The sequence below is a fragment of the Crotalus tigris genome, unplaced genomic scaffold (genome assembly GCF_016545835.1).
Source record: "Crotalus tigris isolate CLP2741 ecotype Arizona unplaced genomic scaffold, ASM1654583v1 scf7180000023575.545094, whole genome shotgun sequence".
Taxonomy (NCBI): Eukaryota; Metazoa; Chordata; class Lepidosauria; order Squamata; family Viperidae; genus Crotalus; species Crotalus tigris.
Genome location: NW_024100051.1, coordinates 479923 through 545094, shown reverse-complemented (window position 1 = coordinate 545094; position 65172 = coordinate 479923). Strand labels below are relative to the sequence as shown.

Below are 65172 nucleotides of genomic sequence, written 5' to 3'. Positions count from 1 at the left end.
GTGACGGCCCCTCGCCTGAGACCCCTTGAAGGGGGATAGAGTGATGTTTAAATGATATTTTGGGGTGAAGTTGCAGTCGCAGTTGCTGTTACTCCTGCCTTGGGCTGGGGGTCAGACTAGATGACCTCCAAGGTCCTTTCCAAGCTTTCCGATTCTAGGAAGCTCAAATCGAAGTACTATAACGATTAATAATAATAATAATAATAATAATCGCAACTCTGTTTTGTTCCCTGACTGGGAACCTTTGGGGGCTTTTGGAGGCATTTGCAGACATCGGAAGGCGTCTGGGGACCCCTTTTCACGCCCCAATATTTTTTAAAAAATTGAAAAATACATAAAATGCATCAACAAAATAAAAGGCACCAGCAAGAACATTGGGGGGGGGTTGTTGAAGATTGGAGGAGAAGAACCAGACTCCAGGTTTGTGGCTGCCTTAGACCAGCGGTTCTCAACCTGTGGGTCGGGACCCCATTTGGGGTCGAACGACCATTTCACGGGAGTCGCCAAACAACGCAGTCCGCCATTTTTCCCCCCTTTTCCTTAGTGTGCTACTCCCTTTTACCTATCTGGCTTTGAAAGCCAATAGGAATTGTCCAGGCTGTCTCTGCCCTGGAGCCCGCCCAAAAAGCCCCTTCTGCAAACGGCTGCTGCAACCAGTTGAGTAGTCCTCGACTTACGACCGGTTGAGTAGTCCTCAACTTACGACCGGTTGGGGGTCGCATTAAAAAGGTTGAGAACCACTGCCTTAGACCCTCTTTGGAGGAGTGGGGTGTGAGCAGAAACTGCTCCCCCGATAGATGAAGGGAACAGTGACCCCCAAATTTTGTCCCTTCGCTGCAAGCAGGCAGAAAGGAAACATGGCTGAGTTGCACCCCCACGGAAAATGGGCTTGGGGCAAGACCCCTCCCCTTTGCACACTCATGGGGGAGGGGCTTGGGGCACACAAGACCCCTCCCTATTTGCATACTCAAGGGGAGGGGCTTGAGGGGCACAGAAGATGCCTCTCCTTTTGCACACTCATGTGGGAGGGGCTTGGGGCACAGAAGACCCCCACTTTGCACACTCATGGGGAGGGGCTTGGGGCACAGAAGACCCCCATTTTGCACACACGGGGAGGGGCTTGGGGTGCAGAAGACCTTTCCCCTTTTGAACACTCAAGGGGAGGGGCTTGGGGCACAGAAGATGGCTCCCCTTTGGCACGCTCATGTGCAAGAGTGGGAGTGGCTTGGGGCACAGAAGTCCCCTACTTTGCACACTCATGGGGGAAGGGCTTGGAGCAGCCAAGACCCCTCCCCTTTTGCACAATCATGGGGGATGGACTGAGGGCACAGAAGACCCCCTCCACTTTTGCACACACATGGAGAGGGGCTTGGGGCACAGAAGATGGGTCCCCTTTTGCACACTCATGGGGGAGGGGCTTGGGGCACAGAAGACGCCTCCCCTTCTGCACATACATGGGGAGGGGCTTGGGGCGCAGAAGACCCCCCCACTCCTCTTTTGTACACTTATGGAGGATAGGCTGGGGGCACAGGAGACCCCTCCCCTTTTGCACACACATGGGGACAGGCTTGGGGCGCAGAAGATGCCTCCTTTTGCACACTCATGTGAGAGGGGCTTGGGACACAGAAGACCCCCACTTTGCACACTCATGGGGAAGGGCTTGGGGCACAGAAGACCCCTCCCCTTTTGCACAATCATGGAGGATGGGCTGGGGGCACAGAAGACACCTCCCCTTTTGCACACTCAAGGGGAGGGGCTTGGGGCACAGAACCCCCAATCCTTTTTCAGCTCCATCCATGCAGCTCTTTCAGGGCCCCTCCAGGAAGCTGCTGCTGCCCTCTGTAGGCCACTGTTGGTACTGCATGCAAGTAGTCCTCGACTTACCAGAATTGAGGCCATCCTTTCCGTTGCTAAGCGAGACAGTTATTAAGTGAACTTTGCTCCATTTTATGACCTTCCTTGCCACAGTTGTTAAGTGAATCCCTCAAGTTAAGTTAATAAGACCTTTGTTCAGTGAATCTGGCTTCCCCCCGTCGCTAAACGAGACGGCAGGTTCAGCGTGTCCTGCCCTGTTTTATGACTTTTCCTGCCATCGTTGTTAAAACGAATCGTTGCATCCGTTTGTCAGACGGTTGTTCAATGAATCCAGCTTCCCCATTGAGAAGGTGGCCAAAGGGGATCCCGTGACACCCCCCCACGGGACACTGCGACCGTCATAAATGTGAGTCAGTTGCCAAGCATCGTCTGAACTTGGATCACGCGATCCTGGGGATGCTGCGACGGTCGTTAAGTGTGAAAAACGGTCCTAAGCCCCTTTTTTCCAGTGCTGTTATAGCTTTGAATGGTCTCTAAATAAATTAATTCAATTCAATCAGATTAGAGATGGAAGGGACCCGGGAGGTCATCTAGTCTAACCCCCTGCTCAGGCAGGAGACCCCGATACCATTTCAGACAAATGGCTGTCCAATCTCTTCTTGAAAACCTCCAGTGTTGGAGCGTTCGCGACTTCTGGTGGCAAGCTGTTCCACTGGTTAATTGTCCTCACGGGCTCAGGAATTCTGGGAGTTGAAGTCCACAAGTCATAACAGAGCCAAGGTTCCCTGCCCCTGGTAGAGAGAGCGTCCTGCTTCAGCAGGGGGTTGGACTAGATGACCTCCAAGGTCCCTTCCAACTCTTGGTTATTCTGCAATATTTCTATTTGGAGATGGGGCTGGGTTCTTCTAAATTCACTCCTTCTAGATTCCTGCTTTGGATTCTGGGGCAAAGAAAAATAATAATAATAATAATAAAAAAGCCCGGAAGGCTTGCAGATCAAAGACGATGCCGTCTGCAAAACCAGCAAGGATTTTAAAAATGCCAACGCTGCAAATCTATTTATTTATCAGATTGCAGCCCCCCCCCCCCGCCCTGAACCCTGCAAGGTGGGGGGGGGGAGAAAGAGAGAAGGAGAGGAGAAAGAGAAAGAGGGAGAGAGAGAATGAGAAAGAGAGAATGAGAAAGAGAGAGAAGGGGAGATAGAAAGAATGAGATAGAGCAGTGGTTCTCAACCTGTGGGGTCCGGACCCCATTTGGGGTCGAACGACCATTTCACGGGGGTCGCCAAACAACGCAGTCCGCCATTTTTTCCCCCCTTTTCCTTGGCTGTGCTACTCCCTTTTATTCTATTGGCTTTTGAAAGCCAATAGAAGAGACTCTCTTGAATAGAGTCTAATTCTATTGGCTTTCCAAAGCCCATAGGAATGGTCCAGGCTGTCTCTGCCCTGCTGAGCCCGCCAAAAGCCCCATTCTGCAAACGGTGCTGCACCAGTTGAGTAGTCCTCGACTTACGACCGGTTGAGTAGTCCTCGACTTACGACCGGTTGGGGGTGGCAGCATTAAAAAGGTTGAGAACCACTGAGATAGAAAGAATGAGAAAAGAGGGGGGGGAGAATGAGAAAGAGAGGGAGAATGAGAGAGAGAATGAGAAAGAGAGAAAGAATGAGAGAATGAGAAAGAGAATGAGAAAGGGGGAGAATGATATAGAAAGAATGAGAAAGAATGAGAGAGGGAGAATGAGAATGAGAGAATGAGAAAGAGAGGGAGAATGAGAAAGAATGAGAGAGGGAGAATGAGAGAATGAGAAAGGGAGAGGGAGAAAGAATGAGAGAGAAAGAAAGAGAAAGAATGAGAATGAGAAAGAGGGAGGATGAGATAGAATGAGAAAGAATAAGAGGGAGAGAAAGAATGAGAATGTGAAAGAGAGAGAGCTCAGCTAGAATTTCCTGGTGGAGCCTCAAGTGTAGATTAGAACTCGTGTCTCCCTGCTAATTCAGAACCTTCTAGTCCCACTTTAGGCATAGGAGCTGGTTGGGTGTCTTTCAGCCAATCGCCAGGAGACAGTGAGTTATAGTCCTTCCTTAGATATGAAAGCCGGCTGGGTGACTCTGAGCCAATCGCCACGTGATGGCGAGTTCTAGTCCCGCCTTAGGCAGGAAAGCCGGCTGGGAGACAGTGATTGTTGTTAAGTGAACCTGGTTCCCCATTCACAGGTCGCGAAAGGGGATCACATGACCCCAGGACGCTGCGACCGTCATAAATATGAATCAGTAGCCAAGTGTCCAAATTTTGATCACGTCACCACGGGGATTCTGCAAGTCATAAGTGTGAAAAAAGTTCACAAGTCCCTTTTATTCAGTGCTGTTGTGATCTACTCTAAATTGTTGTGCGACTTTTTTATGCGCATTTGACTGGCAAAAGCCTGTTTTAGCTCTCTTCTTTATCCTCCCACTCTCTCTTCTTAATTCGGATGCAGCTACCTTCAGAATCTTGGGGGCAAAAAAAACAAAACAAAACACCCCAATCAAATCCGGTTCATGGCCCTTCTCCTTCTCCTTTGCAAGCCGCTAGTCCTCAAGATCAAGCCAGGAGACCAAAACGTCATTCAGGCAAGTGTTTTAATTAAAATACTTCATAGCACCATAAGAGTTGTTGAGAGCATACGAAATGCGGTTTATTATTATTATTTTCAATGTTTCCCTTTCTCTCGGGGTGGGTGGATGGGGGAACTCTTTGCCGGCCGGTTTAACAATTGGTCCCTTTTGGGGAGATCTCACCACAAGGAGATCCCCACCAGCTGGAATTCGGCGGAGCAGAAAGCAAAAACCCAGCAGAGTGAAGCCATCTTTTCCAACCTGGTTAACCTTCCAAGATGAGATGGGATCGTGGACTGTCCAGCTGCAGGTCCCGAGATCGTGATAAAAAAATTAAGACATATTTTTGCTTACATATTCTTCTTTTACCGGGAATCCAATTCGGTAAAAGAAAACCGGTCGGAAAGAAGGAACGCCAAGTTGCAGAAGAGCAGTTGGAAAAGGTGGGAGAGGCGTGGAAATTATTGGATAACAGACCCGTATCACCTCCCCCCCCCCAGAATCTTACCCTCCGACAAGGTGGCAGGCAAGGACCCCCGAGGGGAACCCCCCTCCTCAAAACAGCACATCTCCGTACGAGGGTACGAGCCCTCCAATTCCAACTGTCCTAATAAAATCATAGTATTTTTTGCACAGCTCGTTCCAAATCAATTCCTTCCCCGGTTTAAAATGAGTGCATTGAGATGAGTTTTAAAAGGCGTATTTCTTTTTAAAAAACAAAACAAAACAAAAAGATGACACTGGGTTACAAGGAAAAGCAGACGCGACGATGTGGTGGTGGTGGTGGGGGGAACCCCAGGCCAGAGATGGACTGGGGTCTTCTGGAGGGTGGTGGTGATGTGTGTGTGTGGGGGTGAATGTTAGCACCTCTAGCTGGGAACCCGCCACCCCCCGGGGAGGGCTCAGCTGCAGACCTCCAGGATCCGGGGGTCCCTGCTGGCTTGGAGTTGACCCAGAAGGAGAGGGGGGATCCCCTCCTTGTCCCGACCGCTCATTTGGCCAAAGCCCCCATTGGATCCCAGGCGGGCAGGCGAAGGGGCTCCTGCTGTAAGACCGCCAAGACTTCCTCCGGGACGTGTTTGCGATCAACTACCACTTCGTACACAAACTCGGAGAACCAGGCGTCCGTCATGAGCAGGTAACCTGGAAGGGAGATTGGGGGGGGGGAGAGAGAGAGAGAAAGAGAGTCAGATAGGCCAGGGGTCCGTGGACCGGTACCGGACCGCAGCCGATCTGCACAAACAAGGGAAGCCCCATCCACGGGATGCAGGCAGCACACGAAACCACGCACCCTCCGGTCCGCGGAAAAAAACTCTCTCCACGGAACCGGTGGTCCCTGGTGCCCCAACGGTTGAGGGCCTCTGCCTTAACAACTGTCTCGCTTAGCAACAGAAATGTGGAGCTCAATGGTGGTCGTGAGGCGAGGACCACCCAAAGTGGCTATTATTTTTTTTAAAAAAATTTAAGATATTTTAATTATTTTTCTATTTGTTCTATAATCTGTAAGCCGGCCAGAGTCACCCAAAAGAAGAGATGAGTGGTATAATAATTTAATAAAGATAGATAGATAGATAGATAGATAGATAGATAGATAGACAGACAGACAGACAGACAGACAGACAGACAGACGGATGATAGATAGATGATAGATAGATGTTAGGTAGATGAAAGGTAGATGATAGATAGATAGATAGATAGATAGATAGATAGATAGATAGATAGATAGATAGATAGATCGGTAGGTAGATAGATAGGTAGATAGGATTACACCCCAGAGTTCTCAAGGAACTGGCAGATGTGATATCGGAGCCACTGAACTATATTTTTCAAAGATCCTGGAACACAGGGGAACTACCAGAGGACTGGAAAAGAGCTGATGTAGTTCCCATCCTCAAAAAAGGAAAAAAATGGATCCAGGAAATTACAGACCTATCAGCCTGACCTCAATACCTGTGAAGATCCTGGAAAAGATAATCAAACAACGAATCAACGAACACCTAGAGGCAAACAAAGTCATTACTAAAAGCCAACATGGGTTTGTCAAAATAGATCATGCCAGACAAATCTTATTGCATTCTTTGACCAAGTGACAAAATTAGTGGATCAGAGGAATGCTGTGGACATAATTTACTTGGACTTCAGTAAGGCATTTGATAAAGTAGATCACAACCTACTACTTGACAAGATATAAAAATGTGGGGTAGACAGAACCACCACCAGATGGATCCGTAGCTGGTTGACCGGCCGTACTCAGCGAGTGGTCCTCAATGGAACTGCATCTATATGGAGGGAAGTGTGTATTGGGGTGCCGCAGGCTCTGTTCTGGGCCCAGTACTTTTCAACATCTTCATCAACGATTTGGATGAAGGGATAGATGGGGAACTCATCAAATTTGCAGACGACACCAAGCTGGCAGGAATAGCCAACACTCCAGAAGACAGGCTTCAGGTACAGAAGGATCTGGACAGACTTGAACACTGGGCACTAACTAACAAAATGAAATTCAATGGTGAAAAAAGCAAGGTTCTAGATTTAGGCAAGAAAAACCAAATGCACAAGTACAGCATAGGTGGCACCATGCTCAATAGTAGTAACTGTGATAGGGACCTCGGAGTCCTAGTAGACAATCACTTAAATATGAGCCAGCAGTGTGCGGCAGCTGCCAAAAAGGCCAACACAGTACTAGGCTGCATTAACAGAGGGATAGAATCAAGATCACGCGAAGTAGTAATACCACTCTTCAATGCCTTGGTAAGGCCACACTTGGAATACTGCATCCAGTTTTGGTCACCACGATGTAAAAAAGATGTTGAGACTCTAGAAAGAGTACAGAGAAGAGCAACAAAGATGATTAGGGGACTGGAGGCTAAAACATATAAGGAACGGTTGCGAGAATTGGGTATGTCTAGTTTAACTAAGAGAAGGACAAGGGGGGACATGATAGCAGTATTCCAATATCTCAGGGGATGCCATAAAGAAGAGGGAATTAAGCTATTTTCCAAAGCACCTGAAGGCAGGACAAGAAGCAACGGGTGGAAACTAATCAAGGAGAGAAGCAACCTAGAACTAAGGAGAAACTTCCTGACAGTGAGAACAATTAATCATTGTAACAGCTTGCCTCCAGAAGCAGTAAATGCTCCAACACTGGAAGTTTTTAAGAAGAGACTGGACAGCCATTTGTCCGAAATGGTGTAGTGTTTCCTGCCCGAGCAGGGGGTTGGACTAGATGACCTCCAAGGTCCCTTCCAACTTTACTATTATTATTATTATTATTATTATTATTATTATTATTATTATTATTATTATTATTATATAGGTAGATAGATAGATATAGATAGATGATAGAGAGAGATAGAGATATAGGTAGGTAGGTAGATAGATAGACAGACAGATAGACAGACAGACAGACAGACAGATCGGTAGGTAGGTAGATAAATAGGTAGGTAGGTAGGTAGGTAGGTAGGTAGGTAGGTAGGTAGGTAGATAGATAGATAGATAGATAGATAGATAGATAGATAGATAGATAGATAGATAGATGAAAGGTAGATGATAGATAGATAGATAGATAGATAGATAGATAGATAGATAGATACATACATACATACATACAGATATAGAGATAGATAGATAGGTAGGTAGGTAGGTAGCTGTTTCTTCCTTTAAACTGTCAGTGGGGGTATGATAATGGCAGTTAAAAGGAAGAAACAGCTACGATCACACATTGCTCCTAGAAGCACGAAGCCGAAAACACCAGCCTGAAGATGTCGAATGAGACTTCGTCGAAACATCGCCAAGACACTTCCAATTTGACGCGGGAGAAAACCCGAATAACCAAAGACCTACATAGATAGATAGATAGATAGATAGATAGATAGATAGATAGATAGATAGATAGATAGATAGATAGATAGATAGACAGACAGACAGACAGACAGACCTGTCAGCAAGAACCGCCTGAATTTGACAGGTAAGTAGGCTGGGGAATTCTGGGAAGTTGAAATTCAGGCCTGTTGAAGTGCCCCAGTTTGAGACACCCTGGCTTGAACAGAGATGCATTGGATCACTCCACAGACTCACAGCTGGCTGGGGAATTCTGGGAGTTGCAGTCCAGGCCTCTTAAAAGCTGCCAAGTTTGAAAAATAGGGATTGAAACGAATCTACAACATAATCCACAAATTGGCTTGCTCCAAAATGAAGTTGCCGGGCCTACAGGCTCCCTCTGAGAGCCACCCACCATTCAGCCCCAGTTGAGCTTTGAACCACGACAGCAGTGTGATAAACCACAACCAGGAAGACGGCACGGAGCTGGCAAAGAGAACACAGTGCAGAGACTGAGACGGCTCTAAGGAAGTAACCAATTAATTCAACCAATCCATTGAGTTACGTAACAGTCAGTGGAACGGCTCGCCTGCAGAAGATGTGGGCGCTCCAAGCACTGGAGGTTTTTAAGAAGAGGTCGGACAGCCATTGGTCTGGAAAGGTCTAGAGCAGTGGTTCTCAACCTTTTTAATGCCGCGACCCCCAACCAGTCGTAAGTCGAGGACTACTCAACCGGTCGTAAGTCGAGGACTACTCAATGGGTGCAGAATGGGACTGTTGGCGGGCTCAGCAGGGCAGAGACAGCCTGGACAATTCCGATTGGCTTTTGAAAGCCAATAGAATTAGACTCTGTTCAAGAGCGTCTATTCGATTGGCTTTCAAAAGCCAATAGAATAAAAGGGAGTAGCACAGCTAAGGAAAAGGGGGGGAAAAAATGGCGGACTGCGTTGTTTGGCGACCCCTGTGAAATGGTCGTTCGACCCCAAATGGGGTCCCCACCCACAGGTTGAGAACTACTGGAATAGAGTTTCCTGCCTAGGGAAGGGGTTGGACTAGATGACCTCCCAAGGTCCCTTCCGACTTGGTTATTCTGTTCTGTCTGGTTTCCTGAATTCCTTTATCTTAAAAGGAAACCACTCGTGCATCTTGTGCAAGACAAACGGGACAAAAGGCTGAAATCATCCTCCGTGGGAAAGGAAAAATTCAGAGCTGGGAAAAATATACATATATACGCCTATATTTTGCTCAGAAGGGGACGAATTTTGCCTTACGAGGCTTTGCTGGCCTCCTCACCCCAGTTCCTGCTTGACAAGCCCACTTCTCCAAAGATCCAGTCCAGACAAGTCCTATCCCTGACTCAGTCCTTTCAAAATACTGTCACAGACGGCGGGTATGGTGAAGGCCTTAAATAACTTGATGATTGGGATGGTCTTTAGAAGTTTGATGACTATTGATCAGAGATGGCCTAGGACAGGGATGGGCTACCTTGGCAACTTTAAGACTGGTGGACTTCCACTCCCAGAATTCCTCAGCCAGCCATGCTTTAAGAGGGGTGGGCTTCCACTTCCACAATTCCCCAGCCAGCATGCTTTAAGAGGGGTGGGCTTCCACTCCCAGAATCCCCCAGCTAGCCTGCTTTAAGAGGGGTAGATTTCCATTCCCAGAATCCCCCAGCTAGCCTGCTTTAAGAGGGTGGGCTTCCACTCCCAGAATCCCCCAGCTAGCCTGCTTTAAGAGGGGTAGACTTCCACTCCCAGAATTCCCCAGCTAGCCTGCTTTAAGAGGGGTAGACTTCCACTCCCAGAATTCCCCAGCTAGCCTGCTTTAAGAGGGTGGGCTTCCACTCCCAGAATCCCCCAGCTAGCCTGCTTTAAGAGGGGTGGGCTTCCACTCCCAGAATCCCCCAGCCAGCCTGCTTTAAGAGGGGCGGACCTCAATTCAGCATGCTGGCTGGGGAATTCTGGGAGTAGAAGCCCACCCCTCTTAAAGCATGCAGGTGGGGAATTCTGGGAGTGGAAGCCCACCCCTCTTAAAGCATCCTGGCTTGGGGATTCTGGGTGTGGAAGTCCACCCCTCTTAAAGCACTCTGGCTGGGGGATTCTGGGACTTGAAGTCCTCCCCTCTTAAAGCAGGCTGGCTGGGTAATGCTGGGAGTGGAAGCCCACCCCTCTTAAAGTGGACAAACAAACTCCCTGATTAACCGGGATTTTTCCCAAGCTAACCTAAGGTGTTGTGCTGTTCTCTTTTCCAATTTCTAGTTTTTCATTTTTATTTCTTTTTATTTCTTTAATTAGGAACAAACAGACCCCCATACCTAAGTCTTTTCCTACTGACCCCAGAGCCCCACGGGCCTTACAATCAAACCGCTTTGGCATCCAGAACCCAGATCCCTGAATGGAGACTTTTTCAGCCCTCCCTCTCCAATTTGGGTCAAACTAGCCAGGGCCAGCAAAGGGTCCAAATTCGAAGTGTGTCCAGAGCCACGAAAAGCCTCCAGGGGACACGAAGAATTCAGTCCCACGATGCACAGCCTGCCCTGCCCACTTTTTCCTATGGCGTGGAAAAAACAAAACACAAAAAGACCCAGAACAAAATGTGCAGAGAAGAGCGAGAGATTTCGGCCAGTATTTTTGGAAACAAAAAACCAAGAAAAAGCAGTTTGATAACCTCAGGAGCCCTAGGAAATTCCAGAACATTGGAGGAAGTCCCTTGGCAGCGTGAACAATGCCCTTTGGGGTGGGGGGGAGGTCCTGGGAAAGCAGAGCGGTCCGGGTGAGCAGAGGGGGGAATGGCTGGCCGGAAAGGTGGGTCCAGACCCCAAGAAACGGCTCCGACTTCCTACGTTCTCGCACTCAGCACCTCCCCTGTTTTAATCTGTTGCTTTTGGTCGGCCTCTCCCAGCGACGTTGGACGTCGGTCTCTGAATCCCTCCAGGCCCAGCCGAACTCCGCTTCCAAACTGGGGGTCCTCAACTTACGACCACCACGGAGCCCTAAATTTCCGTGGCTAAGCGAGACACTTGTTAAGTGAGCTTTGCCCCATTTTACGACACTTCCTTGGCAGATTTTTTTTTTAAAGCGAAGCCCGGCCGTTGCTAACTTAGTCACGCGGTCGTTAAGCAAATCCGGCTTCCCCCACTGACTTTGGTAGCCAGAAGGTCGCAAAAGGAATCACGTGAGACCCCCCGGGGGACGCGGAATAACCGTCGTAAATATGAGTCAGTGGCCGAGCATCTGAATTTTGATCACGTGACGTTGGAGATGCTGCGACCGTCGTAAATACGAGTCAGTGGCCGAGCTCAAAATTTCCGTTTGCTAAGCGGGGATAGGGGTCCAAAGAATCCTGCCCCAATTTTACGACCGTTCGCGTCACAGTGGTTAAGGGAATAACTGAGGTTGTTAAGTTACACGGTCGTTAAGCGAATCTGGGTTCCCCACTGACTTGACTTGTCGGAAGGTCGCAAAATGGGGTAATGTGACCCCCTCCCCCCCCGGGACGATGCAACCGTCCTAAACGCGAGTCAGTTGCCAAGCGTCGGAAATTTGGATCGCCCCGGGGAGGACGCTACCAACGGTCTTTAAGGGTGAAAAACGTCGGTGCCGTCGTAACTTTGAACGGTCACTAAGCAGGGCTACCTGTAATCGGACCCCCACTTGTCTTCATGGACTTAATTTTTGGGGGGGGGGGAGACAAATCAGGAGAGGCAGATTGCTTGCAGGGGGATGTGTTGCATCCAGATGACCCCCTCCTCCTTTGGCTCAATCCGGAAGCCCCCCCCCTTTTCACACACCCCCTTCCCCCCAAGGCCCACCGTACCTTTATTCCCACGGTCTTCGCCCCACGAATTCTCCACGCGCCACTTCTCGTAGCCCTCGTCTGGTTCTTCCTGGAAAGAGGAATCGCGGGTCGTGAGAAAAACCCAGGGAAAATCCCGGTGGCGTTCCTCTGGGATTGGAATTTACGGGAAAAGGGCTGGTTCTGCCTGATCAAATCATTTTTATCAACGGTTTTTACGGCAGCGATTTTTAATTTTTTTTAAAAAAAGCTACAGGCAGTCCTCAACTTACGACTAGAATGGAGCCCCGTACATTAAACCGGGGGTTTAGTGAGCTTTGCCCCAGTTTACGCCCTTTCTTGGCCAAGGTTGTTAAGCGAATCACCGCAGCGGTTAATAATGCGGTTGTTAAGTGAAGCTGGCTCCCCCTCCCCATTGACTTGGCTTGTCAGACAGTTGCAAAATGGGATTGCGTGACACCCCTCCCGGGACGCTGCGAAACTGTCGTAAATACGAGTCAATTGCCAAGCGTCTGGATTTTAAGCACGTGGCCTGCGACGGTCATTAAGTGTGAAAAAACCGGTCCTAAGTCCCTTTTTTTCTGGGCCGTCGTAGCTTGGGACAGTCACTAAGCAAGCTGCTGTAAGGCAAATGGCAGTTTTTGCACATGTCCTGTTGTGTTACTTGGTGTCCTGCGGTCAAGAATGCTTTTAGACCTTTGGACAAGCCGGCTGCTAAGGCATACAGGCTTCCCACCAACCCGGCATTCCTGGTTTGTTTGTATTTGGCTGTCAACCACAGCTTCTCTCCCAATTTCTCTTCAGGCCCATCCTGGTTTTTGCAACTGCTAAACGGTGGTGTGTGTGTGTGTGTGTGTGTGTGTGTGTGTGTGTGTGTGCGTGTGCGTGTGTAGATTTCTATGTGTGCCACATTGTTGCAAAACATATTTAAACAACCAAACCAGGATTGTTGGGGACGATAAAGCAGTGGAGGGGGAATTTTCAAAGCCTCGGAGGGAAGAGAATTGCTATGCGTGGGAAGATGACTAACTTCTGGGCAGTGTTCCCGATGTGTGTGTGTGTATGTGTGTGTGTGTGTGGTGTGTGTAGACCACCCTCATCAGATAATTCCCACCCTCAGTTTTGAGGCTGTGGGGATGCTATTTTGATGTTGCTTGAGCATTTAGTGTCCCTTGAAAACAGTGGCGTCCAACCTTGGTAACTTTACGACTTGTGGACTTCAACTCCCAGAATTCCCCAGAGGACAACCAGAAGCAAACGAGGATGGACTCAGTTGATGGGTCAACAATGGGAAGCCTTGAGGGACCAGGTATGGGACAGATTGTGGAGAAGGTCTGTCTAGGTCAGGGGTGGGGAACGGTGGCCCTTTTATGACTGGTGGACTTCAATTCCCAAAATTCCTGAGCCAGCATAAAGCCATAAAAGGGCCATTGGTTCCCATGCTGGCTCAGGAATTCTGGGAGTTGAAGTCCACCAGTCATGAAGGGGCCACAGTTCCCCCATGCTGGCTCAGGAATTCTGGGAGTTGAAGTCCACGAGTCATGAAGGGAGCCATAGTTCCCCCATGCTGGCTCAGGAATTTTGGGAGTTGAAGTCCACCAGTCAGGAAGGGGCCATAGTTCCCCCATGCTGGCTCAGGAATTCTGGGAGTTGAAGTCCACAACTCATAAAAGGGCCACCATTCCACCCTTCTGATCTAGGTGGTCCCTAAAAGCTGACACCAACCTGAAGACACATAACGGCGAAGGTCTATGCAAGTGGTTGTTGAGTTGACACCCACTGGATAACCCATAATCAATCAACCCGGCCTGGCCAATCCATAGGATAGGTAAATTTAAGGCAGGGGGAAGCATTTCCTCCCAAGCCACTTACTTTCTTGCTGAAGGCTGTAATGACCATGGCGTGCGTCATCATGGAGTCCCCGAAAATCAGCCGCTCGTCTTTCTTCAGATTCTTGACTGATACGCCGAACATCAGCTCGTGATTGTATCTGCCAACAGCCAAAAAGGTTCTGCGGGGGGCAAGTGGGACTGGGACCGCTGGGTGGACTTCAACTCCCACAATCCATTGCTGGTCGGGACTGAAGGGAGGGGTCACCCCAAACACCTGGGCTGCTTTGTCCTCTCCTATCTAAAAAATGCTGGATTAAACTCAGAGTATCCTTCAGCCAGCTGGGTCCCGCCTGAGTGACTTTAGGCCAATCAGCAGGAGACTGGAAGTTCTAGTCCCGCCTTAGGCAGGAAAGCCAGCTGGGTGACTTTGGGCCAATCAGCAGGAGACTGGAAGTTCTAGTCCCGCCTTAGGCAGGAAAGCCAGCTGGGTGACTTTGGGCCAATCAGCAGGAGACTGGAAGTTCTAGTCCCGCCTTAGGCATGAAAGCCAGCTGGGTGACTTTGGGCCAATCAGCAGGAGACGGTGAGTTCTAGTCCCGCCTTAAGTATGAAAGCCAGCTGGGTGACTTTGGGCCAATCACCAGGAGACGGTGAGTTCTAGTCCCGCCTTAAGTAGGAAAGCCAGCTGGGTGACTTTGGGCCAATCACCAGGAGACAGTGAGTTCTAGTCCCGCCTTAGGCAGGAAAACCAGCTGGATGACTTTGAGCCAATCACCAGGAGACGGTGACTTCTAGTCCCGCCTTAAGTATGAAAGACAGCTGGGTGACTGGGCCAATCACCAGGAGACGGTGAGTTCTAGTCCCGCCTTAAGGATGAAAGCCAGCTGGGTGACTTTGGGCCAATCAGCAGGAGACGGTGAGTTCTAGTTCTAGTCGCGCCTTAGACGCAAAAGCCAGCTAAGTGACTTCAGGCCCGTCCCTCTCCCTGAACCCAGCCCACCTCACAGGGTTGTCGTTGCGGAGAAAATAGGAAGAGAAAGGAATTTTAGGCATGTTCGCCACCCTGAGTTACTCAGAGAAACAATAAGTGAATCAATACATGTATCGACCCATGAATGCGAGGAATAAAATAATGGATAGATGAGAAAAGGAACCGTGGCCTCTGCATGCAGGCAAGAAGCCCCCAGCCCCCCAGTGAGCGAAACCGGGGCCCCTGCTTGGAAGCGCTCCCCAGGGGCAGCCCCCCCACCCACCCAGCCCCTCCGAACGGGGGTCCATCCTGCAGCAAACCTCACATCTTCAAATCGTTGATGCCCAGCTTGCTGTTAAAACATTTCCCGACGTCGCAGCCAAACCACACGGCCTGCGGGAGGAGAAAGAGCCGTCAGGATGAGGGAGAAAAAGGCAAAAGAGAGTCGGGGTCAACCAAGGGGGTGGGGTGGGGGGGGAAGGGGTCTGGGCAGGGAGAGGCAAGTGGCCGACCTCTCCATCCTGAATGGACGCCGCCGCCATCTTTTTCAACAGCTCCACCGGCTGATTGTTGTACAGGGTCTTCCGGCCGCCCACCATGTTGCCCAGGTACTCCACCGTGTAGAGCTGGTTGTATTTGTTCCGGGGTCGAGGATCGTTCACGAGACACACCTGGGAAGATGGGAGAGGAGAGGGGGGAGGGTTAGGGGTAACTGGGGGGGGGGCAGGAAGGGGCAAGTCCTGGGTGGGTTTGCATGCCCCCACCGGCTAGAGGGGAAGGTTTAAATTTCGGGATGTCCGACTTTGGCCACGTCGAGGCTTGTGGACTTCAGTTCCCAGAATGCCCCAGCCGGCATGGGACTAGAACTCCCTGCCTTGGGGTGATGGGGCCACAATCACTCAGCTGGCTTTCATGCCTAAGGAAAGGGCTAGAACTCACCGTCTCCTGGCGACCGGGCCAAATTCACCCAGCTGGCTTTCACGCACTAGAACTCCCGGTCTCCTGGTGGTTGGCCCAAAATCACCCAGCTGGCTTTCATGGCTAAGGCAGGACTAGAACTCACCGTCTCCTGGTGATTGGCCTAAAGTCACCCAGCCAGCTTTTATTGCTAAGGAGGTACTAGAACTCACTGTCTCCTGGTGATTGGCCCAAAGTCACTCAATTGGCTTGCATCTCTAAAGTGGGACTAGAACTTCCAAGAGCCTGGTGAGTGGGTCAAAGGTCCCCAGCTGGCTTTCCTGCCTAAGGCAGGACTAGAACTCACCGTCTCCTGGCAATTGGGCCAAAGTCACCCAGCTGGCTTTCACGCCTAAGGCAGAAACTAGAACTTACTGTCTCCTAGTGATTGGGTCAAAGTCACCAAGCATCTTTCATGACTAAGGCGGGACTAGACTTCACAGTCTCCTGGTGACTGGCCCAAAGTCACCCAGCCAGCTTTTATTGCTAAGGAGGGACTAGAACTCACAGTCTCCTGGTGATTGGCCCAAAGTCACTCAATTGGCTTTCATCTCTAAAGTGAGACTAGGACTTCCAAGATCCTGGTGATTGGGCCAAAATCACCCAGCTGGCTTTCACGCCTAAGGCAGAAACTAGAACTTACTGTCTCCTGGTGATTGGGCCAAAGCCACCAAGCATCTTTCATGACTAGGGCGGGACTACACCTCACAGTCTCCTGGTGACTGGCCCAAATTCACCCAGCCACCTTTTATTGCTAAGGAGGTACTAGAACTCACTGTCTCCTGTTGATTGGCCCAAAGTCACCAGGCTGGCTTTCCTGTCTAAGATGGGACTAGAACTCACTAACTCCTAGTGATGGGATCAAAGGCCCCCAGCCGGCTTTCCGGATTAAAGCGGGACTAGAACTGCCCATCTTCTGGTTTCTTGGCCAGCACCTTAGGATGCTTTACAGCAGTGGTTCTCAACCTTTTTAATGCCGCGACCCCCAACCGGTCGTAAGTCGAGGACTACTCAACCGGTCGTAAGTCGAGGACTACTCAACTGGGGCAGCACCGTTGGCAGAATGGGACTTTGGGCGGGCTCAGCAGGGCAGAGACAGCCTGGACAATTCCGATTGGCTTTTGAAAGCCAATAGAATTAAACTCTATTCAAGAGAGTCTCTTCTATTGGCTTTCAAAAGCCAATAGAATAAAAGGGAGTAGCACAGCTAAGGAAAAGGGGGGAAAAATGGCGGACTGCGTTGTTTGGCGACCCCAGTGAAATGGTCGTTTGACCCCAAATGGGGTCCTGACCCACAGGTTGAGAACCACTGCTTTACATAAACCATAAAATAAGAGAACAGACTATGGCGTCAAATCCCTCGTGGGCTTCCCGTAGGCGAGGAGAAAGGAGAATTCCAATCAACGCGCCCTTCCAGGTTGAATCCAAAGGGAATTCTAGTTTCAGCCAGGAAGGCAGGCTGAAAACGTCGGAGCTGATGCCGGAGGATGGGTTGGGGGACACGGCTGGGCTGGGCTGGGCTGAAGAAAGAGGTATTTCAGGTGAGGAAGGCGCCCAGATCCCGACAAAAGATTCCAGGATCCGGCTGGTTTACGTCGCGGGATCTCCCTACCTTGCTCTCCATATCAAAGAGCGGCTTGACGTGTTCCTGGTAAAACTTTGCAGGGCTGATCGGACCGATCTTGTGGTAGTTTTTGTCCTTGTCGTAATATTCCCAAGAGAAGGTGGTAGGGGGGTTCCCCAGGCAGATGCTGACCACCCGGAAGACCTGGAAGAGGAGAGGAGGACGTGGCGGTGGAGACCCAGCCATCCCCTAAGCTGGCTGGGCGAGGTTGGAAGCAGCGGGTTGGAAGCGGAGGAAAGAGGGAGGCGGAGGGCAAAGGAAAAAGCATGGCAGCGCCACAATGGGATTTGCACCCAGGGTCGCCAAGGAGGAAACCTCAAGCTGCCAGAGGTGTGAGGAGGAGGAGGAGGAGGGGGAGGAAGAAGACTGTGGGGACTCTGGTGCCCTCTGAGCCTAGTGGTTTCCTTGCAGACATTTCATTACCCAACTAGGTAACATCATCAATGCTAGAAGGAGGGGGGGTTTGCAAGGAGGAGGAGGAGGGAGAGCAGGACCGTGGGGTCCCTGGTGCTCTCTCTGAGCCTGGTGGTTTTCTTATAGACGTTTCATTACCCAACTAGGTAACATCATCAGTCCTAGAACGGAGGGAGGAAGGAAGGAAGGAAGGAAGGAAGGAAGGAAGGAAGGAAGGAAGGAAGGAAGGAGAAGGAGGAGAAGGAAGGAGAAAGAAGGAAGTAAAATGGCCGTGGGGTCCTTGGTGCTAATTTACGGATAAATATCAACCAGAAGGGACCCTGGAGGTCTTCTAGTCCAACCCCTCAAGCAGGAGACCCTGGACCATTTCAGACAAGGGGCTGACCAGTCTTTTCTTTGCTCTCAGAGCTGGGTTGTTTTCTTGATTTAAACGGCCACTGAACAAACTGTTGTAAGCGAAGGGCTACTTGTATTTATGACGGTCGCCCCGTCCTGGGTTCAGGGGATCCCATTTGTGACCTTCCCAACTGGCTTCCAACAACCAGAGTCAATGGGGGAAGCCAGATTCACTTAACGACTGCATGGTTCACCGAACGGGTGCAGGATCTGCTTAACCGCCGGGGTGAAAAAGCTCACAAAATCGGGTGCAACACACTGAACAACGGCCGAAATCCTGGCCCCGTCTAGGCTCCATGGGCAGCCACAGAGGACGACTTATTATACATTGTCCTCTACTGCCCTCTGGTGTCCAGATCCCAAACCAACACCTCTCAACTGTCCTGGGCAAACAAGGTCTAGTAGTAGTAGTAGTAGTAAGAAGAAGAAGAGGAGGAGGAGGAGGAGGAAGAGAAAGAAAAAGAGGAGGAAGAACGAGGAGGAAAAAGAAAGAGGAAGGAGGAAGAAGAAGGAGGAAGGAGGAAGGAAGGAGGAGTAGGAAGAAGAGGAAGAAAAGGAGGAGGAGGAAGAATGAGAAAGAGGAAGGAGGAGGAGGAAGAAGAGGAGGAGAAGGAGGAGGAGGAAGGAGGGAGGAGGAGGAGGAGGGAGGAGAAGAAGAAGGAGGAGGATGAGGAGAAGAAGGAGGAGGAGGAGGGAGGAGAAAAAGAAGGAGAGGAGGAGGAGAAGGAGGAGGAGGGAGAAGAAGGAGGAGGAGAGGAGGAGGAGAAGAAGGAGGAGGAGGGAGGGAGGAGGAGGAGGAGGAGGGAGAAGAAGAAGGAGGAGAATGAGGAGAAGAAGGAGGAGGAGGAGGAGGGAGGAGGAGGAAGGAGGAGAAAAAGGAGGAGAGAAGGAGGAGGAGGAGAAGGAGGAGGAAGGAGAAGGAGGAGGAGGGAGGAGAAGAAGAAGGAGGAGAGGAGGAGGAGGAGAAGGAGGAGGAGGAAGGAGGGGGAAGGAGGAAGAGGAGGAGGAGGGAGAAGGAGGAGGAGGAGGAGGAAGGAGGGGGAAGGAGGAGGAGGAGGAAGGAGGGGGAAGGAGGAGGAGAAGGAGGAGGAGGGAGGGGGAAGGAGGAGGAGGAGGAGGAGGGAGAAGAAGGAGGAGGAGGGAGGGGGAAGGAGGAGGAGGGAGAAGAAGGAGGAGGAGGAGGAGGAGGGAGGGGGAAGGAGGAGGAGGAGGAGGAGGGAGAAGAAGGAGGAGGAGGAGGAGGGAGAAGGAGGAGGAGGAGGAGGGAGGGGGAAGGAGGAGGAGGAGGAGGAGGGAGAAGGAGGAGGAGGAGAAGGACTCATTCAGAAGCCAGCCCCAAGCACTAGGACTGGGGTCCCTCCCCACCCCTGAGGACTCCCTCCCGCTACCTCTTCTATCATGGTGTCCACGGCTCCGGAAAGTTCCTCTTTGCTGCATTCCGTTTCTACCATGTTTCTTAGTCGGAGGCAATATTCCCGCATCTGTTTGGAAGGAGCAACATTCATTAAGAGCCTTCAAAATGGTAAAAGCACCGGTCAGTACACAGGTGGTCTTCCATTGACAACGGCTCGTTTAGTGACCATTCAACAGTTACAACGGCAGTGAAAAAAAGCCACTTATGACCGTTTTTCACACTTTACGTCCATTGCAGCATCCCCCCCCCTTGTGGGTCACAGGATCAAAATTTAGAGGCTCGGCAAGTGACTCGTACTTATGACAGTTGCAGTGTGATCCCCGGGCTTATGTGATCCACTTTTGCAGCCTTCTGACAAGCGAAGTCAGTGGGGGGGGGAAGCGGGATTCGCTTAACGACCGTGTGACTAACTGGACCCGCTGCAGTGAATCACTTAACAAAACTGGAGGAAGAAAGGTAGTAACATCGGGCAAAATCTACTTCACAGCTGCCTCACTTGGCAACAGAAATGTGACTTTGGCAGCTAAACAGGGTTACAAGAGAACTAAAAAAAAAAGACACTTATGGTCCTCGTCGTAAGTTGAGGACTATTTGTCGAGGGGACGGGGAAGCTGAGAAAGCCGTGGTTGGACGGGGTGATGAGATCCTTTCCAAGGAGCAGAGGAGGTGGTGGGTGGACGTGGTGTAAGCTGGGAGGATTTGGCAAGGAGAGAGAAAAGATCTGCCAGCTGGTATTTACTTTGTATGTAAATGATATTTAATTAGATTTCCTCTTCTTTGATCTCCCACTTTTAATTTCTTTGGCTTGCCGGCTCTTCTTTCCCGTCTGATGTCTGCATAAGGTTGCTTCTCCCAAAAACAATTAGTGGGGTGACTCAGCTATTTAGTTAAAGCATTTATTCAGCTATTTAGTTAAAGCATTTATTCAGCTATTTAGTTAAAGCATTTACTCAGCTATTTAGTTAAAGCAATTATTCAGTTAATCAAATTCTGGGTGCTCTCAACCAGTAGTTAAAACAACGCCAATATATCATTACGCAGGGGTAGGCAACCTTGACTCTTTTATGACTTGTGGACTTCAACTCCCAGAATTCCTGAGCCAGCATGAGGGAAACTTTGGCCCCTTCACAACTCGGGGACTTCAACTCCCAGAATTCCTGAGCCAGCATGGGGGAACTTTGGCCCCTTCATGACTGGTGGACTTCAACTCCCAGAATTCCTGAGCCAGCATGAGGGAAACTTTGGCCCCTTCACAACTCGTGGACTTCAACTCCCAGAATTCCTGAGCCAGCATGGGGGAACTTTGGCCCCTTCATGACTGGTGGACTTCAACTCCCAGAATTCCTGAGCCAGCATGAGGGAACTTTGGCCCCCTCATGACTGGTGGACTTCAACTCCCAGAATTCCTGAGCCAGCATGGGAGAACTATGGCCTCCTTTATGACTGGTGGACTTCAACTCCCAGAATTCCTGAGCCAGCATGGGGGAACTATGGCCCCTTCATGACTTGTGGACCTCAACTCCCAGAATTCTTGAGCCAGCATGGGGGAACTTTGGCCCCCTCATGACTCGTGGACTTCAACTCCCAGAATTCCTGAGCCAGCATGAGGGAAACTTTGGCCCCTTCACAACTCGTGGACTTCAACTCCCAGAATTCCTGAGCCAGCATGGGGGAACTATGGCCCCCTCATGACTTGTGGACTTCAACTCCCAGAATTCCTGAGCCAGCATGGGGAAACTTTGGCCCCTTCACAACTCGTGGACTTCAACTCCCAGAATCCCTGAGCCAGCATGGGGGAACTATGGCTCCTTCATAACTCGTGGACTTCAACTCCCAGAATTCCTGAGCCAGCATGAGGGAAACTTTGGCCCCTTCACAACTCGTGGACTTCAACTCCCAGAATCCCTGAGCCAGCATGGGGGAACTATGGCTCCTTCATAACTCGTGGACTTCAACTCCCAGAATTCCTGAGCCAGCATGAGGGAAACTTTGGCTCCTTCACAACTCGTGGACTTCAACTCCCAGAATTCCTGAACCAGCATGGGGGAACTATGGCCCCTTCATGACTCGTGGACTTCAACTCCCAGAATTCCTGAGCCAGCATGGGGAAACTTTGGCCCCTTCACAACTCGTGGACTTCAACTCCCAGAATCCCTGAGCCAGCATGGGGGAACTATGGCTCCTTCATAACTCGTGGACTTCAACTCCCAGAATTCCTGAGCCAGCATGAGGGAAACTTTGGCCCCTTCACAACTCGTGGACTTCAACTCCCAGAATCCCTGAGCCAGCATGGGGGAACTATGGCTCCTTCATAACTTGTGGACTTCAACTCCCAGAATCCCTGAGCCAGCATGGCTCAGCTTGGAAACCTCTCCCTTTCCCCTCAGCATGCCTGGCTCAGGAATTCTGGGATTTGAAGTCCACGAGTCATAAAAGAGCCAAGGTTCCCCACCCCTGAGGTAGGCCTTGAGTTACAAACACAACTGAACTGCTGCAGGTGACACAATCGTCTGTTACTAAGTGAGATGGTTCTTAAGTGAGTTTTGTCCCAATTTACGACCTTGATCACCACCGTTGTTAAACGAATTGCTGCAGTTGTTGAGTAACACAGCTGTTAAGTGAATCTGGCTTCTCCCCATTGATTTTGCTTGTCAGAAGGTCAGCAAAGCGGATCTTGTGACCCTTAAGACACTACAACCGACATAAGTCCATGCCAGTTTCCAAGCAGATCAAACTCAACGGGTCCCTCCAGGAAGCTCCGGAGGCAGAGATTTCTTTTCTTTTTTAAAAAATAATATTTTATTAATTTTCCAATTTTACATTTGAGTATTTATAAAGCATCTTTAGCGCAAGTCTCAGGTTACAACATCAGATATTTCTTCTCTTTTTCCCTTAACATTTACTGCAGTGGTTTTCAACCTTTTTAATGCCGCGACCCCCATTCGGTCGTAAGTCGAGGACTACTCAACCGGTCGTAAGTCGAGGACTACTCAACTGGTGCAGCACTGTTTGCAGACTGGGGTTTTTGGCGGGCTCAGCAGGGCAGACAGCCTGGACAATTCCTATTGGCTTTTGAAAGCCAATAGAATTAGACTCTATTCAAGAGAGTCTATTCGATTGGCTTTCAAAAGCCAATAGAATAAAAGGGAGTAGCACAGCTAAGGAAAAGGGGGGGAAAATGGCGGACTGCATTGTTTGGCGACCCCCGTGAAATGGTCGTTCGACCCCAAATTGGATCCCGACCCACAGGTGGAGAACCACTGATTTACTGTCTCGTATTCAGGTTAGTACATTTTTAGTTATATCAACTCAATAAGAACATCATTACATTTATCAATACATTTTTAGCCTGTACACATCTTAATTACATTCAATCTTCATAAACAATCCATATCCTGTTCTTGATTCTTACTCAATTTTTAATTTCTCATCGATATTCCAATTTAATCTTTAATATCCATAATTTTCAGACTTTGGATAACCTGAGCAGGAGGTGGACTAGATGACCTCCAAGGTCCCTTCCAACTTTTTATTATTATTATTATTATTATTATTATTATTATTATTATTATTATTATTATTATTTCCCTGATCTCACTTCATAACAAACTATAATGTCCAAAATACACATTTTCATCTATTTAAATGTAATCTTGTTCTATGTCCTAAAAGTTATCTATTTCCCACCATATTAAGTCATCTACTTAATAATACAATGTCCCCTTTGATAAATCAAAGCCAGAGGCTTCTCACCCACGTCCCACCTACCTTGTTGTTTAGAATGTCATTCATCCGTCTGGAGGCCTCGGAGGTGCTGGATTCAGGAAAAACCTTCTTGGGGACAATGCCGTACTTTTCTGTTTTTAAGACAAAAAAACCCCAAAAAACTCCACCATTCAACACAAATTATCACACCAGCCAGCTGTCAGGTCGGAGAAAGTCTCCATAAAGGGGAATATTTGCAGCTCAGGATTGAACTGAAGGGTTCGCTGGGAGGTTTTCTTGCCGACGTTTCATGACCCAACTAGGGAACATCATCAACTAGAAGGGAGGAGGACGACTGTGGGGTCCTGGGTGAGCCGGTTGGTTTTCTTGCAGATATTTCATGACCCAACTAGGTCACGTCATCAGTGCTAGAAGGGAGGAGGAGGAGGAGGAGGAGGAGGTGGAGGAGGAGAAAAATTGTAGGGTCCTGGGTGCTCTCTGAGCTGGGTGGTTTTCTTGCAGATGTTTCATGACCCAGCTAGGGAATATCCTCAGTGGTAGAAGGGAGTAGAGTTTACAGAGAGAAGGAGGAAGAGGAGGAGGAGGAGGAGGGGGGGGAGGAGGAGGAGGAGGAGACGACAAAGGAATGAAGGAGAGGAAGACCAAGAGGAGAGAGAAGAGGATTCTGGAGTCTTAATTGATCTCTGAGCTGGGTGGTTTTCTTGCAGACATTTCACGACCCAACTAGGGAACGTTCTCAGTGCTAGAAGGGAGGGGGGTTTATGGAGTGGAGAAGAATGGCAGCAGGAATAATGTGGGGTCCTTAGTGCCCCCCTGAGCCTGGTTGTTTTCTTACAGACATTTCATTACCCAACTAAGTCACATTATCAGTGACAGAAGGGTGTGAGGTGGGGAGGGGGAGGAGTGCTAGGAGAGAGGGGGGTGCATTCTGTTCATTTGTGATAACTTTTGTTATCACTGTTGTGATGGGAGTGTTTCTTTTGTCTTAGTGGGTCCTTGATTAGGCCGTTGTGTATCCACTCTATGTAAAGAAGCAGCAAATTCCCCTCCCTTCCAACACTGATGATGTTACCTAGTTGGGTCATGGAATGTCTGCAAGAAAAACACCCAGCTCAGAGAGCATCCAGGACCCCATACTCCTCCTCCTCCTCCTCCCACCCTTCTTCTTTGCCTCCTCCTCCCACCCTTCTTCTCCTCTTCCCCTTCTTCTCCACTCCACAAACCCCACTCCCTACTAACTCTGATGATATTATCTAGTTGGGTCATGAAACGTCTGCAAGAAAACCACCCAGCTCAGAGAGCACCAAGGACCCCACAGTCCTCCTCCTCCTCCCACAAATCCCCTCCCTTCCAGCACTGATGATGTTACCTAGTTGGGTCATGAAATGTCTGCAAGAAAACCACCAAGCTCAGAGAGCACCAAGGACCCCACAGTCCTTTTCCTCCTCCTCCTCCTCCTCCTCCTCCTCCTCCTCCTCCTCCTCCTCCTCCTCCTCCTCCTCCTCCTCCTCTTCCTCCTCCTCCTCCTCCTCCATAGAAGCTCTGTCCTGCCCTCTGTAGAGATGTTTCAGCACGGGGCTTCTGAGCAGGGCAAAGGGCTGACAATGGCCACACAACTTCTTTGACTCTTCCTTCTTTGTGGCAGAGGTGCCAAGAGCTTTGAGGTGCAGCCCCCCACCCCACAATGCCTTTGGGGGGGGGAATGCCAGGGTGCCAGGAGGAGAGGCACAACAGTTTGGGACACTAAGCCCCCAAATTAAAAGGAACATTTGACTCTCAGGCACCCCAAAATAAAAAGAGAAACGGCACAAAAAAAAACGCTTCCGCTGCTCAGATTGTGGCAGAGGGAGCGCTCGGCTCACCGCCATTCGTTTAGTGACCGTTCACAGTTACAACGTCACTGAAAAAAGTCACTTAGGACCGTTTTTCACACTTTACGTCCGTTGCAGCGTCCCCTGCTCAAAATTCGGATGCTCAGCAACGGGTTCGTATTTACGACGGTCGCAGGGTCCTAGGTCACCTGATCCCCTTTGGCGACCTTCCGACAGGCAAAGTCCACGGGGGAAGCGGGATTCGCTTAATGACCGTGTGACTCACTTAACGACCGCTGAGATTCACTTAACAACGGCGGCGAGAAAGGACGTCCAGTGGGGCAAAACTCACCCCACCCGTCTCTCGCTTGATGTCGCGCTCAACGGGGCTCGTAAGTCGAGGCCTCCGCGCCAACTTCCAGGGGCCCCTGGGACCACCCCCCCCCCAAAGCAGCCCACCCCCCCTCAAAAGATCCAAGGCTCTGGCTTTCCTTACCAATGATGTTCACCAGCATGTCCCACTGGCCGCCATCGTTGGAGGGGTTGGTGAGCAGGAACTGGACCAGCCGTCCGTCGATGGGCTCGTGGGCAGTCTCGATGAAAGCGTGGAGGAAGTAGTAGCAGCGCTCGACCTGGGGGTCCGGGCGGAGAAGAGAGTCAGACCTCCCCCACCCTGCTCGGCTGCTGCACCCCAAAAGTCGGCATGCCTGGACTTGTTCCCCCCCAAAAGTCCTTCTGTCTGCACTGACCCAAGCATCGGGGTTGGACTAGATGACCTCTAAGGTCCCTTCTAACTTTATTATTACTATTGCTACGATTATTATTACTATTATTAATTGTATTATTATTATTACTACTACTATTATTTTCACTGTGCCCTTCCCTTGTTATGACAGGTGGTCAGCTAGATGTTGAGACTAGATGTTTTTATCCCACCCTACCCAGGGGCAGGCCGCCAGAACACCCCCCTGGAAGCAAACCCCCAACCCTTACAAGCACTGATGATGTTCCCTAGTTGGGTCATGAAAGGTCTACAAGAAAACAACTGACTGCAGAGAGCACCAAGGACCCCATAGATCAGTGATGGCGAACCTTTTAGAGACCGAGTGCCCAAACTGCAACCCAAAACCCACTTATGCATCGTCGGGTGCCAGGTGGGTGTGGCTCATTGGGTGGGCGTGGCCCATTGGGTGGGCGTGGCCCATTGGGTGGGCGTAGCTGTGGTGGTAACGGCAGATTGGGTGGGACTAAAAAGTTCAATCATCAATTCCAACTTTGCAAGATCTTTTTTTTTCCCACGAGAAGTTGAAATGGACTGATTGAACCTTTTTTTTTTTTTTTTTGCACATGACGGTGGAGGCCTAAAGCGAAAAGGTTTTATAAAACCCAGCTGAAGGCCTAGGACTGGGGCGACGGCGTGCGTGCCCACAGAGATGGCTCTGAGTGCCGCTCCTGGCACCTGTGCCGTAGGTTCGCCATCACTGGTATAGATTCTTCCTCCTCCTCTTCTCTGCACACCCCACTCCCTTCTGACACTGATGATGTTCCCAAGGGTCATAAGTGCGAGGACCGATGCTAAGCCATTTGTCCGAAATGGTCTAGGCCAGTGGTTCTCAACCTGTGGGTCGGGACCCCATTTGGGGTCGAACAACCATTTCACGGGGGTCGCCAAACAACGCAGTCCGCCATTTTTTTCCCCCTTTTCCTTAGCTGTGCTGCTCCCTTTTATTCTATTGGCTTTTGAAAGCCAGTAGAATAGACTCTCTTGAATAAAGTCTAATTCTATTGGCTTTCAAAAGCCAATAGGAATTGTCCAGGCTGTCTCTGCCCTGCTGAGCCCGCCAAAAGTCCCATTCTGCAAACGGTGCTGCACCAGTGGAGTAGTCCTCGACTTACGACCGGTTGAGTAGTCCTCGACTTACGACCGGTTGAGTCGTCCTCGACTTACGACCGGTTGGGGGTCGCGGCATTAAAAAGGTTGAGAACCACTGCTCTAGGGTTTCCTGCCTGAGCAGGGGGTTGGACTAGATGACCTCCAAGGTCCCTTCCAACTTTATCATTATTATTATTATTATTATTAAGTCCCTTGTCTCAGTGGTGTTCTAACTCTGGTCGCTAAAGGAGCGGTCGTAAGCCGAGGACTGCCTGTACGCAAGCGAGGGAAGTCGAGGTGGCCGTTCTGGGCAACCGTACCTTGTCCCAGAAGAAGAGGTAGGACTGGCTGAATTCGAATTCCTCAATGTTGAGCTTCTTCATGAAGGGCAGACGCATCACGTTCAGGCAGGAGAAGATCCAGCAGCGTCCTGAGGAGGAGGAGGAGCGGGGGGGGGGGAAGGAGGAAGGTTTAAACTCCGAGGGAAACAGAGGAAGAAGATCTTTTCCCGGAAAGGCAAAAAAGTGGACTTTCTCGGTCTCCTTTTTCCTCGGAAAACGTTTCGCTTCTCATTCCAAGAGGCTTCTTCGGTTCTTCAGAGAGAGAGAGGGGAGAGAGAGAAAGAGAGAAAGGAAGGAAAGGAAAGAAAGAGCATCAGGGAGCAAAGAGAAAGAGAGAGAGAAAGAAAGAAAGAAAGAAAGAAAGAAAGAAAGAAAGAAAGAAAGAAAGAAAGAAAGAAAGAAAGAAAGAAAGGGAGGGGGGAGAGAGAGAGGGAAGGAAGGAAGAAAGAAGGCAGACAGAGCAACAGAAAAAGAGAAAGAAAGACACAAAGAGAGAGAAAGAAAAAGATGGAAAGAAAAAAGAAAAAAGAAAGGGGACAGATGGATAGGGCAACAGAAAAAAGAGAGAGAGAAAGAAAGACACAAAGAGAGAGAAAGAAAAAGATGGAAAGAAAAAAGGAAGGAAGGAAGGAAGGAAGGAAGGAAGGAAGAAAGAAAGAAAGAAAGAAAGAAAGAAAGAAAGAAAGAAAGAAAGAAAGAAGGGACAGATGGACAGGGCAACAGAAAGAGAGAGAGAGAAAGAAAGACACAAAGAGAGAGAGAAAGAAAGAGATGGAAAGAAAGAGACAGGGCAACAGAAAGAGAGAGAGAGAGAGAGAAAGAAAGAAAGAAAGAGAAAGAAAGAAAGAAAGAAAGAAAGAAAGAAAGAAAGAAAGAAAGAAAGAAAGAAGGGACAGACGGACAGGGCAACAGAAAAAAGAGAGAAAGAAAGACACAAAGAGAGAGAAAGAAAGAGATGGAAGAGATGGAAGGAAAGAGACGGACAGGGCAACAGAAAAAGAAAGTGAGAAAGAAAGAAAGAAAGAAAGAAAGAAAGAAAGAAAGAAAGAAAGAAAGAAAGAAAGGAAGGAAGGAAGGAAGGAAGGAAGGAAGGAAGGAAGGGGACAGACGGACAGGGGAACGGAAAAAAGAAAGAGAGAAAGAAAGACACAATGAGAAAAAGAAAAAGATGGAAAGAAAGAAAGGAAGGAAGGAAGGAAGGAAGGAAGGAAGGAAGGAAGGAAGGGAGGGAGGGAGGATGAAGAATGGAAGAAGCTTCTTGGATGAGAAGCGAAAACATTTTCAGAGGGGAAAAAAAAAACATAAGGCAAGCCCAGGTGCCTTCTGGGAAAAGCCCAGAAATGGGGTTTAACTCACTTAACTGCCTCACTTAGCAACAGAAATTTTGGTCTGGGTTTTTTGTGGATGTAAGTTGAGGACCTTCCCTAAGGCTTTTAAAACCTGGCTGGCTTCCCAGAGCCTGGGGCGCTGTTTCTTAATAACTGTTAAATGGCTAATTATCTCAGCTGCCGCCTAGATTCACGCTGGATGTTTTTAATTGGTTTAAATGGATTTAATGTTTTAATAAGACTTAGAACTCTCAGCCTCCCTGAGTTGATGGATAAAGATGGCTGGCTATAAAAATGGAATATATATATATAAAAAAACACAAAATCTCCTTTCTCGGAACTGCGGCCTGGGCTGGGTGGGTTTACCCCTTCCCGTCCCCTCCAGGTAGAGCCAGATCTGAGCAGGTGTATAAAAAGCTGCCCAAGTGACATGGCACATGGTCCTCGACTTACAATAGCTCGCTTAGCGACCGTTCAAAGTTACAATGGCACTGAAAAAAAACCCCCGGATTGACGGTCTTTCACGCTTTACCCGTTTCAGCATCCCGACGGTCGGGTGATGAAAAGGCAGACGCTTGGCAACTGACTCGTACTTATGACCGTTGCTGTGTCCCAAGCATATGACAGGCCGTCCTCAAGTTACGACATGACTGTCCAAAGTTACAACGGCGCTGAAAAAAGGGACTGAGGACCGCTTTGCACACTTACGACCGTCATAAACACCCCCTTGGTCATGCCCTCAAAACTTAGATGCTCGGCAACTGACTCAGACTTAAGACGGTCGCAGTGTCCTGGGGTCACATGATTTCCCCCTTTGGCGGCCTTCTGGCAAGAAAAATCAATGGGGGGCGGGGCGAAGCCAGATTCGCTGAACGACCGAGTTACTCATTTAACAGCTGCACTGATTCACTTGAATGCTCCAACACTGGTATAGGGTTTCCTGCCTGAGTGGGGGGTTGGACTAGATGTCCTCCAAGTTCCCTTCTGACTTTATTTTTATTATTATTAACAACCTGCCTCCAGAAGTTGTGAATGCTCCAACACTGGAAGTTTTTAAGAAGAGACTGGACAGTCATTTGTCCGAAATGGTATAGGGTTTCCTGCCTGAGCAGGGGGGGAGGGGGGGTGTTGGACTAGATGACCTCCAAGGTCCCTTCTGACTTCATTATTATTAACAACCTGCCTCCAGAAGTTGTGAATGCTCCAACACTGGAAGTTTTTAAGAAGAGACTAGACAGCTGTTTGTCTGAAATGGTACTATAGGGTTTCCTGCCTGAGCAGGGGGTTGGACTAGAGGATCTCAAAGGTCCCTTCTGACATTATTATTATTATTATTATTATTAACAACCTGCCTCCAGAAGTGGTGAATGCTCCAACACTGGAAGTTTTTAAGAAGAGACTGGACAGCTGTTTGTCCGAAATGGTATTATAGGGTTTCCTGCCTGAGCAGGGGGTTGGACTAGATGACCTCCAAGGTCCCTTCCAACATCATTATTATTATCATTATTATTATTATTATTATTATTATTATTAATTTAACAACCGGGGCAAGAAAGGTGATCCCATGGGGCAAAACCTGCTTAGCAACTGTCTTGATTAGTGACGGAACGTTTTGGCTCAATGATGGTTGTAAATCAAGGACGAGCTGTAATGGGGGGAACCAATTTACCTGAATTCTTTTGGTTGGTGATCGGTTTCCCTTCGGCCGGTACGGCGTGCTGGAAGACCTGCAGGGTGTTTTGGACAACTTCCCGGTTAAGGCTTCCGTCCAGGAAGTCCGTTGAAGTAGCCACATTTTGGGCCAAGACATAGTGAGGCTCCCCTTTCAACGCTTTGAGGAAGGCGGAGGATTTCTTCAGGCTCAATCCTGGATCATGAAAAAGAAAAAAAAAAACATAGAATAATAATCAAGGAGAGAAGCAACCTGGAACTAAGGAGAAACTTCCTGACATTGAGGACAATTAACCGGTGGAACTCCTTGCCTCCAGAAGCAGTAAATGCTCCAACACTGGAAGTTTTTAAGAAGAGACTGGACAGCCATTTCTCTGAAATGGTGTAGGGTTTCCTGCTTGAGCAGGGGGTTGGACTAGATGACCTCCAAGATCCCTTCCAACTTTATTATTACCTTGCTCAATAGTAGCAACTGTGAGAGGGGTCTCAGAGTCCTAGTGGACAATCCCTTAAATAGGAGCCAGCCGTGTGCTGCAGCTGCCAAAAAGGCCAACACAGTGCTGGGCTGCATTAACAGAGGAACAGAATCAAGATCACATGAAGTGTTAATACCACTTTACAAGGCCTTGGTAAGGCCACACCTGGAATACAGCATCCAGTTTTGGTCACCACGATGTAAAAAAGATGTTGAGACTCTAGAAAGAGGGCAGAGAAGAGCAACAATAATGATTAGGGGACTGGAGGCTAAAACATATGAGGAAAGGCTGCTAGAATTGGGTATGTCTAGTTTAATGAAAAGAAGAACGAGGGGGGACATGATAGCAATATTCCAGTATTTCAGGGGCTGCCCCAAAGAAGAGGGAGTCAAGCTCTTCTCCAAAGCGCCTGAAGGCAGGAGAAGGAGCAAAGGATGGAAACTAATCAAGGAGAGAAGCAACCTGGAATTAAGGAGAAACTTCCTGACAGTGAAAACAATTAACCAGTGGAACAATCTGCCTCCAGAAGTGGAGATCCTATACCATTTCAGACAAATGGCTGTCCAGTCTCTTCTTAAAGACTTCCAATGTTGGAGCATTCACCGCTTCTGGAGGCAGGTTGTTCCACTGGTTAATTGTTCTCACTGTCAGGAAGTTTCTCCTTAGTTCCAGGTTGCTTCTCTCCTTCATTAGTCTCCATCCGTTGCTTCTTGTCCTGCCTTCAGGCGCTTTGGAGAAGAGCTTGACTGCCTCTTCTTTGGGGCAGCCCCTGAGATACTGGAATACTGCTATCATGTACCCCCTCGTCCTTCTCTTCCTAGACAGACCCAATTCCAGCAATCATTCCTTATATGTTTTAGCCTCCAGTCCCCTAATCATCTTTGTTGCTCTTCTCTGCACTCTTTCTAGTCTCAACATCTTTTTTACATCATGGTGACCAAAACTGGATGCAGTATTCCAAGTGTGGCCTTACCAAAGCACATCTTTTTTTTAACACTGTGACGACCAAAAATCTTAAATCTTAATAAAGATAGCTGCATGAGGGCAAAGCCACACTTTGGAAAATTACTCCTGTCTTGGGATTCCTTGCTTACAGACAGGAAATACCCCAGGCAAATTCTAGGAGGCATTGCAACAAAGACATTGCCAAAGTCGGTTGAGAAATTTAATTCTGTTGCAGGAGAAGGTTTAACGTACAGCAGTGGGGTTAAAAATGTGGCATTTGTGTGGCTCCACCTTCAAGCGGCCAATAATTTATTCTGCTTTTACGGTGGCTTCCGCTGCTCGTAGGATCATCTTACGTGTCACAATCCCTTTTGTGCAGCTCTTAAAAAGCGCCACACACACACCGTAAATAACCAGGACAAAGAGCCATTCCCAAATATTTATTAACCTGTCCAACTTACAGAGCCACTGTCCCTCTGAGCCACATGGCTGATTTGTAGAGTTAAAAACGAAACACTCCCAAAAAAAACCCCCAGCACTGATGACGTTACCTAGTTTGGCTCACGAAACGTCTGCAAGAAAACTGCTCTCAGTTCAGCCCTGAGCTACAAATAATTCTCCTTTATTGGAATCTAAAAAAAGGCATCGCAAACCATAAGAATATCCCCAGGAAAAAAACAAAGAAACGTGAGATATAATTTTTAAAAAACCGCTCATAAAACCCGAATACTCTGAAAAGGAATTGCCAAATTCAAGAGCGGCGGGTGGCATATTCTTAATTTTTTTTTCTCCCCGAATTTCTGAGATGGGAAGGATGGCTCCCAAGCGGGTAATAAAAATAAGAAATTATGGAATTTAATAAATGAACCTCTTTATTCTTTTCTGGATCCATTTCACACCCACAAAAACTCAAGAGAGGACGATGAAGCTGTCACAACCACCTATCTAGCCTCAATTCATGTATAACTGGAGTCCAAAATTTCCGTTGCTCGGTGAGGCGTTTCTTAAGTGAGTTTTGCCCGCTTTTACGACCTTTCTTGCCGCCATCGTTAAGCGAATCGCTGTGGGTGTTAAGTCAGTCACACGGTCGTTAAGCGAATCCAGCCTCCCCCCACTGACTTGGCTCATCGGAAGGTTGCAAAAGGGGGTCACATGACCCCCATGGGACACTGCAACTGTCGTAAGTACAAGTCAGTGGCCAAGCTTCTGAATTTTGATCACATGACCCCGGGAGATGCTGCAACGGTCGTTAAGTGGGAAAAAACGGTCCCGAGTCACTTTTTTCAAACTTTGGTCCCTAAATGAACGGTCGCAAGCCGAGGACTGCCTGTCATTTCCCTGCAATTGGCACCAAGGCGGCCCCAATTATGGGATGGCGTCAAATGCTGTCACCCACTCAAATTACCCCCATTTTGCTGCACCCCAAAATTGTGCCTGCTGCAAACATCCCATTGAGCCCCCAAATTTAAGGGGGTTTATTTGCTTTAAAATTGTGTTTTTCCAAGCTCGTTGCTTTAAGGGGGGGGGAGACTTCAACTCCCAGAATTCCCCAGCCAGCAGAGCTGGCTGGGGAATTCTGGGAATTGAAGTCCCCCCCCCCTTAAAGCAGCCAGCTTGGAGAAAAACTGATTTAAATTTGGATGAAAAGCCACATTTTGAGCCCTGCTTTTTTTGGGGGGGGCTGTTTTTTGAATTCTTAGCCCCCCCCCGCCTCACCCGCAGAGGGAGAAAGCACGCTGCACATGCTCAGAGGCACGCTGGTCCTTCGTCCCCGCGGGAGGAGCCCTCGCCCGCCCGGCTCCCGGGGCCGCGGCCGTCCCCATGGCAACCCCGGAGCCGCCGTCGCCCCCTCCCTCCGCCGCCGTCCCCATGGCAACGCACCTGGGACGCACATCACGGGCCCTCCGGGAAAAGCCGCCGCCAACACCGCTGCAGCCTCGGCACCAATCAGCCGGGCGCCGGAAGCGGCGCTTATATAGCCTCGGAAGCAGGAAGTTGCCCCCACGACGGGGGGCGGCGGCGGTCAATCCTGGCGCGCTCGGGCGGCTTCGCGCGGGAGGCCGGGAGAGGGCGGGGCCTGCGCTTGAAGGGACCGCGCGCTTATTTTCTTCCCCGGCGCGGGGGGGGGGAGGGAAAGGGAGGGGGGGGTTGTCAGCAAATGCAGGAGGGAGGGGGCTGGGGGTGGGGAAAGGGGCTCGGCTCCCCCCCCCGGGGCAGCCTGCCTTGGGGGACTCTGGACCGGGGTCTTCTCGAGATGGCCTACCTGGCGAGGGTGTTGTTGGTGGGGGGGGGGAAGCAGAGTGGGGAGAGCCTCAGAGAGAGGGAGAGCGGGTTTGGTTGGGAGGAAAATAGAAAGGGCCAGCCTGAAAAAGGGGCAGATCTGAAAAGGGTTCCTAAGGATAAAATCTTTCAGCTCTCTGTCTCTCTGTGTGTCCTTCTGTCTGTCTATCTATCATCTATCTATCTATCATCTCTCTCTCTCTCTATCTCATCTATCTTCTAAATATATCTATTAATCTATCCCTTATGTATTGTTTGTCATCTATCTCTCCATGTCTATCTATCATTTGTCTGTCTGTCTGTCTGCCTGCCTGCTTGCCTATTTATCTACCTACCTACCTCTCATTTACCTTCTAATATCTGTCAATCTATCCATTATCTATTTGTCTGTCTGTCTGTCTATCTATCTATCTATCTACCTACCTACCTACCTACCTACCTACCTACTTATCATCTTATCTTCTAATGTCAATCTATCCATTATTTATTTTTTGTCATCTATCTCTCCAGGTCTGTCTGTCTGTCTGTCTGTCTGTCTGTCTGTCTGTCTATCTACCTACCTACCTACCTACCTACATACCTACCTACCTACCTACCTACCTACCTAAATATCTATCTATCTATCTATCTATCTATCTATCTATCTATCTATCTATCTATCTATCTATCTATCTTTCTATCTACGTACCTACCTACCTACCTACCTACCTACCTACCTACCTACTTATCATCTTCTAATGTCAATTTATCCATTATCTATTTTTTATCATCTCTCTCTCCATGTCTATCTATCTTATCATTTGTCTGTCTGTCTGCCTGCTTGCCTATTTATCTACCTACCTACCTCTCATTTATTTTCTAATATCTGTCAATCTATCCATTATTTATTTTTTGTCATCTATCTCTCCAGGTCTGTCTGTCTGCCTATCTATCTATCTATCTATCTATCTATCTATCTATCTATCTATCTATCTATCTATCTATCTATCTATCTATGTAAGTCTTTGGTTATACCTACCTACCTACCTACCTACCTAAATATATCTATCTATCTATCTATCTATCTATCTATCTATCTATCTATCTATCTATCTAATCTATTTATCTATCTACCTACCTTTGTTGTTGTTGTTGTTGTTAATTGCGAAGTCGTGTCCGACCCATCGCGACCCCATGGACAATGTTCCTCCAGGTCTTCCTGTCCTCTACCATCTTCTGGAGTCCATTTAAGTTCACACCTACTGCTTCAGTGACTCCATCCAGCCATCTCATTCTCTGTCGTCCCCTTCTTCTATTGCCCTCAATCTTTCCCAGCATTAGGCCCTTCTCCAGTGAGTCCTTCCTTCTCATTAGGTGGCCAAAGTATTTGAGTTTCAACTTCAGGATCTGGCCTTCTAAAGAGCAGTCGGGGTTGATCTCTTCTAGGACTGACCGGTTTGAACGCCTTGCAGTCCAAGGGACTCGCAGGAGTCTTCTCCAGCACCATAGTTCAAAGGCCTCAATTCTTTGGCGCTCAGCCTTTCTTATGGTCCAACTTTCACAGCCATACATTGCAACTGGGAAAACCCTGGCCTGGACTATACGCACTTTTGTTGGCAGGGTGATGTCTCTGCTTTTTAGTATGCTGTCTAGATTTGCCATAGCTTTCCTCCCCAGGAGCAAGCGTCTTTTAATTTCTTGGCTGCAGTCGCCACCTGAGGTGATCTTGGAGCCCAGAAAAATAAAATCTGTCACTATCTCCATTTCTTCCCCATCTATTATCTACCTATCTACCTACCTACCTACCTACCTACCTACCTACCTACCTACCTACCTACCTACATCTATCTATCTATCTATCTATCTATCTATCTATCTATCTATCTATCTATCTATCTACTATCTATCTACCTACCTACCTACCTTCTAATGTCAATCTATCCATTATCTATTTTTTATCATCTGTCTCTCCATGTCTATCTATCTTATCATTTGTCTACCTGTCTGCCTGCTTGCCTATTTATCTACCTACCTACCTCTCATTTATTTTCTAATATCTGTCAATCTATCCATTATTTATGTTTTGTCATTATCCATATCTTCTGTCTGTCTATATCTATCTATCTATCTACATCCATCCATCCAATTTGTATCCCACCTTTATTATTTTCAAAAATCATGCAAGGTGTGAATATACCTAATCCTCCTCCCACCTCCTATTTTCCCGAGCACAAGAGCCCTGCGAGGTGGGCTTGGCTGGGAAAAGGAGACTGGCCCAAAGTCACCCGGCCGGGTTTCACGTGTAGGGCGGGACTAGAATTCCTCTCTTGATGATTGGCCCAAAGTCACATAGCTAACTTAACAACTTTTTGCTTGCAAAAGAAGTTGCAAGAGGGACAGTATTTAATATTTATTTGTTATGTATATGTAGGCGTGTGGGTCTGTACATATGTTGTATATATTAGTAGTACTGGTAATAGTAATAAATAATAATAATAATAATAATAATAATAATAATAATAATAATAACTACAAGCAGCGGCATGACAAAGAAGCAACAATGGTGCATTGGAAGATCTGCAAAAAATATCATTTGCCTGTAAGCAAAAACTGGTGGGATCATAAAATAGAGAAAGTCATAGAAAATGATAAAATTAAACTGCTCTGGGACTTCAGAATTCAAACAGACAAGCACCTGCAACATAACACCCCAGACTTAACAATTGTCGATAAGAAAGACAAAAAAGTCTGGATAGTGGATGTGGTAGTGCCTGGAGATAGCAGAATAGAAGAGAAAGAACTGGAGAAGATAACAAAATACAAAGACCTACAAATAGAAATAGAAAGACTGTGGCACAAGCAAGCAAGGGTAGTACCAATAGTCATAGGCTCCTTGGGCGCAATCCCAAAACAACTGGAGCACCACTTGAACACCATTGGCATTGACAAATTTGCTATTAGTCAATTGCAAAAGGCGGCCTTATTAGGAACTGCTTCCATCCTGCGACGATATCTGTACTACCATCAAACATCCACATCTGCCTATCCCAGGTCCTGGGTAAGGACTCGATAAGTAGACAAAATGCCAAATCCAGTCTGAACATCTGGCTGACTGTGCGATGATCCATAGTAATAATAATAATAATAATAATAATAATAATAATAATAATAATAATAATAATAATAATAATAATAATAAAGTTGTTTAGGTGCGTGTCATGTATGTGTTTCACTTTGAGAGCGGGCAACTAAATTTCATTTTTGATGTGTGCCATTGTGCCTACAGTAAAAAAATGACAATAAAAGTTATCTTATCTTATCTTAAGTTCCGGTCCCAATCGTGGTTATAAGTCAAGGACTGCCTACCTACATCAGTTTGAGAGCTCCAGAAAAGAAATAAAAAAATAAAATACAATTAAACCAAAAATGCATGCGCACAAAAAAGGCAGTTTTGAAAACACTGCTCGGAAATCAGTTGTTCATTCAGTTTGTTTAGTTCTTTGACTTTAAATTGTTTACTTAAATGGCTCCCCATGGTTTAATTCCCAAAGACCTGAAGGATTTGGGGGGGGAAAAGACATAAAAGCTACTCTAAAATTAGGTGGCGCTTGTCCATTTGCAGAAAAATGGTGGCATTTTGCGACGTAAACCTTGCGCTGAACAGCGGGTTGGTCTAAATGACTCTGAGGTCACCTTCTGAAACAGTTTTTTTTTCCCGCCTTAGCATAAATCCCCAGGAAAACTGGAACTGCCACAACGCCCCTGCAAAGCAATTAGTTTTTCCACCCGTTGCCTACGCTGCTTCTCGGGAATATTAAGCAACTTTATTACGCCCTTTATGGCTGTGCACTATTGTTCTTCTCCACCCAGCATGAAGTGCAAGGCTTGGGAACAAGGCAACCTTTTATCCTGTCTCCCTTTGTAAGGGCTCCTCTGCGTGGGCGCTGCCGCCTGGGGGTGGCAGCAATTTACAAATCTGTACTGAAGGAAGGCTGAGCACCAAAGAATGGAGGCCTTTGAACTCTGGTGCTGGAGAAGACTCCTGCGATCCCCTGGACTGCAAGACGTTCAAACCGGTCAGTCCTAGAAGAGATCAACCCTGACTGCTCTTTAGAAGGCCAGATCCTGAAGTTGAAACTCAAATACTTTGGCCACCTAATGAGAAGGAAGGACTTTGTTTGCCTCTAGGTGTTCGCTGATTCGTTGTTGGATTATCTTTTCCAGAATCTTCCCATGTATTGAGGTCAGGCTGATAGGTCTGTAATTTCCTGGGTCCTTCCCCCCCCCCCTTTTTTTTTGAAGATGGGAACTACATCAGCTCTTTTCCAGTCCTCTGGTAGTTCCCCGGTGCTCCAGGATCTTTGAAAAATATAGTTCAGTGGTTCCGAGATCACATCTGCCAGTTCCTTGAGAACCTTGGGGTGTAATCCATCTGGTCCTGGTGATTTGAAGTCGTCGAGGCTGGGCAGGTGCTCACTTACCATTTTCTTGCCTATCTTAACTTGTATTTCTATTTTGTTTTTTATGGCACTATTTTTGTTAGGTTGGCCTGAGGCTGGGCTGGAAGCAGATTCAGGAACCTGCTGAATGCCTAATATCGTGGTGAGACGCTGATGACCACGCTCCCAACTTTGCACCTCAAAGTATAGCTTCTTGTAGACCCGACCTTATGAGTGTCTTGAATTAATTGTCGGGCGTCTTCCTGACAAGGCTGGGACGGGAAAGAACTAAACATTAATCCAGGAATTAATTAATTAATCAATCAATCCAGGAATTTCTGACAAGTTGAAGCGCAGCAATACGTCTCTAGCAAGTCTTTACATGACTGTCGTGTATCAAATAACAATTAAACTTCTTTAAATCAGTGTTCACATTTCTTCGGCCTGCCTAGCTGAAATAGAAGTAACCCTCACCTCATGAGCACAAGCGAGCCCGACCTTTCTGTCGCTAAGCAGGACGGTGGTTAAGCGGTTTCACCCCACTTTACCACCTTTCTTGTCGTTGTTCTTAAGTGAATCATCGCAGGTGTTAAATGAGTAACTCAGTTGTTAAGCGAATCTGGCTTCCCCCCATTGGCTTTGCTTGCCGGAAGGTCGCAAAAGGGGAAATCACGTGACCCCGGGACGCTGCGACCGTCGTAAGTGTGAGTCAGTTGCCGAGTGTCTTAAATTTTGATCACGTGGCCATGGGGATGTTTAGCACGGTCGTAAGTGTGAAAGGCAGTCCTAAGTCCCCTTTTTTTCAGGGCCGTTGTAACTTTCAACGGTCACTAAATAAACTGTTGAAGACTATCTGTCATAGTGAGAACAACCTTGGTGGATGAATGAAGAGAGGTGCTGCCTAGGAAATGATTAAATAAGAGAGGAGACAGCCCAGAGCTGCATAATGGGCAGAGAAAAAAAAAAATTAAAATCCACCTAAGATTGTTCTAACGCAGGGGTCCTCCAACTTGGCCCTTTGATGACTTGTGGACTTCAACTCCCAGAATTCCTCAGCCAGGAGGCTTTAAGACAGGGGCCTTCCAATGTGGCCCTTTGATGACTTGTGGACTTCAACTCCCAGAATTCCTCAGCCAGGATGCTTTAAGACAGGGGACAGGGGTCTTCCAACTTGGCCTTTGATGACTTGTAGACTTCAACTCCCAGAATTCCTCAGCCAAGATGCTTTAAGACAGGGGTCTTCCAACTTGGCCCCTTGTGGACTTCAGGACATTGTGTGGATGTGCTTTTCGTGGGGACTTCACTCCCAGAATTCCTCAGCCAGAGGCTTTAAGACAATGGGTCTTCCAACTTCAGCCCTTTGATGACTGTGGAACTTCAAACTCCAAATTCCTCAGCCAGAAGCTTTAAGATAGGGGTCTTCAAACTTGGCCCGTTGATGACTTGTGGCACTTCAAACTCCCGCATTCCTCAGCCAGCATGCCTGGCGTGAGGAATTCTGGGAGTTGAAGTCCACAAGTCTCAAAGGGCCGGGCCAAGTTGAAGACTCCCTGTTCTCAACCTCTCCAAGCCATCAGGAAGGACTTTCGGGAGCTTTGAAACCCAAGATAAAAGATAGAAAGGGACGTGCTCCTCAGGTTATCGCTTTGATCAGAATAACAGATTCGGAGGGACCTTGGAGGTCATCTATCCAACCCCCTGCTCGGGGAGGTAACCCTATACTCTTTTCAGACAGATGTTGTCCATCTCTGCTAAAAACCTCCAGTGCTGGAGTGTTCACACTTCTGAGGCAAGGTTGTTCTACTGATTAATTGTCCTTACTGTTAGAAATTTCTCCTTAATTCCAGGTTGCTTCTTTCCTTGCTTATTTTCCTCCCTCCCTTCCCCCTCCCTTGAATAATATAATAATGAGTGGGGAGGGACCTTGGAGTCTTCTAGTCCACCCCCTGCTCAGCAGGTCGATCCTTATCATTTCAGACAAGTGCTGTCCAGTCTCTTCTTTAAAAGCTCCATTGTTGAGTAACCCACAACCTCTGGTGGCAGCTGTTCCACTGGTTAATTGTTTCTCCTGTCAGTAAGTTTTCTCCTAAGTTCTAGTTGCTTGAATGAGTTTCCATCTGTTGCTTCTTGTCCTGCCTTCAGCGCTTTGAGAAATGCTTGACTCCCTCTTCTTTGGGGCAGTCCCTGAATACTGGAACACTGCTATCCTGTCCCCCCTGTTTCTTCTCTTCGTTAACTAGACATCCCCAATTCCAGCACAGTTTCCTTATAATGTTTTAGCCTCTCATTCCCTAATTCACCTTTGTTGCTCGTCTCTGTGCTTTCCCCAGAGTCTCAACATCCTTTTTTACATTAATAAATATAATAATAGTAAAGTTGGAAGGAACCTTGGAGGTCATCTAGTCCAACCCCTGCTCAAGCAGGACCCTGTACCATTTCAGACAAATGGCTGTTCCAGTCTCATTCTAAAAACCTGCAGTGTTGGAGCATTCACAGCTCTGGAGGCAGGTTGTTCCACTGTTAATTGTTCTCAACTTTTTTGGTTCCCAGAAGTTTTCTCCTAGTTCTAGGATCTTCGCTTCCTTGATTAGTTTCCAACCCTTTGCTTTCTTGCTGTGATCCATGTAAGTCCAATGTCGCCTCTCCCGTCATGGATGGATCCTTTGTTTCTTTTGCTCTAGCGGGAACAAGTAGTTCTCCTGGACAAGTAAAAGGTGATGAATTCACAATGCGGTGAAGTAGCTTGGCAAGCTTTAATTGAATATCTCTCTCTGGAAATCAGAAGCCAGGCACACAAGTGAGGATCTGGAAGATGGTTTCACCAGGGAAGACTCATAAACCAAGGCCAGCCTTACAGCATCGTATAAGTAATGTTACCCAAGGGTGTCCACAGAGGGTGTCAAACAAGAAGATCCCCCGGCCATCCCAACCCAAGAAAATATATGACTCTGGTGGTGATGAGACGAATGTCACAATCGCAAGGAGAAGTCTTCCAAAGGAAATTGGTGCAGTCAAACGGCCTTGGTGGGGCCTCTGAAAGACTCAATGAACCTGAAGACAAAGGCCTTGTCGAAGACATTGGTTAGATTAGGAAGGAAAGAAAGAAAGAAAGAAAAACAGAAATGAAAGCCAGAAGAGAAAGACAGAAAAAAGAAAAAGAGGGAGGGAGGGCTGAAGAAGAGAAGAAGAAAAGAAAAGAGAAAGAAGAAAAGAAAGAAAGAACGAAAGAAAGAAAGAAAGAAAGCAAGAAGAAGGGAGGGGGGAGAAAAAAAGGAAGAGGAAAGGAAGGAAATAAAAAGGAAAGAAAGAGGAAGGAAAGGAAGAGAAAAAGGAGGAATGAAGAAGGAAAAGGAAAGAGAAAAAGGAAGAAGGAAGAAAGATTAGGAAAAAAGGGAAGGGAAAAGGAAAGACAAAAGAAAGAAGCAGGAAAGAAGGAACGGAAGAAGAAAAAAGGAGGAAGGAGGAGAAGAGAAAAGAAGGAAGAAAGAAAAAGGAAGGAAATTAGGAAAAGGAAGGAAGGGAAAGGAAAGAAGGAAGGAAAGAAAGAAAAAAAGAAAGAGAGGGAGGGAGGAGAGAAAGAAAGAGAAGGGAGGAGAAAAAAGGAGAAGAAGGAGGAAAGGAAAAAAAGGAAGGAAAAAGGAAGAAAAAAAGGAAGAAGGAAGAAAGATTAGGAGAAAGAAAGGGACAGGGAAAAGGAAAGAAAAAAGAAAGGAAGAAGGAAGGAAAAAGGAAGAAGAAAAGATAGGAAGGAGAGAAGAAAAAAGAAAGGAGAAAAGAGAGAAGATTAGGAGGAAGGAAGGAAGGAAGGGGAAAGGAAAGGAAGGAAGGAAGGAAGGCAGGAAGGAACGAAAGAAAGAAGAAGAAGAAAGAAAAAAGAAGAAAGAAGAAAAAAGAAAGAAAGAAAGAAAGGAAATACAATAAGCCTAATGGCTGGGGAATCTGGGAGTTGAAGTCCACGTGTCTTAAACTGGCAGGGTTAGAACCCCCGCTAGAAAGGTTTTTACTAAATGCAGTGACTAAATGCAAATAGAGGATGGTTTGGTTCAAGGAAAGAGAGTGGGAGGAAAGAGGAGGCGATCCCTGAATCCTGCTTAACAGCCCGCATATTTAGCAGCATCTCAGACGCTCCCTGGAGTGCTTATCCCTGAGCAATGAAAAATCAACCTCAATTAAATCGGAAGGAGGTAACTATGTGTCTCCCCCCCACCCCAGAAGCCAAATGAATCTTGAAGGGCGATTCAAGAGCAGGAAGCGCTTGCAGTGTTTCTCACCTTGACAATTTTAGGCATGTGGACTTTCAACTCCCAGAATTCCACAGCCAGCATTGCTGGCTGTGGAATTCTGGGAGTTGAAGTCCACATGCCTTAAAATTGTCAAGTTGAGAAACACTGGTTAGGAGCAAGAAAAAAGCTGGACCATCTTCTCATCCACCTCTTCCTGATCCCGCCACCCAGCATAGATGGAAGGTGGAATCCAGGACCGGCTTACAGAGTTCGTAGAATCCCAGGGCTTCTACGAATTCTTCCTTCCTGTTCCTTTTTTCTATTTTTGTTTCTTTTCTTCTTTCCATTCTTGTCTTTCCTTTCTTCCCTCCCTCTTTCCTTTTATCACTTCCCTCTATTCCTCCCTCCCTGCCTCCTTCCTTCCTTCCTTCCTTCCTTCCTTCCTTCCTTCCTTCCTTCCTTCCTTCCTTCCTTCCTCATAGAATCCTAGGGCTGGAAGGGACCTTGGAGGTTTTCTAGTCCAGCCCCCTGTTCAAGCAGGAAGTCCTACCTATACCATCACTGACAAGTGGCTGTCCATTCTCTTCTTAAAAGCCTCCAGTTTTGGAACATTCACCGCTTCTGGAGGCAAGGAGTTCCACTGGTTAATTGTTCTAACTGTCAGGAAGTTTCTCCTTAGTTCTAAGTTGCTTCTCTCCTTGATCAGTTTCCATCCGTTGCTTCTTGTCCTGCCTTCAGGCGCTTTGGAGAACAGCTTGACTCCCTCTTCTTTGGGGCAGCCCCTGAGGTACTGGAAGACTGCTATCCTGTCCCCCCTCGTCCTTCTCTTCGTTAAACTAGACATCCCCAATTCCAGCAACCGTTCCTTATGTGTTTTAGCCTCCAGTCCCCCAATCATCTTTGTGGCTCTTCTCTGCACTCTTTTCTAGAGTCTCAACATCTTTTTTACATCGTGGTGACCAAGACTAGTCCGCACATTAAGAAGACAGCAGTCCTGAAAAGAGAGCAGCATAAAGTCCTGCCAACTTTTTTCAATTCTTGCCAGATGCACAAATGAGATAAAGAGAGCAATTCCTCCATCATTAGTCTCCAGGCTAATTGGAGCAGGGTTAGTCAGCCCGTCATTACCAAACCCATTTCAACAACTCTATATGTCTTAATCGTGGTGATTCCAGAGGCCTGGTGCAAACATGGAGACTTGATTCATTGTTTGCCGAGTGGTTTTGAAACCAGATTAGTTGAAATCTGTCAAGAAAGCTCCACTAAGCCAAAGGTATAAGAGAGCATCTGTTTTGAAGGTGGACAAAACTATACGTTTTATTGTTGCTCGAAAGTGGATCAGTCATAAATGTCAACGTTGCCTGGACATGGATAAGTTACAAATTTGATTTATTTAAGTTAGAAATCAAAGCAATGCTTCAATTGCAACCCTACTACGAATTTCCTTTCGGATTTGCAATCTGAAGTCACGCAAGTCACCGCTGAGGTTGCTCCAGAATAAGAACTCCTTCACCTGTTAAAAAAAAGGAAATATAATAATAATAATGATAATAATAATAATAATAATAATAATATTAATTATATATTAATTATAATAATTATATTAATAATCAGATGATGTATGGAAAAACATCATCTGAAATAGAATCGCTGCTCAACACTGTCCGTATATATAGCCAAGATATTGTAATGGAGTTTGGCTTGGACAAATGTGCCACACTTACTATCAAACAAGGAAAAATAGTGAAAACTGAAGGGATCAAGATGCCCCACGAAAATAACATTAAGAGTCTGGATGAGGAAGAGTACTACAAATACTTGGGTATCCTCCAAGCTGACAACATCAAGCACACTGAAGTCAAGAAAAAGATTAGAGGTGAATACATCAAGAGAGTGAAGAAGATCTTAAAATCCAAACTCAATGGAGGAAATACCATAAAGGCAATCAACACCTGGGCAATCCCAGTCATTAGGTACACAGCTGGAAGAGTGGACTGGACTCAAGCAGAACTAAAAGCAATGGATAGGAAGACCAGAAAAATAATGACAATGAAACATGCCCTTCATCCACGCAGTGACATTGATAGACTTTATCTACCAAGGCAAATAGGTGGGCGTGGAATGCTACAAGTACATCAGATGGTTGAAGAAGAAAAAATGTCTTTGGAAGAATATCTGAAGAACAATGATGAAGATGCACTGAAATTAGTATATCAGGAAGGCTTACTGACTACTGGAGAGACCAAACTGGCCTACAAGAAAGACCAAACGAAGAACAGAATAGAGGCATGGGAAGACAAAGCACTACATGGCCAATACATGAAAAAATAGCTGGGAAAGCAGATAATAATAAAACCTGGCAATGGCTAAGAGCAGGAAAATTGAAGAAAGAGACCGAGGGACTAATTCTGGCTGCAGACCAGACCAAGCCTTAGAGGACAAATGCATTACAAAGCCCAAAATTGAGAAGACAGCAACAGATAGTAAGTGCCGCCTATTCAAAGAAGCTGAAGAAACAGTGGACCACCTGGTAAGCTGTTGCAAGAAGATTGCACAGACTGACTACAAGCAGCGGCATGACAAAGTAGCAACAATGGTGCATTGGAAGATCTGCAAAAAATATCATTTGCCTGTAGCAAAAACTGGTGGGATCATAAAATAGAGAAAGTCATAGAAAATGATAAAATTAAACTGCTCTGGGACTTCAGAATTCAAACAGACAAGCACCTGCAACATAACACCCCAGACTTAACAATTGTCGATAAGAAAGGACCAAAAGTCTGGAGAGTGGGCGTGCCAGTGCCTGGGATAACCGCTAGAAGAGAAAGAACTGGAAGATAACAAAATCAAAGACCTACAAATATAAATAGAAAGTGTGGGCAAACAAGCAAGGGTAAGTACCAATAGTCATAGGCTCCTTGGGCCGCAATCCCAAACAAACTGGGCACCTACAACGTGGACACCATTGCATTGACAAATTTTGCTATTAGTCATTGCAAACGGCGGCCTTATTAGGAACTGCTTCCATCCTGTGCGACGATAACCTGTAATATACCTCAAACCCACATCTGCCTATCCAGTTCTGGTTAAGGACTCGCTAGGTAGCAAATGCAATCAAGGCTGAACTCTGCTTGACTGTGCGATGAATGATAATAATAATAATTCCACCAGAGAGGCACTACCTTGACGTGGTTGTGGGGCTTGTGTACTCTGAGGAAGATGAGAGCTATGCCAGAGGTTCAACCATACTGGACAGGTCTCATCAGAGGAGTCAGACAAAGAGTGTCTCTCCCATAAAAAATATGGTGAGACGTAAATTGCAGAATGCCATAACGGCTCGGACGTCGCCCGTGGTAACAAGTCGCGCACTAGATATTGGAGTTCCTGGATATTGGTGAAAAAATGGGTTATCAGGACTCAGGACTGTTGGCTGAGCAACCAGGGCCAGCAGCTGCAGCAACTACTGGAAGAAAAGGTGTTTACCAATGCGCAGATACACAGTGATGGAAAACAAAGAAATAATGATCTGTTACCACAGATCAAGTCCAACAAGAAGAGGATATCTAAAACGAATGCACCAGTTCTGGAAAGAACAACATCCAGAATCAGAAATAACAGAACAGAGACTAGCAGATCAACGCCGATTTATAACATGAAATAAAGTATTCACAGAAACAGAATTGGAAGAACTGCAAAGGTTTACCAAAGGCAAAGAAATCAAAGCCTTACCAGAAGTAATTCAGAATGTAGAGGCAAACCAGGGGGAGTTGGCAGTGAAGGAATCAGCAGAGCTATACAACTTTCTCATTTGAAACCGGCACCTCTACCTCAGGAAGAACAAAACCCTCTAGCTAAAGAAATAAAAGAATTGACACAAAGATAACTGAGCTCATAGAACAGCACAAAAACAACAGAATAAGGCTGCTTGCATTGAAGCTTGTTCCAAAGAAACAGCTAGCACCAGCATTAAAAGATGCAAATACTACAATATCAAGTATAAGCACCAATTCACTGCAAGAAACAAATCAACTAATGTACAGCACAGCTGCAGTTATAACTGAATACCTGGGATGCAAAATCAACAAAGAAAAACAAACAAACAGTGCACCAGAAAAATGGAAGTTTAGACTAGAAAATAAGATCAGCAAGTTAAGATCACATGCAAGCAAGCTAGAACAGATGAAAGAAAAGAAGCTGAAGAACAAGAAGACCAAAGAATACCTAATCAAGAAATACCACTTAGAAACAAGGAAGATCAAGGAAGCACTGGAAATAATAAAGCAACAAATAACAGCTATAGGCAGGAAAATCAGTAGATATGAAGCTCGAATTGCAAAATATAGGCAGAACCTCCAATTTCAATCCAATCAGAAACGTTTCTACCAATCCATCAATGGAGAAACTGCAAAGAATCAGTCAGTACCCGACAAGGAAGAAACAGTGCAGTTCTGGAAGCAGATATGGGATAACCCAAAGAAATACAACAAGGATGCGGCTTGGTTAAAAGAGATGGATGCAAATAAAACAGAAGTTGAAATGAGAAAACTAGTAATAACAACAAAAATGGTAGAAAAAAGAGCAAAGAAAATTAAAAATTGGTCAGCACCAGGTGAAGATGAACTGCATGGGTTTTGGTTGAAACATCTAACTGTTATACACCCACTCATTGCCAAGCAGTTCAACAATATACTACAAGGAGGAGAAATTGAAAAGTGGCTAACAACTGGGAAAACCTACCTAATAATGAAAAATCCAGCAAAAGGGCAACACCAGGCAACTACAGGCCAATTACCTGCTTACCAACAACTTTCAAATTACTAACTGGTGTGGTAGCTGATGCAGTACAACAGCATCTAGTTGAAAACAATCTCTTTCCACCTGAGCAGAAAGGAAACCGCCCCAATAGCAGAGGAACAAAAGATCAACTCCTAATAAACAAAATGATCTTGGAAAACTGCAAGAGAAGGAAGACCAACCTGAATGTGGCATGGATTGACTACAAAAAGGCATTTGACTCTCTGCCACATGATTGGATAATAAAGTGCCTAGAAATAACAGTAGTCAGTAGAAACATCAGAAAATTTGTGCAAAGATCGATGGCACAATGGAAGACACAGTTGCAGATCAATGGTGAGAGGCTGGGAGAGGTTAATATCAAGAGAGGAATATTTCAATGAGATTCATTATCACCATTACTATTTGTTATTGCACTGTTTCCTCTGTCAACAATACTGAATAACTCAGGACATGGCTATCAAACATCAAAAACATCTGCCAGACTATCCACCTCCTTTATATGGATGATCTGAAGCTGTATGGAAAAACATCATCTGAAATAGAATCGCTGCTCAACACTGTCCGTATATATAGCCAAGATATTGTAATGGAGTTTGGCTTGGACAAATGTGCCACACTTACTATCACACAAGGAAAAATAATGAAAACTGAAGGAATCAAGATGCCCCACGAAAATAACATTAAGAGTCTGGATGAGGAAGAGTACTACAAATACTTGGGTATCCTTCAAGCTGACAACATCAAGCACACTGCAGTCAAGAAAAAGATTAGAGGTGAATACATCAAGAGAGTGAGAAGATCTTAAAATCCAAACTCAATGGAGGAAATACCATAAAGGCAATCAACACCTGGGCAATCCCAGTCATTAGGTACACAGCTGGAATAGTGGACTGGACTCAAGCAGAACTAACAGCAATGGATAGGCAGACCAGAAAAATAATGACAATGAATCATGCCCTTCATCCACGCAGTGACATTGATAGACTTTATCTACCAAGGCAAATAGGTGGGCGTGGAATGCTACAAGTACATCAGATGGTTGAAGAAGAAAAAATGGCTTTGGAAGAATATCTGAAGAACAGATGCACTGAAATTATTATATCAGGAAGGCTTACTAACTACTGGAGAGACCAAACTGGCCTACAAGAAAGACCAAATGAAGAACAGAATAGAGGCATGGGAAGACAAAGCACTACATGGCCAATACATTAAAAAAAATAGCTGGGAAAGCAGATACTAACAAGACCTGGCAATGGCTAAGAGCAGGAAAATTGAAGAAAGAGACCGAGGGACTAATTCTGGCTGCACAATACCAAGCCTTAAGGACAAATGCATACAAAGTCAAAATTGAGAAGACAGCAACAGACAGTAAGTGCCGCCTATGCAAAGAAGCTGAAGAAACAGTGGACCACTTGGTAAGCTTTTGCAAGAAGATTGCACAGACTGATTACAAGCAGCGGCATGACAAAGTATCAACAATGGTGCATTGGAAGATCTGCAAAAAATATCATTTGCCTGTAAGCAAAAACTGGTGGGATCATAAAATAGAGAAAGTCATAGAAAATGATAAAATTAAACTGCTCTGGGACTTCAGAATTCAAACAGACAAGCACCTACAACATAACACCCCAGACTTAACAATTGTTGATAAGAAAGACAAAAAAGTCTGGATAGTGGACGTGGCAGTGCCTGGAGACAGCAAAATAGACGAGAAAGAACTGGAGAAGATAACAAAACACAAACACCTACAAATAGAAATAGAAAGACTCTGGCAAAAGCAAGCAAGGGTAGTACCAATAGTCATAGGCTCCTTGGGTGCAATCCCAAAACAACTGGAGCACCACTTGAACACCATTGGCATTGAGAAATTTACTATTAGTCAATTACAAAAGGCGGCCTTACTAGGAACTGCTTCCATCCTGCGACGATACCTGTAATACCATCAAATATCCATATCTGCCTATCCCAGGTCCTGGGTAAGGACTCGATAGGTAGACAAAATGCCAAATCCAGTCTGAACATCTGGCTGACTGTGCGATGATCAATAATAATAATAATAATAATATATAATAATTAATAAAATGATAATAATACCCCAGTGAGGCACTACCTTGACATTTTTGGTTGTTGGGCTTGTGTAACTCTGAGGAAGATGAGACTATCCAAGTAGGTTCAACCTACTGGAGCAAGGTCTCATACAAGGAGTCCGACAAAGAGTGTCTCTGCCCTAAAAAAAATATGGTGAGACATAAATTGCAGAATGCCATACCGGCTCGGACGTCGCCTGGGTTAACAAGGTCCGCGCTAGATATCGGAGTTCCTGGATATCTGGTGAAAAATGGGTTACAGGACTCAGGACTGTTGGCTGAGCAACCAGAGCCAGCAGCTGCAGAACTACTGGAAGTAAAGATGTTTACCCGTCGCAGATACACAGTGATTGAAAACAAAGAAATAATGATCTGTTACTACAGATCAAGTCCAACAGTAAGAGGATATCTAAAACGAATTCACCGGGGGGTGGTGGGGGTAGTTCTCCTTGGCAAACGAAGCAACATCCAGAATCAGAAATAACAAAACAGAGACTAGCAGATCAACGCCGATTTATAACATGAAATAAAGTATTCACAGAAACAGAATTGGACGAACTGCAAAGGTTTACCCAGGGCAAAGAAATCAAAGCCTTACCAGAAGTAATTCAGAATGTAGAGGCAAACCAGGGAGAATTGGCAGTGAAGGAATCCAGCAGAGATATACAACTGTTCTCATTTGGAAACCAGGCACCTCTTCCTCAGGAAGAACAAAACCCTCTAACTAAAGAAATAAAGAATTGAAACAAAGAATAACTGAGCATCTAGAACAGCACAAAAACAACAGAATAAGGCTACCTGCATTGAAGCTTATTCCAAAGAAACAACTAGCACAAGCATTAAAAGATGCAAATACTGCAATATCAAGTATAAGCACCAATTAACTGCAAGAAACAAACCAACTAATGTACAGCACAGCTGCAGTTATAACAGAATACCTGGGATGCAAAATCAACAAAAAAGAAAAACAAACAAACAGTGCACCACAAAAATGGAAGGTTAGACTGGAAAATAAGATCAGCAAGTTAAGATCACATGCAAGCAAGCTAGAACAGATGAAAAAAAAGAAGCTGAAGAACAAGAAGACCAAAGAATATCTAATCAAGAAATACCACTTAGAAACAAGGAAGATCAAGGAAGCACTGGAAATAATAAAGCAACAAATAACAGCTATAGCCAGGAAAATCAGTAGATATGAAGCTCGAATTGCAAACTATAGGCAGAACCTCCAATTTCAATCCAATCAGAAACGTTTCTACCAATCCATCAATGGAGAAACTGCAAAGAATCAGTCAGTACCTGACAAGGACGAAACAGTGCAGTTCTGGAAGCAGATATGGGATAACCCAAAGAAATACAACAAGGATGCGGCTTGGTTAAAAGAGGTGGATGCAAATAAAACAGAAGTTTAAATGAAAGAACTAGTAATAACAACAAAAATGGTAGAAAAAAGAGCAAAGAAAATCAAAAATTGGTCAGCACCAGGTGAAGATGAACTGCATGGGTTTTGGTTGAAACATCTAACTGTTAAACACCCACTCATTTCCAAGCAGTTCAACAATATACTATAAGGAGGAGAAATTGAAAAGTGGCTAACAACTGGGAAAACCTACCTAATAATGAAAAATCCAGCAAAAGGGGCAACACCAGGCAACTACAGGCCAATTACCTGCTTACCAACAACTTTCAAAATACTAACTGGTGTGGTAGCTGATGCAGTACAACAGCATCTAGTTGAAAACAATCTCTTTCCACCTGAGCAGAAAGGAAACCGCCCCAATAGCAGAGGAACAAAATATCAACTCCTAATAGACAAAATGATCTTGGAAAACTGCAAGAGAAGGAAGACCAACCTGAATGTGGCATGGATTGACTACAAAAAGGCATTTGACTCTCTGCCACATGATTGGATAATAAAGTGCCTAGAAATAAAAGTAGTCAGGTAGAACCTCAGAAAATTTGTGCAAAGATCAATGGCACAATGGAAGACACAGTTGCAGATCAATGGTGAGAGGCTGGGAGAGGTTAATATCAAGAGAGGAATATTTCAAGGAGATTCATTGTCACCATTACTATTTGTTATTGCACTGTTTCCTCTGTCAACAATACTGAATAACTCAGGACACGGCTATCAAACATCAAAAACATCTGCCAGACTATCCCACCTCCTTTATATGGATGATCTGAAGCTGTATGGAAAAACATCATCTGAAATAGAATCGCTGCTCAACACTGTCCGTATATATAGCCAAGATATTGTAATGGAGTTTGGCTTGGACAAATGTGCCACACTTACTATCAAACAAGGAAAAATAATGAAAACTGAAGGAATCAAGATGCCCCACGAAAATAACATTAAGAGTCTGGATGAGGAAGAGTACTACAAATACTTGGGTATCCTTCAAGCTGACAACATCAAGCACACTGAAGTCAAGAAAAAGATTAGAGGTGAATACATCAAGAGAGTGAAGAAGATCTTAAAATCCAAACTCAATGGAGGAAATACCATAAAGGCAATCAACACCTGGGCAATCCCAGTCATTAGGTACACAGCTGGAATAGTGGACTGGACTCAAGCAGAACTAAACAATGGATAGGGCAGACCAGAAAAATAATGACAATGAATCATGCCCTTCATCCACGCAGTGACATTGATAGACTTTATCTACCAAGGCAAATAGGTGGGCGTGGAATGCTACAAGTACATCAGATGGTTGAAGAAGAAAAAGTGGCTTTGGAAGAATATCTGAAGAACAATGATGAAGATGCACTGAAATTAGTATATCAGGAAGGCTTACTAACTACTGGAGAGACCAAACTGGCCTACAAGAAAGACCAAATGAAGAACAGAATAGAGGCATGGGAAGACAAAGCACTACATGGCCAATACATGAAAAAAAATAGCTGGGAAAGCAGATAATAATAAAACCTGGCAATGGCTAAGAGCAGGAAAATTGAAGAAAGAGACCGAGGGACTAATTCTGGCTGCACAAGACCAAGCCTTAAGGACAAATGCATACAAAGTCAAAATTGAGAAGACAGCAACAGACAGTAAGTGCCGCCTATGCAAAGAAGCTGAAGAAACAGTGGACCACTTGGTAAGCTGTTGCAAGAAGATTGCACGAACTGATTACAAGCAGTGGCATGATAAAGTAGCAACAATGGTGCATTGGAAGATCTGCAAAAAATATCATTTGCCTGTAAGCAAAAACTGGTGGGATCATAAAATAGAGAAAGTCATAGAAAATGATAAAATTAAACTGCTCTGGGACTTCAGAATTCAAACAGACAAGCACCTGCAACATAACACCCCAGACTTAACAATTGTCGATAAGAAAGACAAAAAAGTCTGGATAGTGGACGTGGCAGTGCCTGGAGACAGCAGAATAGAAGAGAAAGAACTGGAGAAGATAACAAAATACAAAGACCTACAAATAGAAATAGAAAGACTGTGGCAAAAGCAAGCAAGGGTAGTACCAATAGTCATAGGCTCCTTGGGTGCAATCCCAAAACAACTGGAGCACCACTTGAACACCATTGGCATTGACAAATTCGCTATTAGTCAATTGCAAAAGGCGGCCTTACTAGGAACTGCTTCCATCCTGCGACGATATCTGTAATACCATCAAACATCCACATCTGCCTATCCCAGGTCCTGGGTAAGGACTCGATAGGTAGACAAAATGCCAAATCCAGTCTGAACATCTGGCTGACTGTGCGATGATCAATAATATAATAATAATAATAATAATAATAATAATAATAATAATAATAATAATAATAATAACCCCCAGTGAGGCACTACCTTGACGTGGTTGTGGGGCTTGTGTACTCTGAGGAAGATGAGAGCTATGCCAGAGGTTCAACCATACTGGACAGGTCTCATCAGAGGAGTCAGACAAAGAGTGTCTCTCCCATAAAAAATATGGTGAGACATAAATTGCAGAATGCCATACCGACTCGGACGTCGCCCGGGTTAACAAGGTCCGCACTAGATATTGGAGTTCCTGGATATCTGGTGAAAAATGGGTTACAGGACTCAGGACTGTTGGCTGAGCAACCAGGGCCAGCAGCTGCAGAACTACTGGAAGAAAAGGTGTTTACCCGTCGCAGATACACAGTGATGGAAAACAAAGAAATAATGATCTGTTACTACAGATCAAGTCCAACAAGACGAGGATATCTAAAACGAATGCACCAGTTCTGGAAAGAACAACATCCAGAATCAGAAATAACAGAACAGAGACTAGCAGATCAACGCCGATTTATAACACGAAATAAAGTATTCACAGAAACAGAATTGGACGAACTGCAAAGGTTTACCCAGGGCAAAGAAATCAAAGCCTTACCAGAAGTAATTCAGAATGTAGAGGCTAACCAGGGGGAGTTGGCAGTGAAGGAATCTAGCAGAAATATACAACTGTTCTCATTTGGGAAACCAGGCACCTCTACCTCAGGAAGAACAAAACCCTCTAACTAAAGAAAAAAAAGAATTGAACAAAGAATAACTGAGCATCTAGAACAGCACAAAAACAACAGAATAAGGCTACCTGCATTGAAGCTTGTTTCAAAGAAACAGCTAGCACAAGCATTAAAAGATGCAAATACTGCAATATCAAGTATAAGCACCAATTCACTGCAAGAAACAAACCAACTAATGTACAGCACAGCTGCAGTTATAACAGAATACCTGGGGTGCAAAATCAACAAAGAAGAAAAACAAACAAACAGTGCACCAGAAAAATGGAAGGTTAGACTAGAAAATAAGATCAGCAAGTTAAGATCACATGCAAGCAAGCTAGAACAGATGAAAGAAAAGAAGCTGAAGAACAAGAAGACCAAAGAATACCTAATCAAGAAATACCACTTAGAAACAAGGAAGATCAAGGAAGCACTGGAAATAATAAAGCAACAAATAACAGCTATAGCCAGGAAAATCAGTAGATATGAAGCTCGAATTGCAAACTATAGGCAGAACCTCCAATTTCAATCCAATCAGAAACGTTTCTACCAATCCATCAATGGAGAAACTGCAAGGAATCAGTCAGTACCTGACAAGGAAGAAACAGTGCAGTTCTGGAAGCAGATATGGGATAACCCAAAGAAATACAACAAGGATGCGGCTTGGTTAAAAGAGGTGGATGCAAATAAAACAGAAGTTGAAATGAAAGAACTAGTAATAACAACAAAAATGGTAGAAAAAAGAGCAAAGAAAATCAAAAATTGGTCAGCATCAGGTGAAGATGAACTGCATGGGTTTTGGTTGAAACATCTAACTGTTATACACCCACTCATTGCCAAGCAGTTCAACAATATACTACAAGGAGGAGAAATTGAAAAGTGGCTAACAACTGGGAAAACCTAGCTAATAATGAAAAATCCAGCAAAAGGGGCAACGCCAGGTAACTACAGGCCAATTACCTGCTTACCAACAACTTTCAAATTACTAACTGGTGTGATAGCTGATGCAGTACAACAGCATCTAGTTGAAAACAATCTCTTTCCACCTGAGCAGAAAGGAAACCGCCCCAATAGCAGAGGAACAAAAGATCAACTCCTAATAGACAAAATGATCTTGGAAAACTGCAAGAGAAGGAAGACCAACCTGAATGTGGCATGGATTGACTACAAAAAGGCATTTGACTCTCTGCCACATGATTGGATAATAAAGTGCCTAGAAATAACAGGAGTCAGTAGAAACATCAGAAAATTTGTGCAAAGATCGATGGCACAATGGAAGACACAGTTGCAGATCAATGGTGAGAGGCTGGGAGAGGTTAATATCAAGAGAGGAATATTTCAAGGAGATTCATTATCACCATTACTATTTGTTATTGCACTGTTTCCTCTGTCATCAATACTGAATAACTCAGGACATGGCTATCAAACATCAAAAACATCTGCCAGACTATCCCATCTCCTTTACATGGATGATCTGAAGCTGTATGGAAAAACATCATCTGAAATAGAATCGCTGCTCAACACTGTCCGTATATATAGCCAAGATATTGTAATGGAGTTTGGCTTGGACAAATGTGCCACACTTACTATCAAACAAGGAAAAATAGTGAAAACTGAAGGAATCAAGATGCCCCACAAAAATAACATTAAGAGTCTGGATGAGGAAGAGTACTACAAATACTTGGGTATTCTTCAAGCTGACAACATCAAGCACACTGAAGTCAAGAAAAAGATTAGAGGTGAATACATCAAGAGAGTGAAGAAGATCTTAAAGTCCAAACTCAATGGAGGAAATACCATAAAGGCAATCAACACCTGGGCAATCCCAGTCATTAGGTACACAGCTGGAATAGTGGACTGGACTCAAGCAGAACTAAAAGCAATGGATAGGCAGACCAGAAAAATAATGACAATGAATCATGCCCTTCATCCACGCAGTGACATTGATAGACTTTATCTACCAAGGCAAATAGGTGGGCGTGGAATGCTACAAGTACATCAGATGGTTGAAGAAGAAAAAATGGCTTTGGAAGAATATCTGAAGAACAATGATGAAGATGCACTGAAATTAGTATATCAGGAAGGCTTACTAACTACTGGAGAGACCAAACTGGCCTACAAGAAAGACCAAATGAAGAACAGAATAGAGGCATGGGAAGACAAAGCACTACATGGCCAATACATGAAAAAAATAGCTGGGAAAGCAGATAATAATAAAACCTGGCAATGGCTAAGAGCAGGAAAATTGAAGAAAGAGACCGAGGGACTAATTCTGGCTGCACAAGACCAAGCCTTAAGGACAAATGCATACAAAGTCAAAATTGAGAAGACAGCAACAGACAGTAAGTGCCGCCTATGCAAAGAAGCTGAAGAAACAGTGGACCACTTGGTAAGCTGTTGCAAGAAGATTGCACAGACTGATTACAAGCAGCGGCATGACAAAGTAGCAACAATGGTGCATTGGAAGATCTGCAAAAAATATCATTTGCCTGTAAGCAAAAACTGGTGGGATCATAAAATAGAGAAAGTCATAGAAAATGATAAAATTAAACTGCTCTGGGACTTCAGAATTCAAACAGACAAGCACCTGCAACATAACACCCCAGACTTAACAATTGTCGATAAGAAAGACAAAAAAGTCTGGATAGTGGACGTGGCAGTGCCTGGAGATAGCAGAATAGAAGAGAAAGAACTAGAGAAGATAACAAAATACAAAGACCTACAAATAGAAATAGAAAGACTGTGGCAAAAGCAAGCAAGGGTAGTACCAATAGTAATAGGCTCCTTGGGTGCAATCCCAAAACAACTGGAGCACCACTTGAACACCATTGGCATTGACAAATTCGCTATTAGTCAATTGCAAAAGGCGGCCTTACTAGGAACTGCTTCCATCCTGCGACGATACCTGTAATACCATCAAACATCCACATCTGCCTATCCCAGGTCCTGGGTAAGGACTCGATAGGTAGACAAAATGCCAAATCCAGTCTGAACATCTGGCTGACTGTGCGATGATCCATAATAATAATAGTAATAATAATAAAGTTGGAAGGCACCCTAGAGGTCATCGAATCCAACCCCCTGCTCAGGCAGAAAACCCTACACCATTTTGGACAAATGGCTTCTCAGGACAGGTTGCCTCTGCCTTCTCAGTATTGTTTTTTCCCCTCTCGAAAGCCAATATTAAAAGTAACAGAATAACAGAGTAACAGAATTGGAAGGCACCTTGGAGGTAATAATAATAGTAATAAAGTTGGAAGAGACCTTGGACGTCATCGAATCCAACCCCTTGCTCAGGCAGGAAACCCTACATCATTTTGGACAAATGGCTGTCCAGTCTCTTCTTAAAAATTTCCAGTGTTGGTGCATTCACTGCTTCTGGAGGCAGGTTGTTCCACTGGTTAATTGTTCTAACTGTCAGGAAGTTTCTCCTTAGTTCTAGGTTGCTTCTCTCCTTGATTTGTTTCCATCTGTTGCTCCTTGTCCTGCCTTCAGGTGCTTTGAAAAATAGCTTGCCTCCCTCTTCTTTGTGGCAGCCCCTGAGATATTGGAACACTGCTATCATGTCCCCCCTCGTCATTCTCTTTGTTAAACTAGGCATACCCAATTCCAGCAACCGTTCCTTATATGTTTTAGCCTCCAGTCCCCTAATCATCTTTGTTGCTCTTCTCTGTACTCTTTTTAGAGTCTGAACATCTTTTTTACATCATGGTGACCAAAATTGGATGCAGTATTCCAAGTGTGGCCTTACCAAGGCATTGTAGAATGGCATTAATACTTCACGTGGTCTTGATTCTATCCCTCTGTAAATGCAGCCTAGCACTGTGTTGGCTTTTTTGGCAGCTGCAGCACATTGCTGGCTCATATTTAAATGATTGTCCATTAGGACTCCGAGATCCCTCTCACAGTTACTATTATTGAGCATGGTACCCCCTATACTATACCTGTACATTTGGTTTTTCTTGCCTAAATGTAGAACCTTACTTTTTTCACCATTGAATTTCATTTTGTTAGATAGCACCCAGTGTTCACGTCTGTCCAGATCCTCCTGTATCCTAAGCCTGTCTTCTGGAGTGTTGGCTATTCCTGCCAGCTTGGTGCTGTCTGCAAATTTGATGAGTTCCCCAACTATCCCCTTGTCCAGATCATTGATGAAGATGTTGAAGAGCATTGGGCCCAAAACAGCGCCCTGGGGCACCCCACTACATACTTCCATCCATGTAGATGCGGTTCCATTGAGGACCACACGCTGAGTTCAGCCGGTCAGCCAGCTACGGATCCAATGACATGCCTGTCATTATTTAAACACACACAGTGAAGCTATAGTTTAACACATCTATCATGAGCAAGGCGTAGGTGTTTATATGCTGAAACATTGTCGTGTTTAACACAGGCAAGGACTTTACATTCCAGTTATTTGCCAAGTATTTTCAACAGTGCTGAGCTGAATAATTTAGTGTGAACATTTTCACCATCCAGTCTCAAAAGGAGTGGATGTTCTTGATCACCTTCAGCTGCAGCAAATATAGCCTTGATACAGGATGAACAATACTAAACACTTTCATAGGGGAACAAGTCAATCTCTGAAAGTAAATGGCATGTGTGCTGCAGCACCAGATAAACAGGCTGTGCAGCAATGAAGTCTGCTGTGGCAAGCAGTTAGATATGTTGGAGTAAGATGGGAACAGCAGCTTCTAGTAAATGGCAGAAGATCCTTTTTTCTTTATCTCCTCAACATTGTTACATTTTTTAATGTTTTGTACAATTCATCTTTCTAGGTAGCAACATCCATCTGGTCATGACTGATCTCAAAAAAACTATGGAACATTAGTTAATGGTATATGGGAGACCATGAGGAAATCTCAGAATTTAAAAACCAGATTTGGAAAGGAAAAACAAAAGAGCCCCAATGACAATCCTCTGTGTAATACTGCAACGAAAGCTCCATGTAGTCATCAGGAATTCAACCTAATTAAAAGGAAACTTTACATTTGCAGAATTTATTTGCTGTATATTATTCATGGTCTATTGCCTCCTTGGAACTGAATTTCATAAGAAAGCAAACTGTATTCTCCTGGCACCTAGAAAGAGAGAATGTGTAACTTAAACACAACTTATTTTATTTATTTATTTATTTAATTTGAATGGCCACTTATGTCAAGCAAATGACTCTGGGCAGTTTACAGTTCTAAAACAATAAAACAGTTAAAAACAATAAAAACAATTCTAAAATGCATGTATGGTAGCCAAGATAATTGACCAATTAACAGCAAAAGCAAGAGATGAAACCAGGTACATAGCTAAGTTTCTAAAGCCTTCTGAAAGGTCAACAGGGTTGGGGTTATTGTAATTGCCAAAGGGAGAAGATTCCACAGAGCAGGAGCTACAGCAGAGAAGGACCAGTTTCTAGTGCTCACCAGCTGAAACTCTTTGGCTAATGGAATCACCAGCATGCCCAGTCTGCCACACTGAACTAGATGAGTAGACACTCCTGGAAAAAAGATGGTCCCTTAGGTAACCCAATCTAAGGCATGTAGGTCTTTAAAGTGATAACCAGCACCTTGAATTTCACTCAGAAACACACCAGTGTTGATAGTGAGGGAATCACAGTTTTGTGAACACACTCCCTTGATTATTTTCCCAGCCCGGAAACACAACTATAAACATTCACAATGGCATTCACCACAAGGATGATATATTTCTAATGAATAGAGCTCCAGAAATTTTAGTGTCTTGCTTAGAAAAAAGCTAGCCTCTGTGACTCTTTGCCTGTAAACTCTGTTGGAGGCGCGTATACTGTACATGGCATTTTTCCAAGTAAATTGCAGAGTGATACAAAGCCAAGTTTTCGAGGTTTTCTAGAGTTAAATGGGCTAATGCAGTAATACGAAATTATACAAAGAAGAATACCAGCACTGCCCTTTCTATTCAAGGAAGATAACTGGCACATTGAAAAGCTAGCAGTTAATCAACATCCAGAACTTTTCTTCATAGTGTAATAGGGAACACTCCAACCTGCTTGGCTTCATCCCAAACAAAAACAAATATGCTAGTTGATAAATGTCACCCTAAAGTCTCTCCATGCAAGGTCATTCATATAAAAGTCATCATTTCAGCAAAAGTAAAGAATATTCCTCTAATAACAAGACAGTTTGTTCCATTTTTCAAGCTTATCAGAGATTGTTAGATGAAGATTCAGATGGTTAGTTTATTACAAGTTTGGCTCTCTTTTTTTCCTTGCAGAACACTTTAGATAATTCTGCTCAAGATATCTTTTAACAGAGTTACATTAACTGCATTACCATATTGTGCCTACTGTTAAATCCAGTCAGTTGTAGGGTTAGGGCAGATTGGCTTTGAGCTGAACTAACCTCCCTGATCAATCATGTCACCATGCAAACATAAATAAGAGTGTTAAAAGAGGATAAACATCTCTTCCTGGTCTTTACACAATGGCAAATGCCTGGCATTTATTTTTCTGTGCATGGGGATAGTTGTCACACAGCATTTTGTAATGGCTGAGCTTGCTATAAAATGGGTCCTCCCTGTTTGGAACAAAAAACAAAAAGGAGGGCATGGATGGGGCATTGTAATTCAGGGAAAGAAGCAGTGAAAAAAAAACAGTAGGTATCAGCCACTCAAATTAAATGTTCTAAAATGTATAACCATAAATTATTGAGAAAAATAAGGAAGGAATGTAAATAGCATGAATTTATAACTCTTGTAAAGCATCATATACATAATATCAAGCATCTGGTATATTTTACAGTTTGTATAAACTATTTTCAATGCTTGTTCTTCTATAAGTTCATGCCTTGTTAGTCTGGGACATCTCTGTCATCCACAATTGATGCCTTGGGATAAATATTTATCTTGAGTAGGAAGGTCAGCTGTATCATGAGAAATGAACATGCTATACAGATGCTCCTTGCTTAATGACCATTTGTTTAGCAATGGTTGGAAGTTATGACTGTACTGAAAAAAGTGAGCTATGACCAGTCCTTGTACTTATGATGGTCATAGTGTCCTGTGATCACATAATTGTGACTGTTCCAGCTGGCTTCCAACAAGCAAAACAATGGGGAAGCCAGCAGGAGGTTGCAGTCATTAACCCTTGCAGGTGATTTGCTTAACAACTGCAACTTGAACTGCTGAAACCACCATCACTAAACAAGGCAGTCATGTGATGTTTTGTTTAATAATCACTTTGCCTAGGGACAGAGTTACTAGTGCCAATTAGGGTTATTAAATGAAGACTACCTTGGGTCTTCATTTGTATGTCTAAAAATAAATAATCTTTGCATTAGGATGTGATTTATTCTAATACCTGTTTCATGATGATGTCTCGTGTATCTATAACATTTTACATCTGTCTTCTGCACCTGAAGATTTATCTCAGTGTTGCTAGCAGATAGATTTTATATGTTTGTCTTATATTTGCCTTTGAACAGAGATTGCCATTTCTCCTTGAGGAGCAAATCTTCATTTTTATTAATTTCTTTGATAAAAATGTATGGGGAAACTAGCATCTCCCAAGCCTCTTTTTGACAACCTGCTAGAGCACCTTTCAGTTTCATGGAGGATTTTTGGTGGTATAACTTGATGAAAATTGTTGGCATCACTTTGTGCATCTGGGAAGTATAAAATACTTATACATGCATATGTATACCATATCCCATTAATATCTGAGTTTTTTGAGGCAGTGATATATTTTGAATTTTCAAAATATATTTTTGGAATATGATTGTTGGGGAGGGATTCTATTAACAAAATGCCTGCTATGCGATGGCACATACAGTTAAAAATCACTATTTTACCATAATTTTTCTTGCCAAACTGTATAGTCTCCACTTTTGCAGTATATTCTTTATTTGTCTTTGTCTCTGTCTCTTTGTCCTGGTGGGCTTACTTCAATCAATCAATCAATCAATCAATCAGAATAGAGCTGAAAGAGACCTTGGAGGTCTTCTAGTCCAACCCCCTGCTCAAGTAGGAAGTCCAATATCATTTCAGATAAGTGACTGTCCAGTTTCTTCTTGAAAACCTCCAGTGATGAAGCACCCACAACTTCTAAATCAGTGGTTCTCAACCTGTGGGTCGGGACCCCATTTGGGGTCGAACAACCATTTCACGGGGGTCGCCAAACAAGGCTGTCCGCCATTTTTTTATCCCCTTTTCTTTGGCCACGCCCCTGGCACCCGGTGATGTATAAGTGGTTGGGGGTCACCACAACATGGGGAACTGTATTATGGGGTCACGGCATTAGAAAGGTTGAGAACCACTGTTCTAAATAAACCTCTAGGTTTCAGTTATTTTCTAAGAAATTTGAATTTTGGGATGTAAAAAGTCCATTGGGAGTTCATGAGCCTAAGAATAAGCTGTAATAAAAATAAGTCAACTAATTAAAGATGATGCTGTAAGCAGACACTTTTGCAACATGCTTATTCCTATTTGCTTCAATTAACAATCTCTTTAAGTGTAAAAGAATACATGGGAAAGGAGTCTAGCATGTACCAAGTGAGACATCTATGGCTACACTGCATTGTCCCTGATTGCTGCTTTGAGGACCCAACAAACAAAAATAACACCAAACTCCAAATTGGTCAGGAAGAAAAATCTCAGTCTGATGCTCCCAAGGAGGAGAACGTTGTGATCTGTCCTGAGCACTTTCAAATAAACTCAGACCAAACTGATCATATGGCCTCCAGTCATGTTGTTGTTGTTAATTGCGAAGTCATGTCCAACCCATTGTGACCCCATGGACAACATTCTTCCAGGTCTTCCTGTCCTCTACCATCTTCTGGAGTCCATTTAAGTTCACGCCTGACTCCATCCAGCCACCTTATTCTCTGTCGTCCCCTTCTTCTATTGCCCTCAATCTTTCCTAGCATTAGGCCCTTCTCCAGTGAGTCCTTCTTATTAGATGGCCAAAGTATTTGAGTTTCAACTTCAGGATCTGGCCTTCTAAAAAGTAGTCGGGGTTGATCTCTTCTAGGACTGACCTGTTTGAACGCCTTGCAGTCCAAGGGACTCGCAGGAGTCTTCTCCAGAACCATAGTTCAAAGGCCTCAATTCTTTGGTGCTCAGCCTTTCTTATGGTCCAACTTTCACATCCATACATTGCAACTGGGAAAACCATGGCCTTGACTAAACACACTTTTGTTGGCAGGGTGATGTCTCTGCTTTTTAGTATGCTGTCTAGATTTGCCATAGCTTTCCTCCCCAGGAGCAAGCGTCTTTTAATTTCTTGGCTGCAGTTCCCATCTGAGGTGATCTGGGAGCTCAGAAAAATAAAATCTGTCACTACCTCCATTTCTTACCCATCTATTTGCCAGGAATTGAGAGGGCCAGATGCCGTGATTTTCGTTTTCTTAATGTTGAGATTCAAGCCAACTTTTGCACTCTCCTTCTTCACCTGCATCAAGAGGCTCTTTAGTTCCTCTTCACTTTCTGCCATTAGAGTGGTATCATCTGCATATCTTAGGTTGTTGATATAAATGCCCCCTTTTCTCCTTCATTTGCCCATTTTGCATGATTGCTCAATCATGGGGGATTCCAGAGAACTGCCATTGGAGGCTCTTTGAGTTAGGGTGAGAAATCTCTTGAGCTTTCTTAGAACACATGTCTACAAATTTGGGATCTGATTTGAGACAACCTACTCAGCAGCAAACATATGGATAAATGGGCTGAACTATATATCCATCTAGAGCAGACTGGTTTCCTATCTAAGATTAGATGAGAATTATTAGGATCCTGTGTTAAGGGGTTTAGTAACACTGATACTGCAGATCTTATGTATTATTTAATTTCATTCCATATCTTCATAATCCTTTCCAACGATATTAATTGGAATTTCAAACCAGGAGTCTGGAATTTCTGAACTAATCTTGCAATATTTCCTGTATCTTGTACTCTATACTTTCCCATCCTCTGGGAGTAAATGGACATTTTTGCTAAGTTAATGCAATGAAATTATCACACTCACACGTAACTGAAATCTGATGAAAGCAGATATATTTGCTAGCCATATATCTGGAAATATACCTGAAATTTTTCACCAAAATGTCAAGGATAAAACTGAATGTTTTTAATATACTCTGGGAATCAGGACAGAAGACCAAGATATAAACAGATGGTTTATACTGACCAAATGTTGTTTGCCTGGTTGGCTCTTGCTGAAATTCCCAAGGTTTTAATTTCTTCATCTCTCTGTCTCTTGCTCTTTCATAATCCATATGCATAGATAAATAATTATATTTTTAATTTAGGTGTTATTTTATTCTATTTTAAAGCATTGCATAAAGAGCAAGTTGTGCCTTTAAGCAATTGTGTGTGGTTTGGCAATGTGTGTGCTACTCATGTTCATATATCTGTGTGAATGTGTGTGAGAGAATATATATATTCCAAAAAGTGATTCAATTGAAAGAATATAAAAAATAGAGGGAAAAAATTAGAAGAGTATAAATAACAGATCCTGAACTTCCTGTAGCCTTATGTTTAATTAAAGTAAATTTAAGTCATGGTGAGCTGCATGGCTACTCTTTATTATGCTTCTTGAAGGATTTTCATCCAACTAGTGAAAGACAGTACAAATACACTGGGTTGAATATATCTATATTTTTATCCATCTTTAAGGATAGAATAAAAGAATAGAATAAAAAAACATTATTGTCACTTCAAATGTACACTAATCAGCATACAGTAAAATGAAATTTTGTTGTATTCAGCTCTCTCTCTCAAAAAACAAGCAACATTATGCATATTCCCACATATAGACACTACATGACATAGTGAATCATCACAGATCTTGGTTCTCCCTATATCTAATCTTGACACTCTAACCTACTGTTTCTCAACCTTGGCAACTTTTAGATATGTAGACTTAAATTCCCAGAATTTCCCAGCCACCCATGCTGGCCATGGAATTCTGGGAGTTGAAGTCCACACATGTTAAAGTTGATAAGGTTGAGAAATGCTATTTTAATCATTATGCTACATTAGCTTCCCTAAAACAAGGTAATAATGATAGGTAGGAATGATTTCCTTAGCAAATAGTTTTGGTTTTGCCCAAGAAAGTAGTTTCCATTTTCTCTCCACCTATTCAA

At 45.1% G+C, this 65172-nt stretch overlaps 1 protein-coding gene across 1 annotated transcript; it reads right to left on the bottom strand.

Moving 5' to 3' along the window:
- Window positions 1-4462: 4462 nt before the first annotated feature.
- LOC120297102 (bleomycin hydrolase-like) lies at window positions 4463-33800 on the bottom strand. Its single transcript, XM_039319341.1, has 12 exons — window positions 33683-33800; window positions 30379-30576; window positions 27361-27470; window positions 25664-25799; window positions 23399-23487; window positions 19605-19697; window positions 17395-17550; window positions 15338-15496; window positions 15151-15218; window positions 13896-14013; window positions 12045-12114; window positions 4463-5552 (listed from the first exon to the last, which is right to left on the bottom strand). Exons 1-12 carry the CDS (start codon window positions 33693-33695, stop codon window positions 5401-5403), a joined length of 1362 nt encoding a protein of 453 aa, XP_039175275.1. The 5' UTR covers window positions 33696-33800; the 3' UTR covers window positions 4463-5400.
- Window positions 33801-65172: the final 31372 nt, after the last annotated feature.

Bases quoted from the DNA above. Each gene is read 5' to 3' on its own strand.
- LOC120297102 (XM_039319341.1), bottom strand. The intron at 17,551-19,604 runs GTAGCGGGAGGG...CTCCTCTTCCAG, and splicing joins TGGACACCATGATAGAAGAG to GTCTTCCGGGTGGTCAGCAT. The intron at 15,497-17,394 runs GTAGGGAGATCC...CCATCTTCCCAG, and splicing joins TCTTTGATATGGAGAGCAAG to GTGTGTCTCGTGAACGATCC.